Source organism: Aegilops tauschii, chromosome 2 (genome assembly GCF_002575655.3).
Source record: "Aegilops tauschii subsp. strangulata cultivar AL8/78 chromosome 2, Aet v6.0, whole genome shotgun sequence".
Classification (NCBI taxonomy): domain Eukaryota; kingdom Viridiplantae; phylum Streptophyta; class Magnoliopsida; order Poales; family Poaceae; genus Aegilops; species Aegilops tauschii.
Genome location: NC_053036.3, coordinates 449216308 through 449288396, shown reverse-complemented (window position 1 = coordinate 449288396; position 72089 = coordinate 449216308).

The window sequence follows — 72089 nt, the reverse complement described above, 5'->3', positions numbered from 1 at the left end:
CGCCAGGTGCCGGGTTATACTTAAGACGACTCATGAAGCCCAAGACGACACCTGGAGATGACGAGTTAGTTAAGGGCCCAAGGCCCAAAGGGCGACTTAAGGCCCGTAGAGATAAACCACCATATGTGTGTAACTTATATTATAAGGCAGGAATAGAGAGAAACCGAGTCGGGCACTGTTTATGAGCCGGCCGGGACTCTATGAGCCGCTGGGCGTCGACCTCTATATATAAAGGGGCGACCCGGCGGCAGTTCAGGGCATGTAATATCAAATCGAGAGCTAGGTCAAGCAGATTCGCTCCCTGGTTATCGAGACATAAGCAATCCCACTCAAACTGGATCATAGGCTTTTACCTTCACCGTAAGGGGCCGAACCAATATAAACCCTGTGTCCTTTGTCCCGATTAACCCCTTCTTGCTTCCTAGTTGCGATGGCTCCACGACTAAGTCCTTTCGCTAGGACATCTGCCGTGACAATTCCACGACAGTTGGCGCCCACCGTGGGGCCAGCGCATGATGACCCACAAGTATAGGGGATCTATCGTAGTCCTTTCGATAAGTAAGAGTGTCGAACCCAACGAGGAGCAGAAGGAAATGATAAGCGGTTTTCAGCAAGGTATTCTCTGCAAGCACTGAAATAATAGGTAACAGATAGTTTTGTGATAGGATAATTTGTAACGAGCAACAAGTAACAAAAGTAAATAAAGTGCAGCAAGGTGGCCCAATCCTTTTTGTAGCAAAGGACAAGCCTGGACAAACTCTTATATAAAGGAAAACGCTCCCGAGGACACATGGGAATTATCGTCAAGCTAGTTTTCATCATGTTCATATGATTCGCGTTCGGTACTTTGATAATTTGATATGTGGGTGGACCGGTCCTTGGGTGCTGTCCTTACTTGAACAAGCATCCCACTTATGATTAACCTCTATTGCAAGCATCCGCAACTACAACAAAAGTATTAAGGTAAACCTAACCATAGCATGAAACATATGGATCCAAATCAGCCCCTTACGAAGCAACGCATAAACTAGGGTTTAAGCTTCTGTCACTCTAGCAACCCATCATCTACTTATTACTTCCCAATGCCTTCCTCTAGGCCCAAATAATGGTGAAGTGTCATGTAGTCGACGTTCACATACCACCACTAGAGGATAGACAACATACATCTCATCAAAATATCGAACGAATACCAAATTCACATGACTACTAATAGCAAGACTTCTCCCATGTCCTCAGGAACAAACGTAACTACTCACAAAGCATATTCATGTTCATAATCAGAGGAGTATTAATATGCATATAGGATCTGAACATATGATCTTCCACCAAATAAACCAACTAGCATCAACTACAAGGAGTAATCAACACTACTAGCAACCTACAGGTACCAATCCCAGACTTGGAGACAAGAATTGGATACAAGAGATGAACTAGGGTTTGAGAGGAGATGGTGCTGGTGAAGATGTTGATGGAGATTGCCCTCTCCCGATGAGAGGAGCGTTGGTGATGACGATGGCGATGATTTCCCCCTCCCGGAGGGAAGTGTCCCCGGCAGAACAACTCCGCCGGAGCCCTAGATTGGTTCGGCCTCATGGCGGCGGAGTCTCGTCCCGAAAGCTTGCTTATTATTTTTCTTCGGACGAAAGACTTCATATAGCAGAAGATGGGCACCGGAGGGCCAACAGGGGGCCCACGAGGCAGGGGGCGCGCCCAGGGCGTAGGGCGTGCCCCCCGCCCTCGTGGACAGGTGGAGGCCCCCTGACATATTTCTTCCGCTCAGTATTTTTATTATTTCCAAAAAATAACTTTTGTGGAGTTTCAGGACTTTTGGAGTTGTGCAGAATAGGTATCTAATATTTGCTCCTTTTCCAGCCCAGAATTCTAGCTGTCGGCATTCTCCCTCCTTATGTAAACCTTGTAAAATAAGAGAGAATAGGCATAAGTATTGTGACATAATGTGTAATAACAGCCCATAATGCAATAAATATCGATATAAAAGCATGATGCAAAATGGACGTATCAGCGCACGGTGGATTTGAGTTCTTGAAGAGCAACTTCGAAGGGCTCAAGGGATACGCTGTGGGCCGGATGACCAAGAGTTGTCGCGGCAAGCTCTACATCGGCGACGCAGGCTGGGGCCCCGACGCCGGCTCAATCGAGTACAGGTACCGGGTCCCCTTCGGTGGAATTCACGTCTTCATCGGCCGGATCGGCGAGCCGGACCCTGAGCCGGACATCTGCACCGACATCATTGAGATGGCTCAGCGTGCGAGACCCGCTCGGGCTCTGCCCGCCATGAAGCGTGCCTTCGTGGGATGCATCCATGGAGGGGAACTTCCTGAAGGATCCATGTCTGGCGGTGAGACGGCCATGTATTCTGACGGTGAGTCGTCCATGGGTGAGACGGATTCGTTGTATCAACTACAAGACGACGGGCTTGGGGGCTGTTCCGATGGCAGCAGTATTCCGGACCCCTTTGAGCCGCCGAGCAGAGTAGGGATCTTCATGGCTGGCACTCAACCCAGTCAAAACTCTACAGCTGCGACAGCAATAACCTCCGGGTCAGCGGCAGCCGGGGGAGGAGACCCTGTGCGCCCGCCGGCTCAGGTGCTGATAGATCTCACGGATAGGCTGACCACCTTGTTAACCGCCACGGTTAATCCGGCGGATCAGGCTGAACACGATGCAGAAGTGGCGCGGTTACGTGAGGAGATAGCACAAGCCAAGGAAAACCTAGCAGCTGAGGACACCAGATTGGCCACAGAGTGGGCGGCTTTGGATGCTCGAGCTCAGCAGCTTCAATCAGAAGCGTTCCAGCTTACAATGGATTTAAATGCATCAAATGAGATCATGAGGAGAAGGCACCAAAAGTCCCAATCCCGACTGCCTTTGATTTATGATCCTAGAAACCTCTTCCACACACCCGGTGCAGGCCCCAGTAATCCGCCAGAGGTAAACCCGGCTGCGACGCCCGGAGCTGGGACGCCGGTTCAACCACGGGTGATGGAACCTCCTCGAGTGAACACTGCTCCACCTCAGTATGTACCAACACCGCCGGGTCATTATTCTAACCCGTTGGAGAACATGATCGCTGCGGCGGCACGATTGGCGGCTCTCCCGGTGGAGGGCGACTCTCCGACGGCGATCGAAACACGAAGGGTCAGAGAACTTCTTCAGACGGCTCTGGCATAGCAGGAGGCATATTCTTATAGTCGAGATAGGATTCATTCGACCCCTCACCCAAGCCGGAGCCCGAGTTATAGCAGGCATATGGACTCGACGACAGTTTCAAGCAACGCCCGGCGCCGTGATCAACCGTGCAGGCGTGACCTGGCGCGTGATGGAGCCCCTAACTTGGTTGATCAGGACAGGATACACCAAGAGGCTGAGCGGGCGGCTCAGCAGGCGGCTTAGCGGGCGGCTTACCAGTCTTTTCTGGTTTATTCGATGACTTCTATTGAGGCAGGCGCGACCACGAGAATGGGAGGTGTCCCTTGCTTAGTACCAGCACTGCGTAATGAGCGTTTGCCCAAGGATTTTAAGGGGCCTCGAAAGGTGCCTAATTACACGGCCGACTTACAGCCCGGGGCGTGGATTGAAAGTTATGAGATGGCCATGAAATTGCTGGAGGTCAGTGACGCAGCAATGGCCAAGTACTTCATTATGATGCTGGATGGAATGGCCCGCACTTGGTTAAAGGGACTGCCACCTAATTCCATTGGTTCCTGGGCCGAGTTAAAAGCCCGGTTTATTCAGAACTTCAAGGACACATGCAAGCACCCATGTCGATTGTGGACTTGACTAATTGCAAGCAAGAGGAAGGTGAGTCCACGACCCATTGGGTGCGCCGGGTGAAGGCCATAATACATTCATCTGATAAGATGGATGCCGGTTCTGCAGTCTTAATGTTGGAAAAAAATTGCCGTTTTGAACCTCTGAAGCAGAAGCTGGGGCGGCTCAAGCGCGATTGCAATGACATGGGCCAGCTGATGGCGGCTCTAGTCAAATGCGCCGACTCTGATAGTACCAAGGATCCCGCGTCTGATAAAGAGAAGACGGGGAAGGGAAAGAAGAACGACAACGCTAAGGGTCTTCAGCATAACCCGGCGAATCAAGGAGGCAATAATACACGTAAGGCTGACGGTAGCTCGGAGTTTGTGGCTAATGCAGAGGGCAACAATCAACGATGTAAGGGGAGGCCACCTCCTCGGTCTGGCGGGTCAGGTCCCACCCTTGAGCAGTTGCTAAATGAGCCCTGTCCAAGACATGACACCCGGGAGAAGCCGGACACGCACTTATGGAAAGACTGTACGATCATGAGGGCTTTCAAGAATTCTAACATGTTCGACGGCAGTCATGGACCCGGCGGCGGTTCAGGCGGTGGCGGTTTTCATGGCCCGGGTGGCGGCTCAAATTCCAACTTTCAAGGCCCTCAGGGTAACCAAGGTGGTTATAATCAGCAATCTGGCCAAGGAGGTCAGCAGCAGCAATCCGGGTATCAGAGTAACCCAAAGCAGCTGAATAGTGGGCAATATCATGTGTTCACCACCAGTTTGTGCAAAAGGGACCAGAAACTTCATAAGAGGGCTGTGAACGCTGTTGAGCCGGCGGTTCCTCGTTATCTGAGATGGTCTGAGCAGCCTATTCTATGGAGTAGGGAGGATCACCCTCCCCGGGTTGACAATCTGGGTCATTTGGCCTTAGTGGTGGCACCTCAAGTTGGTTGATACAAATTCACAAAAGTGCTCATGGATGGAGGCAGCAGCATCAACATCCTCTATTATGAGACCTTTCATCGCATGGGGTTGACTGATAAAAATCTCAAGGCGTCCAACACTGTTTTTCATGGAGTAGTGCCCGGTAAGTCGGCGTACCCAGTGGGTAAGATTGAGCTGGAAGTAGCCTTTGGGGATGAGCATGATTCCAGGGCTGAGAAGTTAACTTTTGAGGTGGTTAAAATCCGGAGCCCATATCACGCATTGTTTGGACGGCCGGCTTATGCAAAGTTCATGGCACGGCCGTGTTATGTTTACCTACAGCTCAAGATGCCAGGTCACAAGGGTACCATCACAGTGCATGGGAGTCGGAAGATAGCTTTGGAATGTGAGGAAGGCGACGCTGCTTATGCTGAATCTGTTTGTGCGACAGAGGAGTTGAAGTTCTACAAGGACAATGTTGACCCGGCGGACATGACGTCTTTGAAGTAGCCAACCATGGAACATGAGCCGGTGATGAAATTTAAGTCGGCCGATGACACCAAGCTTGTTGATTTTGTTCCAGGCGACTCATCTAAGCAGTTCAGTATCAATGCCAATCTGGATCCCAAATAGGAAAGCGCGCTCATCGAGTTCATCCGTGAGAACTGGGACATCTTTGCATGGAAACCTTCTGACATGCTGGGTGTACCGAGAGAACTTGCTGAGCACACTCTTAATATTAATCCAAAATTTAAGCCGGTCAGGCAGTTTCTTCGGCGGTTTAATGAGGAGAGGCGTAAAGCTATTGGTGAGGAGGTGGCCCGGCTCTTGGCGGCCGGGTTTACTGTTGAAGTTTTTCACCCAGAGTGGTTGGGTAACTCGGTGCTTGTGCTAAAAAAGAACGGCACCTGGCGTATGTCTGTGGATTACACGGACTTAAACAAGGCTTGTCCGGCTGATCCTTTCGCTCTCCCTTGTATTGATCAAATCATTGATGCTACAGCGGGTTGTGAGCGTTTGAGCTTTTTGGATGCTTATTCTGGTTATCATCGGATCAAGATGGCAGTTAAGGACCAGGAGAAGACGGCTTTCATTACTCCGTTTGGAGCCTTCTGCTATGTGTCTATGCCTTTTGGGCTTAAAAGTGCACAGGCGACTTATCAGTGATGTGTGCAGAACTGTCTCCACAATTAGATTGGGCGCAATGTTCATGCTTATGTGGACGACATTGTGGTGAAGTCCAGAGAGAAGGAGACCTTGATAGATGATCTGAAGGAAACTTTTGATAATCTCCGGGTCTACAAGATGATGCTTAACCCGGCCAAGTGCGTTTTTGTAGTGCCAGCAGGCAAGCTCTTGGGTTTTCTGGTTTCTAACAGAGGCATTGAGGCTAACCCGGAGAAGATCAAGGCAATCACCTCTTTGGCAAAGCCGGCGTGTATCGATGATGTTCATCGTCTGGCGGGTCGTATTGCTGCATTAGGCCGGTTCATAAGCCGGTTAGGTGAGAAGGCCATACCACTGTATCAGATGATGAAGAAGACGGACGACTTTGTCTGGAGTGATGCTGCTAACGCTGCTTTTGAAGATTTGAAGAGACAGTTATCTGAGCTGCCGGTCCTTGTTGCTCCCATTGATAAGGAGCCTTTATTGCTATATGTGGCTGCTAACACACGTGCTGTCAGTGTTGCCATTATGGTGGAGCGCAAGGAGGCTGGCAAGGAACATCCGGTTCAACGGCCGGTTTACTACATTAGTGAGGTGCTTATTGAGTCCAAGCAAAGATATCCACATTGGCAGAAGCTCGTTTATGGGGTGTTCATGGCAAGCCGGAAGCTTAAGCAATACTTCCAGGGTCACCCCATCACTGTGGTTAGTTTTGCTCCTTTGGGAGATATCATTCAAAATAGAGAAGCCACAGGACGAGTCACCATGTGGGCCATTGAACTTGGGCCACATGGCTTAAAGTATGTGCCACGCACCGCTATTAAGTTTCAAGCACTGGTGGACTTCATCAACGATTGGACAGAGCTGCAGATGCCTGAAGAAAAGCCGCACAACACATATTGGACTATTCATTTTGATGGGTCCAGGCAATTGGAAGGCTCGGGGGCTGGAGTTGTCTTAGCTTCCCCTCCAGGTGACAAATTTTGTTACGTACTCCGGTTGATGTTTCCCAGTACTAACATTGCAGCTGAGTATGAGGCCTTGCTCCATGGTCTTCGGATGGCTAAGGAGATGAACTTAAGCTGGGTAAGGTGCTTTGGCGACTCAGATTTGGTGGCTCAACAAGTACAGGCAAGTGGGATTCCAAGGATCCTCTCATGGCGGCTTATCGCCGTGAAGTTGATGCCATTGCTGGACACTTCAAGGGTTACCAAGTGGAGCACATTGATCAAATAAAGAATGAGGCGGCTGATGCTTTAAGCCGGTTGGGGTCCCAGCGCAATCCGGTGCCACCTAACACTTTTTTGGATGTTCTGCATAACCCCTCTGTCAAGTTGCCCACAGAAGAAGACTTAGCTGTTCCTGACCCGGAAGCACAATTGGTGGTGGCTCTTCACGTCATCCCAGATTGGAAAGTGCCATATTTGGCTTACATGACCCGGGGCGAGTTGCCAGAGGACGAAACCTTGGCTAGGCAGATAACCCGGCGGTCTAAGTCAATGACGATTGCCAATGGGGAGTTACATCATCGCAGTGTCACTGGGGCATTTCAACGTTGTGTCTCTCCTGAGGAGGGTCAAGAAATTCTTAGTGAGATTCATGAAGGAGATTGTGGCCATCATGCCGGTTCAAAATCCCTTGTAGCCAAGGCTTTTCGTCATGGATTTTATTGGCTGGCGGCTCATGCTGACGCGGAAGATCTGGTCAGTAAATGTGACGGTTGTCAGAAATTTTCACGATGGGCTCACGTACCGGCTCAAGAATTGAGGATGATTCCAATTACTTGGCTGTTTGCAGTCTGGGGACTCGACATGGATGGGCCTTTCAAAAGGTCCAAAGATAAAAAGACCCACCTCTTGGTGGCGGTTGACAAATTCACAAAGTGGGTTGAGGCAGAGCCAGTCAGTAAGTCTGATGCAGCCACGGCGGTTCAATTCATGAAAAAGGTGATCTTTCGCTTTGGTTTTCCACACAGCATTATAATTGACAATGGTACTAATCTGTCCAAGGGTGCCATGGAGGAGTTCTGTCAACTTGAGCATATCCGGCTTGATGTTTCATCAGTAGCTCACCCCCAATCCAATGGGCAAGCTGAAAGAGCCAATCAGGAAATCTTGAAAGGCATCAGGCCCCGGCGTATGGTTCCTTTGCAACGGACGTCGGGTTGTTGGGTAGAAGAGTTACCTTCCGTGATATGGAGCATCAATACTACCCCCAACAGGTCTACGGGTTACACGCCTTTCTTCATGGTTTACGGCACAGAGGCGGTTCTACCTAGTGACATCCGTCATGACTCGCCCCGCGTGGCAGCTTATGTTGAAGCTAATAATGAACAAGCCCGTCAGGATGCACTTGATCTGTTAGATGATAAACGCGACTTAGCAGCAGCCCACTCGGCGATTTACCAACAGGACCTGCACCGTTATCACAGCCGCCGGATTAAGTCCAGAACTTTTCAAGAAGGTGACTTGGTGCTCCGGCTCATCCAGGATCAGTCTGATGCACACAAGCTATCCCCACCTTGGGAAGGGCCCTTTATGGTCAGCAAGAACTTGAACAATGGGTCATACTACCTTATCGATGTTCGAGAGCATAAAGACTCACGTAAGTCGGAAGAGGAGACCCGCCGGCTGTGGAATATTGCTCATCTTCGGCCTTACTACACTTGAGCCGCCGGCTCTCATGATGTACATATTTTGACGATATATATATTATGACAAGTAATAAAGCAGGACCTCTGTCCTTTTCATCCTCAATGATCATATGTCTTTATTATTCTAATTATAAAACGACCAATTGGGAGCTGATCGTATTCGAATCTAGCCTAACCCCCTCGGTCCGGCTCATGATCGTATTCAAATCTAGCCGTCAAACCTCATGATCACTAGGGGGCTTCCTGTTCAAACATAGGTCGTATTCGAACCAAAGAGAACATAGCTGTCGATACCCTTTTGATCGGCACACTGCCAAACTCACTAGGGGCCTTCTTGATCGTATTCGAATCATAGCTCAACCCCTTTGGGTCCGACGTTGATCGTATTTGAATCAGCGTCGTTAAAAAACTCTCAAGGTCATTAGGGGGCTTCTTGTTCAAACATAGGTCGTATTCGAACCAAAGAGAACATAGCTGTCGGTACCCTTTTGATCGGCGCAACGCCCAAGCCACTGGGGGCTACATGATCGTATTCGAATCCTAGCTTAACCCCTTTGGAACGGTTTACTGATAGTATTCGAATCAGAAGCCTTGATTTTCTTCTTGTTTGTCTTAAGATTTTTTGAACACAATCTTTGATTTTGTCTTGAGATTTTTCTTGATTCAGATCTAAGTATAAGTGTGGTATAAATTTAACTCAGCTTGGTTTTGGACGATAAGTCGCCAACAGACAACAAGCATCATATATTTAGAAGTGAGCAGCTTCTAAAGATTGGGTTATCACCCTTCCTATTCGGGTCACATAAACCGGCAGTACAAATCAAAGGATCACAGGTATGATATTATAGTTGTGTTTCAAAGCTATAATCCATCACAGGCTTATCTATGACTCTTTTTCATATTCCGGGTTTTATGTAAGATATATGACCCGCCCTGAGGTAAACCGTCAAGGGTCTGGTGATTTATTTCTGTATGCAGGACAGTTCAAAAACTTTCTTAAGCATAAGGAAAACAGGTGATAAGTATAATACGGGTGAATATAACATGGCAGCTTAACAGTGTTGAGCACCAAACACGTGCACGATGGCATGGAAAAACCAAGTTCTTTCTACCCTATTACATGACTCCCCGAGTCCAAATGATTAACATTGTTTTTTCAGCAAAACATAAATATGAGCTGCCCGACGGATCAGTTGTTTTGTTGGCCTGAAGCTTCTGGATCATCCTTTTCCGCTCCTCCTTCTTGTTCCTTGTCCTGGAAGGTTGATGATGACCAGTCAATGCCACTCAAAGCTTCAAATTCAGCTTCATCATCAATTAATCCGGCCGGGTCAACTTCAGGGGCGAAGGTATGCTTACGAATTGGAGGGATCAGGCTGATAACTTCATAATGTGGCGTTGGAATCCTCCGATTTTCTACATCATAACCCGGCTGGTACTTGGTAAGATCCATGTCATCAGCGATCAGGGTGGTCACAGGGCGTATTTCCTTCACACAAGTGGTGAAATCCTCCTGTTCAAATGATGTGCCATCCTCCTTTAGGCTTGGATATCCACTACTAGGAAAAGGCCTACTAATGGCGCACCTAATTTGGCCATTAATGGCGCATTAGTGGTGCACCATTAGTAGCACGCCATTAGTATATTTTACTAATGGCGCACCCCAGATGCGCCATTAGTATATACAACAGTGTGCCATTAGTATGCCTCCCAGGGGGCCATCTATACCCAGGTGCTTTGGCATACTAATGGCGCACAACAACTGGATGCGCCATTAGTAACTTCGGCATACTAATGGCGCACTGTTTAGTGATGCGCCATTAGTATCCTCTGGCATACTAATGGCGCACTATGATGTGATGCGCCATTAGTATGAATATTAGGTTTTTTATTTTTTTATTTTCTGTTTTTTGCACAGGTTACAAAATGTATAATTGGACAAAATATAGACAGCACACATCAACAACAGATTCATCGAATACAATAGAAGATTAGTCTCTGAATACAATTCATCATTTTAGTCTCCGAATACAATTCATCATATTAGTCTCCGAATTGAAAAGACCGAACAAAGATAGAACATTATATTACAAGTCTCGAGACCGCGAGTTTGTCTTCACATTACAAGTCGATATCGATCATCTAAACTACCATCACATAGAAGAGAGCTGCGGTCATCACGATGAGCATCATCACGATGAAACTCGTCTTCATCCGGTTCCTCCAACGCTCCCTCCCCTCTCCCGCTAGATAGCGGGCGTATCTAGATTCGGCCTCGGCCCTAGTGGCGTACCCTTTGTAACTGTTACCGCTGAATCGGTGAACCTGTCTCCGACACTCCTCCCAGTCGTCGTAGACTCCGGGAACCTTACCCTTGTACACGACATACCACGGCATCGCTATGCAGTAGCCAAACGAAACGTTAGTACCAATTCACAGACAATACATAAGCAATATATAAGTATGCAACAGAACGATCGGAAGAGAAAAGCAAGACATTAATAGCATCGATTACATCTAAGTTGAAGGACTCTCGAAACCAAAGAGACATACTACAAGTTCATTAAAGTTTAATTACAACATGAGCCAATCGATGTTTCAGAACTAGACACAGCATCACTGCTTTCGACTCGACTCAAGGGACCGGAGCGTGGATGAAGCCGCCGTCTATCGTGGGAGTCATGAAACAACGGGCGTTGTCAGCCTGCATTTGTAGGATTGTGTCGATGTCACTGTTGGACGGTTGATTTCTGAGGTAGAACTGCCCCGAGGTACGAAGGACATCTTGATGGATGATTTCCGCAAACTCCGACTGGATGCGAAAGAATTCTTGTCTGATGTCCGCGTCCTGGATTGCCGACACGCTCGCGGCCAATCTTTGAGTCTACTCGGTAGCAGTAGTTGATGATGGTCCCGTACGATCGCCCGCATGTGATGGATGGCGTAGTAGGCACCCTTCTGACCGCCAGGCGGCTGCTTGACGCAGCAGAACGTCGTATTGTGGGAGAACACGTGCTTGCCGTACTTACGAATAGGCCTGGTGAAGGTGCCTCCAGATTTGACGTAGCCGGGGAGAACATCATCAAGAACCTTCTTGACATTTGTGTAGTCTACGTTCGACTGACGGTCCGGGTCAAAATACGTGGCCATGGAATATTTGGGGCTTAGGAGGATGAGCGTGGAATGTGTGTCACTGCAGAAAACACGGAATGTTAAAAGAAAAACGATCGAAATCTAAGAATTCATATGTTACGGGGCGGTTGAGGGGAGGACTTACTCGGGAAAGTAAGGCACGAGGAAGTTGTCCTTATCTTGGTTTGCCAGAATGACGCCTTCGAGGTAAGAACTCGTGACTTGCCGGTCCCCAGCGCTGCCCAAGATCTTGGCACGCATGTAGAAGGGGTCGACTATCACGATGTCCGGGGTCTTGTCGCGAATGATCCGCATCTCCATACTCAGCGAAAATAGCCGAACGAAGGTGTAGTGCAGCGGATGAAGGTTCAACATAGCGTGGATGTCATCAAACCGCAGGACGATCGTACCCCCGATGGAGTTATCCACAAAGCCCTTGCCCTCTGGCACCTTGGCCGCGAAAACCGGGTATGCCACATCCTTCTCTCGGAGAAGCCGCTTCTCCAAAGAAAGAACACTGTCATGCAGACTCCGCATAGCACCGGTTGCAGCATCGAGCATATTTCTCGGTAGCATCGGCCTACCCGCCACATGCACCCTCCTCGAGATATCCGCAGTTGAAGGTGGCCCGTCCTGAGCACGGATCGTACTCGGTGCCGGCTGGCCCGCACCCTTGTTAGTCTTTCTTTTGCATGCCTTCTTCTTGATCTCCTGTAATGGGACCGAGTTCTGCTCACAGACTGCCTTCTTGAGTGTGTTGGGGCTGATCATATTTCGCACCTCGCCTATCTGAGGCTCGGTGAAGTCGGCAGCTGGAGGCGTCTCCTGAGAGCTGAACTGCAGACGACGCCTGTTGCAACTTGGCTTCTCCGCGGTACCAGCTAGATCGCACACGTCTTTTGTTGGGTTGGGTTCTTGAGAAGGAGGCCCCATGAAGTCGCCACCGTCCCCATGATCGGCAAAGTACTGATCGACGTTGGCAAATGTATCGTCGTCGTCGTCGTTCTGATCCTGTGCCATATGCATGTTTGGATCCAGTGGCATAGGGATGTCCGGCACCGTTGCGGCGGTCTTGCCATGGGGCCGACTTGGCGCCAGCACGACTGGCGCTGTTGTCTTTGGGGTGGTGTCCCCCGCCCCCAAACGAATCTGGCTCTTCGGCCAAAGCAGGGGCCAGCTCAGGCAGGCGCTGAGGTTCATCACGTCATCATCGTCGGCCCCGATGGGTCGAATCGGAGGTAACACCTCGTCGCAGCCTGGCAGCACCCGAACCAGTTGAACCCTAAAACAAGTTGGGTGGCATCTGGGTACCGTGGAACAAGGGGTTGCCCGGTTGAACGATTTTGCCCTTGGCGACATCGACCAACTCGTTGTTCACGAAGTGCAGGAGAGTGCACGGAACATCGGCGGCGCCCTGCGAAAACATGTAGGGCGTTAGGGATGCCCAGTCAAAGGCAAGGAGATGAAGTCCTCGGCCGAGAGAGGCTTAATTAGTTACCGTGATGATGGCGTCGAGCTCGGCTAATGTTGAGGCACCGCCAACGGCGGGCGTGCAGTTGACGGAGGGGCCGCTTGCTGCAGAGGTGCCGGCCGGCGTACACCCGGGTGCATTAAGCTCCCGTGCTGGTGTCGGAGACACCAATGCCGGCTCCGCCGGAGACACCAATGGCCCCGCCATCGCGTTCTGCGAGTTGCTGGCTGTGAAGCTAGGAATCGGGGGCGGCCCCTGTTGGCCGCCCGCAATCCACGCACTAATCCCCTGGATCAAGGTAGGCACAATGGCGGTGATCGTCGCTCCGAGTTGTTGTTGCACTTGCTCTTGGACAATCTCCGGAATCCGCGCCACCTGTGCCCTGAGTTCTTGAACCTCGCGCGCCTGGCTTTCCGAGCTGGTCTTTTTCTCCTTTCGCCCAGCAGTGTCATAGTATGACGACCATTTTGTCGACAAGCCTTTGCCGGCCACACGACCAGCTGACGTCGGCTTACTGAGCTTATCCTTGTTCTTCATTACATTCAACGCCCTATTTAGAGTGGTGTCCCAAGGGTTGCTCTTAGTCGACCCCGCGCTACTGCTTTCAGTCGCCTGCAGAAGGAATGTGAACCATTTAGAAATTTGGCTTCATTAATTAGAATGCAACCATATGGAGCTAATTACGAGGGGGTGTATTCCTTACCAGAACAAGCTCAAGCGCCCTGGTCTTCGGATCCGTGGCAAGCTCCTTTGTTTTCGGGTCCTTCTTGTACCGGGCCCTGACAAAGTTCCTGGTCTGCTTGTCACCGTATTTATCGAAGAGGGGCGGTAGGCCTTGCTCGGCACGGTCCGCCTCCTCCTTGTCCCATATAGGCTCCGCCACTCTGTAACCGCCGGGACCGAGTGTGTGTTCCCCTAAGTTCAGCTCCCGCATTTCTTTCCCCCACTTACTTGATTCGGAGTGTGCGGTGCTCGAGCAATTGATCTTGAAGTCGTTGTAGTCATCTTCGGTGATCGAAGGATTTTTCTCCTTGATCTTCTCATAACTCTCACCTTTCTCGATCATTCTCTTCACATTGCTTTTCCAAGTAGACAGGGCCTTGCTCATCTTCGTGAGGGCAGCATTGTTCACTTTATTCCCTTTGAGGCTTGTGTTTTCAAATTCAGCAGGGAACTTGTATCGTTCGTGCAGCTTCGTGAAGAGGAGGTTGCGCAAATTCCCTCGGTCAGGATGCCTCAGGTTCTCGGTGTTGATCGAGATGGTGCTCCGGAGAATGCACCCGAGCTGAAGCGAGTACCCCTTGACTATTCATTCGAGCGCCGTTGGATTCCCGTCGGAGTCCACTTCAGTAACTTCCTCCTTGAGGGTGCGGAGCACGGTCGGGCGCCGGTCCTTCCGTTGCCTCTTCGGTTGGCTGCCATCTGTGCGTGCGCCGCCATCATCAGTGGTGGCATCCTCGGCGGTACCATCAGTGGTGGCATCCTCGGCGGCACCATCAGTGGTGGCATCAGTGGGGTCATCCTTGACGGTACCATCAGTGGTCTCAGGATCGGTGGGGAAGGCGGCGTCCTCATACAAGTGAGGTTGTTCCTCCATCTCCTGGGACAGCTTCCAGAATGGCTTGTCGACGCCCGAACCCCCGGCCTCATCGTTGTTGGCCATGTTTCTCTCTAAATAGGAACAAAGTTTGGTCAAAAAGTTGGTTATTGTCAAGGAACAAGATCATGGTCTCATCATTTAGGGTTTGTCGACACCGAGGCATCCTAAAAGCTAAGCTTTTATCATTGAGGGTTTTTCGACGCCGAGGCACCCTAAAAGCCTAAGCTTTCATCATTTCGGTTTTTATCGACACCGAGGCACCCTAAAAGCCATGCATTAGTCACAAGTACGCCGGGGCACTTGATCCTACTTAATTAACTACTAAGATACCCCGGCCCATGCATTAGTCACAAGTACCCCATATGTCCTATTTTTAGCAAAGTCATGCTAAAATTCACGAAAAATTTCAGCATGACCTTTGCTGAAAATAGGACATATGGAGTACCCGAATTTGCCGGAACGGAAGTTAATTGACATTCCGGCAAACTCAAGGGCCTCTCGGGTGGACAAGGCAAAAAAGGCCTCCATCACAACATGGAAAATACATTGGCATGTGAAGAATTGATACATCTTCTTGACCATCTACTACAATTGATACATCCTATCAAGAATGGTACACATCACCATATATTGCAAAGATGTACTGGTCAGCAGCAATTTTAACAAGATGTACTGGACAGCAGCAAATTGAGCAAAAAAATGTACTGGACAGCAGTATATACAGGGGGAGAGGAAGATGGGTTGGTACCTTGGGAGAGGAGGGTGTGCTTGGCTCTGCCGCCGTGCCTGAGTAGCAAGCACCTACGCCCCTGCCTTGTTCCACTTGTATCCTGCAGATCGAGAGAGGATGAGATGAATCAGATCAGTTGCTCATGCTTTTTACAAATTGTAGCTACTGTTTTTTATACCTAAACAAAATTGCCCTAGCTATATTTGCTACTGTTTTTATACCTAATTTTTTGCTACTGTTTTTTTAATTTGCTACTGCTTTTTTTTATTTGCTACTGTTTTTATACCTAACAAAATTTCCCTAGCTATATTTGCTACTCTTTTTTTATTTGCTACTGTTTTTATACCTAATTTTTTTGCTACTGTTTTTAAAATTGCTACTATTCTTTTAAAATTGCTACTGTTTTTTATACCTAAACAAAATTACCCTAGCTATATTTGCTAATATTTTTTATTTGCTACTGTTTTTATACCTAATTTTTTGGTACTGTTTTTTTAAATTGCTACTGTTTTTGCTACTACCCTAATTTCCTAAAAGATTTCTAACTTTGCTAACTGTGCTAGATTTGCCCTTAAATTTATGCACAAAAACACAGAGAAGGCATTAGGCATTACACAAAAATACAGAGAACTGCTATAATTTACAACAGGCTTTTGGTTTCTGGAACCATTTCATGCCCAAGTGATCTGATCCTTGTACTTTTGCTATAATGATACAGTGATACAAGTAGAATATGAAGGCATTAGGCATTACAACAAAAGGAACAGAGTTGCTATATTTACAACATGCTTTGTATTATTTTATATGGGAAAATTTTGTTTTTGCCACTAGATTTTGTCAAATTTTCTTATGCCACTCTAGATTTTGACATCTCGCTTTTGCCACTCTTAGTTTGTGACAATTATCACAATTGCCATTCTGTTAGGTTAATGGATGTTTTGACCAAACGGAGCAGGGAAAAGACCATATTGCCCTATGTTATTTGTTTTGCTTTTGACACTCCAGTTTTCGCCAAATATTGCTTTTGCCACTAGAGTAACATCTAATGTTACACAGCATTTTAGCATGACCTATTTGAAAATCTGACATCACACATCTTATGTTAAAAAGTTTGGCATGACCTATTTGGAAATATGTCATAGATAATTACACAATATTTTCACACAAGTCTTGACAGTTAATGGCATCATTACCAGCAACATAGTTCATAATATCAGGAAATTAGTTCATAGGAGTACACATCCATCATCTAAACTTAACAGCAAGGTTCACATGTAGTTGCATCAACTACGCAACAAGGTTCATATGTAGTTGCATCAACTACACTGCAAGGTTCACATATGCATACTGACCACCCAAAAGCAACATGTAGCTGCATCAACTAAACAACAAGGTTCACATATGCATATGGACTACCCAAAAGCAAGGCCTTTACAAGTCTACATAGTACAATGCAATAGCTTAACAAGAGTGCCACTAGGCTGCTATGCTAACTACTACAAGACTTGTGCTTGATGTAGTGCTGCTGCTACAACAAGTGCACCACAAACAAGCAGCAGCAGCAAGAAAATTAAAATTTGGGTTGCTGTTATGTGGTCGTTGGAGGTGCACCACAATGCAGTAGTATGTAGTCTTCATGGCCAGCATCCAGAATTAACAATGGCTTGATGGGTGCAGACACGCATACCATTCCAAAATTGTATGAGCACAAAAGAGGACAGATTATTTTAAGAAGACCAATAGCATCACCATCTACTGATATAACACGTGAAGTTCTACTCATATTGTATCAGCTTAACAATTAGTCATGCAAAGGATCCAAAAAAACCTGCACGTCAGAGACCTAAAGAAGATGATCCAACTCACAGGTACGTATCAATAGGCATGCAGGTTCACTTAGACTTGGTTGACAATATAAATCCAAACTATAAAAAAAAACATGCAACGGTCCTATGGATCCAAATATAAACGTAATTATTAGTGAGGGTCACCTAGATGACAGCAGTGCTAACATGAAGTGCAGGTCACCTAGACCTGATTGAGACTTCAAGGAATCTTGACAATGTAAATCCAAACTTAAATTATTAGTCAAGCAAAGTTCCTATGTATCCAAATAAACTTGCACATCAGAGAGCTACAAGAACAATATGATTAAGTCTTGCACATCCAAACTTGATGACAGCAGTGGTAACATGAAGAAACAGAGCAAAAATGTAGTTTTGAGTAACAAAACAACCCTAAACTTTACAAAGGGGAAGGAGGAGGCCGGAGGGGGAGGGAGAGGTGGGGGCAATACCTGAGGAGGCGGAGGAGGCCGGAGGGGACAAGGAGGAGGTCGGAGCGGCGCGACGGTGGCGCGGACGAGGAGGAGGGCGAGGACGAGGACGACGGGGCGGCGACGTCGGGAGATGAGAGGGGAAGGGGATCGAGGGCGACGTCGAGGGGCGAGGAGGAGGTCGGGGCAGCGGCGTCAGGAGAGGAGAGGGGAAGGGGCAGCGGCGTCGGGGCGTCGGGGCGGAGACGAGGACGACGGGGCGGCGTCGAGGCGGCAGGGCAGCGGCGTCGGGAGAGGAGAGGGGAAGGGGATCGAGGGCGAGGGCGAGGGAGAGAGAGGGGATAGGTTTGGGCCGGGGATAGGCGAGGGCGAGGGCACAATACTAATGGCGCACCACCCCCCGGTGCGCCATAAGTACATCCATACTAATGGCGCACCTCACCCTGGTGCGCCATTAGTATTTTTTTTGATTTCTACTCGAGCCAACAGGTTATCTTCCACCTGACCTGGTCCACACCAAGTTCCCTCTACTAGCTTGACTGGTCAGCAGCCAGTTCGCACACCAGGAGGTCCTGGGTTCGATTCCCAGGCTCCACAATTTTTTTATGCATTTAAAATGCTGTTTGATATTTATTTGTGTTTAAATATGTTCAAACTTGTTTAAATCATAACAGTAATATTTTTTTATAAGACAGTAATAATTATTTAAAAAATATCATCAAACAGTAATGCCGGTGGAGCGGGGGAGGGTGCGCGGGGTGCGGGGGGCCGGTGGACCGGGGGGTGCTCGGCGGCGAGGGGGACCAGATCTGGCTAGGTGGGATAGCGATCGAGATGGAGGGGGATCGAGATTGAGTGTCCATGAAATTTAAAAATATTCATGATAGTTCAAAAAGTGCCCATGAAATACAATCGAGAAATGAAGGCTACGATTTAAATACAATCGATCTTAGCTAGCTATCTGTTCACAATCTTCTTGCCCTTCTTTTTCGCAAATGGAGTTCTTCTGTGGAACGGACGTCCTTTAGGTAGGGTGGTCCTGCTTCTTCTTGTGGTGTATGCTGCTACTTCATCATCGTCGTCATGTTCGATTCTCGGGTCGCCGTACTTGTCGAAGTCTTGCTCATTGGCTACTCCATCCATTCCGATGATCTTCCTTTTGCCTCTCCTCATGACAACACGACTGGGCTTTGACGGGTCGGTAATGAAGAAGCATTGGTCCACTTGGGAAGCCAGTACCCGTGGCTCATTTTTCGCGGTGACGTTTGCGCCTGCGGTCTTGGATTTGGCTTCGGGTATAACCATGGTGGTGAAATACCGGTCTTCTTTTAGGACGCTCTTGGCCCATCTGACACGGAACATCGGGACCTTCTCTCCAGCGTAGCTCAGCTCCCAGATCTCCTCGATCCTTCCGTAGTATCTGTCCTTGTCGTTACGGTGTAGGATTCCATCGTTACCCCGGAGTTCTGATAACCATCGCTCTTCATGTCCTTGGCCTCGGTGTAGAATGTGTAGCCGTTGATATCGTACGCCTCATAGGTCATCAGGTTGTGCTCGGCGCCCTGTGACAAGGCGAATATGAGTTGTTCTTCCGCGGAAGAATCCTCATGTAAAGGGTACGACAGAAGCTTCTGCTTGAACCAACGCGTGAAACATGAGTTGTGCTCTTTGAGTATATCTCCGTCCGTCCTCTGTTGGCCTCGGTCATTGTACGTCTTCTTAATAAAGGTTTTGTGCTCTACCACCCAAGGATCGACCACGTCTATGTGTTGTAGCACGACTAGGTTTGCTCTTTCAAAGTCGGCGAGTCGACCCTCGAAGTCGACATGCATTTCGCGGCGACCCTCACGGTGACCCCATCCAGCGAGCCTGCCGAGGTGCCTGTTGATGGGCAGACCAACGGGGTTCTCGATGCCTAGATAATTCGTGCAGTAGGAGATGCACTCTTCGGTCAGAAAGCCCCTGGCTATGCTTCCCTCTGGACGTGACATGTTGCGAACGTATCCTTTGATGACACCATTCATCCTTTCGAACGGCATCATGCTGTGCAGGATCGTCGGCCCGAGTTGGATGATATCGTCCACGATATGGACCAGCAGATGCACCATAACATCGAAGAATGCGGGCGGGAAGTACATCTCAAGCTCGCATAGTATCACCACGATCTCTTCCTGTAGCCTTCTGAGTTGCCTCACGCCAACAGACTTCCGAGAGATGACGTCGAGAAAGTTGCATAGGCCAAATAGCGTTTCATGGACGTGCGCATCCATGATCCCACGGATTGCAACTGGAAGTATCTGCGTCATCAGCACGTGACAGTCGTGAGACTTCATCCCGCTGAACTTCAGCTTCGCTAGGTCTAGGTATCTGCTTATCTTCCCCGCGTAACCGTAAGGAAGTTTTACTCCTACGAGGCAGGTGAAAAACTGCTCGATCTCCTCCTGACTTAGAGTGAAGCACGCGGGAGGGTAGTCATTTCCGGTCTTCTTGGCCTTTTTGCCTTTGCGACGACTTTCCGTGTCCTGCTTCGCCTCATCATCATCATCATCATCATCATATATAGCGTGAAGCTCCTGCCTGATGCCCATTGATTTCAAGTCTGCCCTTGCTTTCGGCCCATCTTTGGTCCTCTCTGGCATGTTGAGCAGGGTACCAAGCAGACTCTCGCACACGTTCTTCGTGATATGCATGACATCAAGGCTGTGAGGCACACGGTGGATCTTCCAGTACGGCAAGTCCCAGACAACAGACCTCGTTTTCCATACCTTCAGCAGCGGCTCTGGCGCCTTTCGCTTCTTTCCCGGCTCTGGCGCCTTTTGCTTCTTTCCCGGCAGTGGGCAGTCTTTCCAATTTTTCAACAGCTCGTCTATTTCCTCGCCGCTCCTCGTACGCGGGCGTCCTCGGGGTTCGGTTTCACCATCAAATAGATCCTTGCGTTTTCTCCACGGGTCATCATCGCGAAGCCACCTTCGATGTCCCATGAACATGGTTTTCGAAGACTCGGGATCTCTATCTAGCTGGCGATACGTTGTGTCATCCATGCACCTGACGCATCCAGAAAATCCGTGGACCACCTGCCCTGCGACATATCCGTAACCGAGATAGTCGTGCACCGTCGTGAGCAGCGCGGCTCTCATAGGGAAATATTCTTTCTCTGCGGCGTCCCACGTATTGGCTGGCATTTTCCACATCGTGTCAAGCTCCTCTTTCAGCAGCCCCAGATACAGATTGATGTCGTTCCCTGGTTGTTTCGGTCCTTCGATTAGCATACTCATGTGAATGTACTTTCTCTTCATGCACAACCAGGGGGAAGGTTGTACATCCACACAAACACAGGCCAGGTGCTATGTGTGCTTCTCTGGCTGCCAAACGGATTGACTCCATCGGTGCTCGCGCCCAGCACGATGTTCCTTGGATCGTTCCCAAATTCTAGGTCTTCGAAGTTCAACGCTTGCCACTGGCTCGCATCCTTAGGGTGACTCAGCATCTTGTCTTTTTTATCTATCTCCGGATCATTTGCGTCATCTTCTCGCTTCTTCTCCTCCCTATCCGCGTGCCAACGCAGGAGCTTTGCTACCTTAGGGTCCGCGAAATACCGCTGCAGACGAGGAGTGATCGGAAAGTACCACACCACTTTTCGAGGAGCTTTCTTCCTCTTCTTGTATCGAGTGACGCCGCACACCGGACATATGGTAGACTCCGCGTGCTCGTCCCCATAAATGATGCAATTGTTCATGCACACATGGTATTTCACGTGCGGTAAATCCAGAGGACACACGATTTTCTTCGCCTCCTCCAAACTGGTCGGGCACTTGTTCCCCTTGGGAAGACGTTCGTGCCAGAATGACATGTTCTCGTCGAAGCATGCGTCGGTCATTTTGTGTTTTACCTTCATCTCCAGAGCCATGAGCGTTACTTTCAGGCGGGTATCCTCGGGCCTGCATCCTTCATACAATGGAGTAACCGCGTCTAACTCAAGTTGATCCATCTTGGCTTTCTCCCGGGCGGCAGCTCTTGCGTTATCCGTCTGCTTGAGAAGCAGCTCTTGAATATGAGGGTCCTGCACCCAGCCCATCGATGGTCCAGCGTCGTCTGCTCCGCCGGCATCATCATCTTCATGATCATGCCCGTTGTCTGCTCCGGCATCTTCCTCATCATCATGTCCTGCATCTTCTACATGATGACTGTGTACAGCATCACCGTCGTGATCATCTCCTAGGGATTCTTCGTCTTCTCGCCCACTCGAGCCGCGGTGGTTGTCTTGCTGCCCTTCCTCATTTCTTGCCCGGCCCCCATGGACGACTTCGTAGTCATCTTCATCACCTTGCCACCGATAGCCATCCATGAAACCACGCAAGAGCAGGTGGTCCCGCACCTGCCCGGATTCCGGGTCCGCAATAAGGCTCTTCAGCTTGCATCTTCGACACGGACATCTTATCTCCGTCTCGTTCTTTTGAAGCATCTCGGCCTTTGCGGACCTCAAAAACCTATTCACGATGCCTTCGGTCATCATGCGGACCATGGTCGCCTGCGGGGTAGAGCAAAACAATATTTTAGAACCAAGAAAAATTTTGGCATGACTTTCCCTAAAAATAGGACCAAAAAGAATGCTTAATGCCAAAATTCTCGCCGAAACGGAAATGAATCAACATTCCGGCAAAATATTGGCAACTATCGCATTTCAAATACCGGTACACCTCCAAACACAAACACATATGCAACACCACAAACATATGCAACACCACGAACATACATAGATCTAGCTAGGCCATAAAAAGTGCATGTGCACATTGTTGTAGGGAGAACAACATAAATATAGCTTCCCCCCTTACTTACCTATCAAAACAAGGTAATTTAACCACTTAAATTGAATGAATCTATGGTGGAAATGAGGTGAAAAAGAGGAGGCACCCGAGACAAGGAGGAGGTGGAGAGAATGAAGTGGGGAGAAAGTGAGTGTGGGTAGGAGAGGCTGTCCAAAATATCTTGTTGCTGCCCACTTACTAATGGCGCACCAACTCTAAATGCGCCATTAGTAATCCAGGTTACTAATGGCACACCTTCTGGTGGTGCGCCATTAGTATGTTTGGACAGGCGCACTAGTTTAAAAAAAATTGATACTAATGGCGCACCCTGGGCCAGGTGCGCCATTACTAGTTACAACTAGTAATGGCGCACTGTGTCTGGATGCGCCATTAGTATGTTTGGACAGGCGCACTAGTTAAAAAAAAATTTGATACTAATGGCGCACCCTGGGATAGGTGCGCCATTACTAGTTACAACTAGTAATGGCGCACTGTGTCTGGATGCGCCATTAGTATGTTTGGACAGGCGCACTAGTTAAAAAAAATTGGATACTAATGGCGCACCCTGGGCCAGGTGCGCCATTACTAGTTACAACTAGTAATGGCGCACTGTGTTTGGATGCGCCATTAGTATGTTTGGACAGGCGCACTAGTTATAAAAAAAAATTGATACTAATGGCGCACCCTGCGCCTGGTGCGCCATTAGTAGTTTCAACTCTAATGGCGTATCAGAAGGTGGTGCGCCATTAGTATATACTAATGGCGCACCGCTTGTCTGGTGCGCCATTAGTGTCAATCCCATCTATAGCCCTTTTTCTAGTAGTGATCCAATGGCGATGCCGGCCGGGTCTAGCTCTGGTAGCCACGCCTTGGCCCGGCTTAATGCAGTTACGGCTCCGGCTCTCGCAGAAGATCGCCTTAATTCATTAAATCGCTGAGGTAGCACAACAACCCGCTTTAGTACATCTGCCAGGAGGGTGGGAACTACATTCGACAGGGCCACTACGGCTAAGGCACGCTGAGACCCAGTGTAGAGTTGTTCCACTAGCGTATAAACCGCCTTCAGCTTTATCAGCATGCTTTGGTTAAGATTTGAACTCCTGGGGCCTGCATTACAATGTCAGGTGAGTTGATGACAATATTATGCTTATTAGAAAGATTCAAATATTTAACACTTGCAGGGTGACTTACCAAAGCTTGCTGAGACCATCTGAGATATATGGCGTTTTAAGCCGGATAATTCGGCGGTCACCTCTGCAAGAGCCGCCTCTGCTTTCTCAGTACGATTGGTCAAGGCGATCTTTTCGTCAGCCCATGCCTTCTTCTCCGCTTCAAAGCCATTCTTCAGTTTTTCTTGTTCAGATACACTGAATTCGAATTTGGAGCTGGCTCTTTGGGTTTCAGTCTCCTGTGCTTCCAGGCGGTTCTTCAAATCAGATATTTCTGATTCAAGTTGACTAGTGGTGGCCTGTACAAATACCGGGTCAAAGTCAGGATTATCATGATGCAACATTAAAGTCCCAAGCATTTTGCAAGCAATAACACTTGGCACTTACGGGCTAATGTATATTGAAGAATTTTGCTTAAAGTGGCGGTTCATAATAGTTAGTCCCAAGCACTTTGCAAGCAAGAATACTTGGCACTTGGGGGCTAATGCATATTGCTGTTACACATTTCACAAGTATTTAATTCGATTCAAGCATGATAAGGACCGGTTCAAACATGCTGCTTAAGCCGGCCCTTGGGGGCTACGGAGTAATCCGGATTTCTTACATGCCTTGTCCAGATATATTGCTAATGTTATCAAGCTTGTTTTTAAGTCTACATCATATTTTATCATAAGCAACAGACTTGGGAGCTAGCATAGTAAGGATAATTGAGTACAGAGAAGATTGTACCTCAAACTTCTGGTGCATCTGCTTCGCCATGTTAATTTCGATGTCACGGCTGCTGTGCACTTGGCTCATATAGCCAGAAAAGACTTCTCGAATACTCATGTGAGTATAATCAGCGACATCAAGCTTAACCCTGTGGCGTTCACGGTTGGCCACCCCAGCTCAACAAAGCCGGTCTTGGTGATTTCGACATCAGGGTCTTGAGGATCATCCATCCTGGCCGGGCTAGGGACTTCCAGGTTTTTAGAACCATCGACGGCTTGTTCGGCAGGCGGGTCAGCAGTGGGCGTTGGTATATCATGGGCTAGCTCAGGCGGCGGCTCATGAGTGGAGGCTTCAGGTGCGGCCGTTCCAAGTTCCGGCTCATTTAAAATTGGTTCTTCGGCCGACTTATTTATCTTCGCCCTTTTGCTGGTCTTTGCTTTTCCGCTGTGTAAGATCAAAAGGTCAGTGCAAATACAAAAAATTGAAATGAACACAGGATAAGCAGGTTATCATTACCCTGGAGCAGTTATGAAAGCCGGCAAATTGGACTGCATTGACTCGCCGGAGGAAGGTGAAGTTTCCTGATAATTTGAGTTGGAAGAATTGAGTGGTTGACAAGTGAGACCCGCCAAAGGATAAAAGGGATTTAAATCGGAGGTGACCTCGTTCCGGCGCTTCCTTGGTACATTGGGTAAGCCGGAGGAGAGTTCCGCATCTTTACTGGTCCGGGTCTGCCTCCGGCTCTCATGAATCTGTCGCTTCAAAAGAAATTGAGGATCGTGATAAGCTAAGGGATGTGAAAATCTTACTTTCCGGGTTACTCTTCGGATTTTCTGTCTTGGCAAAGGCTCGGAGTCGGAGGAAATGATAGTTACCTTTTCAGCTTTTCCATGACTGGTTCCTGTGTCCTCCTACTGATAATCAGTGTCAATAAGGTGGTTAAAAAAGGAGCCAAGAGAGTCAAGGGCTACCTCTGACTCAAAAGACTCTTCTAGCCGAAGCAAGTCAGAGGCGGTGTCCTTCTTGCCCTTCTTCTTCACAGCATCTTTTCTCGTGGCTCTCTTGGCCTTCCTGGCCTTTTTTCAGCTTCGTGATCATATTTGACTTTCCAGAATTTGTCACCAGCTTGTGAAAATTAGCAAAGGTATGAGTATAGATAAAATGTCAAAAATTGAAAGTAATTTGTTCAGATGGGCGGCTTACAGCTGAAGCCGGGTTAGCTTCACAAAAGGGGCTTAAGCCCACCTTGCTGCGGTCTGCTAAGCTTTCATTGAGGAGAGACTTGGTCATATCATTGATGACGTATTCAGGTAAATCGTCTGAACTGTGCCGCAGAGAATCATCTTTCTTCCCTGTATAGGTGCACATCAAGCCGGGGCGACGACTTAATGGGATGACCCGCCAGGATAGCCAAACCCGGACTAAATCGATGCCATTTAACCCGTTCCCCAGAAGAGCCTTGATCTTGGCCAGGGTGGGGGCGAGCGTTTTGCGCTCGGCGACTGTTATCTTATCCGAAAGTGGATGATTAGACTCCAGACGCAGAGCACGAAAGCCGGGCAGATGATTTTCTTCAGCCGGAGAAGTGTCTTGACAATAGAACCATGTATGATTCCAGTCTTTGGGATGACTCGGCGGGTTGGCATAAGGAAAAATTGTGTCTCTCCGACGTTGGATTGAGACACCACCAAGCTCTAAACTTTGGCCGTTGGCACATTCATTCTGGCGGTTCAAGTAAAATAGCTCTCTGAAGAGTAATATGTTGGGTTCTTCTCCAAGATATACCTCACTGAACACTTGAAAATTGCAAATATTAGACACGGAATTGGGTCCGATGTCTTGAGGACGGAGGTCAAAGAAATGCAGGACATCTCTGAAGAATTTTGAGCAGGGCGGTGAAAAACCCCGATTCATGTGATCTGTGAAAATAATAACTTCCCCCTCTTTGGGATGAGGAACTTCTTCCTCCGGATTAGGAGCACAATAAGACATGACTTCCTTCTTCGACAGATAGCCAATCTTTACAAAGTCATCCAGCGTGCTGTCTGTGACGATGGATTTAACCCAGTTGCAGGCAGTGGGTGCTTTTGGTGCCATTGTGATGAAAACCTAAGACAGAGTAAAAATTCCCGGTTTAAGTCGGAGAGAACTATTTCAATGCATATTCAAGATGGCGGCTTATAAAGAGGCCTAATGGTATGTGGCTCATTATGTCAGATTATTTGAGCCGCCATGAGCAGTTAAGTTATTTGAGCCACCATGTGTGGTTGAGGTTATCTATTGAGCATGGTAATTAGAAGCCGGTGGTATGAGCCGCCATGGCTAGGTGGATCTATCAAAACACAGACATTGACTAAGTGTCACAAAAACAGGTTTCACAGATTGCAATCATTATTTTGGATCAACGGATGCTCAGAAAAGGAAAAATATTCTAGACCTAAAAAACCAGTACAGAGGAGTTCATCAGTTCTGAAGAGGCCTTTGTACAAGAAAAGGGGATCTACTAGCATCTGAAATGGATGCGAAACGGCTACCGCATGAGTTTCATACTTCTTTTAGATCAAAAGAAGATGCGGTGGAGAAAACTACGAAGAATCCGTGATAAACAACGAAGAACACAGAAGAACTCGTAAACCCTAATGTGGATCTAAGGTGCGGAAAAGCAAAGACTTACGGACGCAGATCTACTGCGGAGGGTCGCTGTCGTTCTCTGGACAAGCTCAGGTTGATGCAGCAGCCAGGGTCGAGGAAGACGAAGTGCGCTGCGGCGGCGGCGGAGCTCGAGCAACAGTAGGGTCGCGAGAGGAAGAAGACGATGGAAAGGGGGAGAATGAAGAAAGGCCATTCGTGCCTATTTATAAGGGAAAGACTGATAAGTGGGCGCAAAAAACAAGGAGGCCGAAAAATATGGGTATCCAGCTTGTCAGGACGCCTCGATTCTCGAGATGGTTATTAAAGACAAGGATCCGTTGAGATATATTGGATAAAATATGAATTAATGACAAATGATGTCATGGCGGGTTATTGCAAATCCAGAAGATGACGTCATGGCGGGTTACAAATTGCCGTGCGATAGAGAGCAGAAGATTTTTTTTCTAAAGTGTTGAAGATTGACATGAACCAGTTCAAATCAATCTGGGGCCTAATGTTGGGAATATAACTATTAGTATGACCCGCCAGGTGCCGGGTTATACTTAAGACGACTCATGAAGCCCAAGACGACTCCTGGAGATGACGAGTTAGTTAAGGGCCCAAGGCCCAAAGGGCGACTTAAGGCCCATAGAGATAAACCGCCATATGTGAGTAACTTGTATTATAAGGCAGGAATAGAGAGAAACCGAGCCGGACACTGTCTATGAGCCGGCCGAGACTCTATGAGCCGCTGGGCATCGACCTCTGTATATAAAGGGGCGACCCGGCGGCGGTTCAGGGCAAGTAACCTCAAATCGAGAGCTAGGTCAAGCGGATTCGCTCCCTGGTTATCGAGACATAAGCAATCCCACTCAAACTGGATCGTAGGCTTGTACCTTCATCGTAAGGGGCCGAACCAGTATAAACCCCGTGTCCTTTGTCCCGATTAACCCCTTCTTGCTTCCTAGTTGCGATGGCTCCACGACTAAGTCCTTTCGCTAGGACATCTGTCGTGACAATTCCCCGACACCTCCCGTACTCAAATAGCTACCCCGCACGACACCTCCTAGCCAATAAAAAAAGGGGACGCGTGGTGGCACGTAATTGGTAAGTAGAACGCCCACGGTTTCAATAAACTTGTGTTTCTGATTTGTAACATGACATCACTTGTTCCAAAATGACTTTGTTGATTGTTAATGTGTGCGTCTTCGCAAATCGGACAGAAAAATTACCACAACATTTTGGTGCCATGTCATGACACCATGCCAAGTTTCATGATTTTCAGGCGTGTTTTGGATTTACATGAATAAAAAAACCAAGTTTCTCAATCTTTCCGGCCGAGCCATGATGCCCAGATGTTTGAATTTCATTCCCATCTCTTGCATGGGACCTAGAAATTCACCCAAGGACACACATGTGATTTTTCAACCAACTTTGGTGCACTAGAGCATGTGCTTGTAGTTGAAATTTGAATTATGCACATTAAATGCCCAGAAACTCAGTTAATGTATAAACAAGGCCAAACGAACCCCGAAAAATTCCAAAATTAAACACAACACTCCTGTTGTTCTATGTTGACACTAGAAATTTTTCGAAAGCAATAAGAGGCAACGGATATCATTCCGTCCCCAAAGGTGGCACGTTCCCTACCGAAACCATCACGCTTGTTGTGAGAAGCTTATACCCAAACCTGCCCCAAATGGGACAAAAAGTTTACCACAGCATGTTGATGCCGCTCCATGATAGCATGCCAAGTTTCATGAAATTCAGACGAGTTTTGAATTTACTAGAATTTAAAAACCAGGTATCTCAACATTTTGCCGGCAATCAACAGTGCCCTGGTGTTTGAATTTCATTCCCATCTCTAACATGGGACCTAGAAATTCACCCAAGTACACACATGTGATTTTTCAACGAACTTTGGTGCATTGGAGCATGTGCTTGTAGTTCAAATTTGGATTATTGATAACCCACAAGTATAGGGGATCGCAACAGTTTTCGAGGGTAGAGTATTCAACCCAAATTTATTGATTCGACACAGGGGAGCCAAAGAATATTCTCAAGTATTAGCAGTTGTGTTGTCAATTCAACCACACCTGGATAACTTAATATCTGCAGCAAGGTATTTAGTAGCAAAGTAATATGATTGTAGCGGTAACGGTAGCAAAAGTAAAGATAGCAGTTTTGTAGTAATTGTAACAGTGGCAACGGAAAAGTAACTAAGCAAAGAGCAATATGTGAAAAGCTCGTAGGCATTGGATCGGTGATGGAGAATTATGCCGGATACGATTCCTCATGTAATAGTTATAACATAGGGTGACACAGAACTAGCTCCAGTTCATCAATGTAATGTAGGCATGTCGTTTCGAAAAAAAATGTAGGCATGTATTCCGAATATAGTCATACGTGCTTATGGAAAAGAACTTGCATGACATCTTCTGTCCTACCCTCCCGTGGCAACGGGGTCCTATTGGAAACTAAGGGATATTAAGGCCTCCTTTTAATAGAGTACCGGACCAAAGCATTAACACTTAGTGAATACATGGACTCCTCAAACTACGGTCATCACCGGTAGTCGTCCTGATTATTGTCACTTCGGGGTTAACGGATCATAACACATAATATGTGACTATAGACTTGCAAGATAGGATCAAGAACTCACATATATTCATGAAAACATAATAGGTTCAGATCTGAAATCATGGCACTCGGGCCCTACTGACAAGCATTAAGCATAGCAAAGTCATAGCAACATCAATCTCAGAACATAGTGGATACTAGGGATCAAACCCTAACAAAACTGACTCGATTACATGGTAAATCTCATCCAACCCATCACCGTCCAGCAAGCCTACGATGGAATTACTCACGCACGGCGGTGAGCATCATGAAATTGGTGATGGAGGATGGTTGATGATGACGATGGCGACGGATTCCCCTCTCCGGAGCCCCGAACGGACTCCTGATCAGCCCTCCTGAGAGAGATTAGGGCTTGGCGGCGGCTCCGTATCGTAAAACGCGATGAATCCTTCTCTCCGATTTTTTTTCTCCCCGAACGTGAATATATAGCGTTGGAGTTGAGGTCGGTGGAGCACCAGGGGGCCCACGAGGCAAGGGGGCGCGCCCCCACCCTCATGGATAGGGTGTGGGGCCCCTGGCCTTGATTCTTTCGCCAGTATTTTTTATTATTTACAAAAATATTCTTCGTGAAGTTTCAGGTCATTCCTAGAACTATTATTTCTGCACAAAAATAACACCATGGCAATTATGCTGAAAACAGCGTCAGTCCGGGTTAGTTCTATTCAAATCATTCAAGTTAGAGTCCACAACAAGGGCAAAAGTGTTTGGAAAAGTAGATACGATGGAGACGTATCAACTCCCCCAAGTTTAAACCTTTGCTTGTCCTCAAGCAATTCAGTTGACAAACTGAAAGTGATAAATAAAACTTTTACAAACTCTGTTTGCTCTTGTTGTTGTAAATATGTAAAGCCAACATTCAAGTTTTCAGCAAAGATTATGAACTAACCATATTCACAATAACATTTAGGTCTCATGTTTACTCATATCAATGGCATAATCAACTAGCGAGCAATAATAATAAATCTCAATGACAACACTTTCTCAAAACAATCATAATATGATATGACAAGATGGTATCTCGCTAGCCCTTTCTGAGACCGCAAAAGATAAATGCAGAGCACCTCTGAAGATCAAGGACTGACTAAACATTGTAATTCATGGTAAAAGAGATCCGGTCATAGTCATACCCAATATAAATTAATAGTAATGGATGCAAATGACAGCGGTGCTCTCCAGTTGGTGCTTTTTAATAAAAGGGTGATGACTCAACATAAAAGTAAATAGATAGGCCCTTCGCAGAGGGAAGCAGGGATTTGTAGAGGTGCGAGAGCTCGATTTTGAAATAGAGATAAATAATATTTTGAGCGGCATACTTTCATTGTCAATGTAACAACCAAGAGATCTCGATATCTTCCATGCTACACACATTATAGGCGGTTCTCAAACAGAATGGTAAAGTTTATACTCCCCCTCCACCAACAAACATCAATCCATGGCTTGTCCGCAACAACGGGTGCCTCCAACTAACAACAGTCCTGGGGGAGTTTTGTTTGCAATTATTTTGATTTGATTTGCTTAGAGCATAGGACTGGGCATCCCGGTTACCGGCCATGTTCTCGTGAATGAGGACCGGAGTCCACTCCTCTTGAGAATAACCCGCCTAGCATGGAAGATACAGACAACCTTAGTTGATACATGAGATATTCGAGCATACAAAACAGAATTTCATTTGAAGGTTTAGAGTTTGGCACATACAAATTTACTTGGAACGGCAGGTAGATACCGCATATAGGAAGGTATGGTGGACTCATATGAATAACTTTGGGGTTTAGGGAAGTGGATGCACAAGTAGTATTCCTGCTTAGAACAAGTGAAGGCTAGAAAAAGACTGGGAAGCGACCAACTAGAGAGCGACAATAGTCATGAACATGCATTAAAATAAATAAACATTGATTGCGAGCATGAGTAGGATATAATCCACCATGAACATAAATATCGTGGAGGCTACGTTGATTTTGTTTCAACTACATGTATGAACATGTGCCAAGTCAAGTCACTCGAATCGTTCAAAGGAGGATACCACCCTATCATACCATATCACAACCATTTTAATAGCATGTTGGCACTTTAGGTAAACCATTATAAACTCCTAGTAAATTAAGCATGGCATAAGCAACTATAATCTCTAATTGTCATTGTAAACATGTTCATTCATAATAGGCTGAATCAGGAACGATGAACTAATCATATTTACAAAAACAAGAGAGGTCGAGTTCATACCAGCTTCTCTCATCTCAATCAGTCCATCATATATCGTCGTTATTGCCTTTCACTTGCACGACCGAACGATGTGATAATAATGATAGTGCACGTGCATTGGACTAAGCTGGAATCTGCAAGCATCTGACACAAAGGAGAAGACAAGGTAATATGGGCTCTTGGTTAAATCAACAATAATGCATATAAGAGCCACTTCAACATTTTAATCATGGTCTTCTCCTCTCGATCCCAAGGAAAGAAAAGAAATAAAACTATTTACACAGGAAAGCTCCCAACAAGCAAAAGAAGAACAAGAAATCTTTTTGGGTTTTCTTTTTAATTATTACTACTACAAGCATTGAAAGTAAACTAGCTGAAAGCTACAACTAATTTTTTTTGGTTTTTCTTAAGGTTTTTCAAACACACAAGGAGAAAGCGAGAAAAAGAAAATAAACTAGCATGGATATTACAATGAAAAAGTATGAGCACCGACAACTAGAATGAGTGTGTGAACATGAATGTAATGTCGGTGAGAAATACGTACTCCCCCAAGCTTAGGCTTTTGGCCTAAGTTGGTCTAGGGCCACGGCTGGCCTGGCGGATATCCAAAGTTGTAGCTGGGGTCGTACTAAGAAGGGTCCGCGGGGTGCCACTGGTTGGCAATCTCCTCTGGATCCCACTGGTAAACAGACTGATGGTGAGGATCAAATTGTGGCTCCGACTCTGGCTCTGGAGCTGGTGTGGGGTTCTGGTAGGCATGAAAGGCCTCCGGCAGAACAAGATACTTGCCTGAAGATAAGTTAAACAAAGAAGGAGCAGGCAAAGTAATAGTCTCAAAGTAATCTTTATCGAATATTAGTCTATAGTTAAGCATATTTTTCTTATTCTTAACAATAAAATCATGTGCTACCATACTCTTATAGTCTAGAAAAACAGGAGGCATCAACCTTTCTTCTTTCTCATAATGCCTAATAGGTATGTTAAAGTGTGCAGCTAGGCACGAGGCGAAGATACCTCCCAAGATGGGGCCCTTCGTACGGTTCAGATTTAACCGCTTTGCAACAATAGTGCCCATACTAAATGTGTTGTCACGGAACAAGGCATGGCACAAAATAACAATATCAAGGGCACTAAGGTTGCCACAGTTTCCGCGACCAATTAAACATCTACTAGCAAATATTGCAAAGTAACGCAGAACAGGGAAGTGTATGCTAGTAATTCTTGCATCGGAAACTTTCCTCGTTTCCCCTACAGCAATCATATCAATAAACCCTTCCACATCATTATGATGTGGTTCCTCCATGCTGCCCGTAAAGGGTATCTTACAGACCCGGCAGAAATCAAAAAGGGACATCTCCTTATGCTCATCATATAAATAAAATTCCACTGAAGGTGGTGATCTCCTAGCATGGAAATGAAAATTTTGCACGAAAATATTAGTGAGTAAGAGATACTGTTCGTGCTGGTCGCGGAGGAAGTCGGTGAGGCCCGCATTCTCAGCCAAAGAATAAAAATCATCATAAATCCCGGCTGCCCTCAAGAAGTCATCACAAGGCCATTCACACGGCCGAACCTCCGTGGTGCGAGGGAGATTATATTTGGGCCTTTTGTCCTCTTTACTTTGCTTATCCTTCGAGCTTCGGCTCGAAGAGCCCCTCAATAATCTCTTCATCATTTTTTGAGAATTTCTGAAATTTTTAGTAACTTAAAATAAAAGTGAACCAACTCAACAAAATTGATAGCAACTACTCCTACAGGTGCCTAGAGACTACATCATGCATTAGAACTACTTGGGACCATATAAATTTGACATGAAAGCTCAAGAACAGGGTCACCTAGGCAGCAAAAATTTGCAATGAATAAAGCACTAGAACAAAAACTAATTGGACCATTGGAGGAGTCACATACCGAAGAACAATCCCTCAAAGTAGTTTTGTGAGTGGAGCTTTGAGCAAGGAGATCGAAAATCGCGGCTAGATGAGCTAGAACTCGTGCTTGAGCTGGTTGGTGATTTTTTTGGGAGGAAGAAGGAGTGTGTGGTAGCTGGAATAAGTGGAGGAGAGCCACCAAGGGCCCACGAGGCAGGGGGCGCGCCCAGGGGGTGGGCGCGCCCTGGACCCTCGTGGCCAGGTGCTTGCTCCCCCTGGTGTGTTCTCAGTGCCAGATATTCTCAAATATTCTAGAAAAAAATCATATTTCATTTTCAAAGCATTTGGAGAACTTTTATTTTCGGGGTATTTTTTATTGCACGGATAATTCAGAAAAACAGACAGAATATACTATTTTTGCTTTATTTAATCTAAATAACAGAAAGTAAAAGGAGGGTACAGAAGTTTGTGCTTTCTAACTTCATCCATCTCATGCTCATCAAAAGGAATCCACTAACAAGGTTGATCAAGTCTTGTTAACAAACTCATTTCGAATAACATGGAACCGGAGAAATTTCGAATAACACTATGTTACCTCAACGGGGATGTGCACATCCCCAACAATAAGAATATCATATTTCTTTGATAGTAGGAAGAGGAAATTCAAAACCTCCAATAGTAATAGTTGAATTTTTTCCAATAGAATTGATACTTTGGACTTGAGGCTGTTTCCACGGAAAGTGTACCGTATGCTCATTACCATTAACATGAAAAGTGACATTGCCTTTGTTGCAATCAATGACAGCCCCTGCAGTATTCAAAAAGGGTCTACCAAGGATAATCGACATACTATCGTCCTCGGGAATATCAAGAATAACAAAGTCCGTTAAAATAGTAACATTTGCAACCACAACAGGCACATCCTCACAAATACCGACAGGTATAGCGGTTGATTTATCGGCCATTTGCAAAGATATTTTAGTAGGTGTCAACTTATTAAAATCAAGTCTACGATATAAAGAGAGAGGCATAACACTAACACCGGCTCCAAGGTCACATAAAGCAGTTCTAACATAGTTTCTTTTAATGGAGCATGGTATAGTTGGTACTCCTGGATCTCCAAGTTTCTTAGGTATTCCACCCTTAAAAGTATAATTAGCAAGCATGGTGGAAATTTCAGCTTCTGGTATCTTTCTTTAGTTTATGACAATATCTTTCATATACTTAGCATAAGGATTCATTTTAAGCATATCAGTCAAACGCATACGCAAAAAGATAGGTCTAATCATTTCAGCAAATCGCTCAAAATCCTCATCATCCTTTTTCTTGGATGGTTTAGGAGGAAAAGGCATGGGTTTCTGAACCCATGGCTCTCTTTCTTTACCGTGCTTCCTAGCAACGAAGTCTCTCTTATCATAACGTTGATTCTTTGATTGTGGGTTATCAAGATCAACAACAGGTTCAATCTCTACATCATTGTTATTGCTAGGTTGAGCATCAACATGAACATCATCATTAACATTATCACTTGGTTCATGTTCATCACCAGATTGTGTTTCCGCATCAGAAATAGAACTATCATTGGGATTCTCATGTGTGTCTACAACAGGTTCACTAGAAGCATGCAAAGTCCTATCATTTTTCTTTTTCTTCCTTTTGGAAGGACTAGGTGCATCAACATTGATTCTCTGAGAATCTTGCTCAATTATCTTAGGGTGGCCCTCAGGATACAAAGGTTCCTGAGTCATTCTACCCCCTCTAGTCACAACTCTAATAGCATTATCATTTTTCTTATTATTTAATTCATTGAGCAAATCATTTTGAGCTTTAAGCACTTGTTCTACTTGAGTGGTAACCATAGAAGCATGTTTACTAATGAGTTTAAGTTCACCTTTAACTCTAGACATATAATCACTCAAGTGTTCAATCATATAAGCATTGTGTTTCAATTGTCTCCCAACATAAGCATTGAAGTTTTCTCGTTTAACAATAAAATTATCAAACTCATCTAAGCATTGGCTAGCAGACTTATAACGAGGAATATCACCTTCATCAAATCTATAGAGAGAATTTACCTTTACTACCTGTGTCGGGTTATCAAGACCATGTATTTCTTCAATAGGCGGCAAATTAAGACCATGTATTTCTTCAATAGTAGGTAAATTCTTACCATCTTCAGCTTTAATACCTTTTTCTTTCATACATTTCTTTGCCACTTGCATATCTTCAGGACTGAGAAATAGATTACCCCTTTTCTTCGGAGTTGGCTTAGGAGTTGGTTCAAGAAGTATCCAATTATTTTCATTAGTCAACATATTATTCAATAGCAACTCAGCTTGATCAACTGTTCTTTCCCTGAAAACACAACCAGCACAACTATCCAGGTGGTCTCTGGAGGCATAGGTTAGTCCATTATAAAAGATATCAAGTATTTCATTTTTCTTGAGAGGATGATCAGGCAAAGCATTAAGTAATTGGAGAAGCCTCCCCCAAGCTTGTGGGAGACTCTCTTCTTCAATTTGCACAAAATTATATATTTCCCTTAAAGCAGCTTTTTTCTTATGAGCAGGGAAATATTTAGCAAAGAAGTAATAAATCATATCCTGGGGACTACGCACACAACCAGGATCAAGAGAATTAAACCATGTTTTAGCATCACCCTTTAATGAGAACAGAAATAATTTAAGGATATAGTAGTAGCGAGTTTTCTCATCATTAGTGAATAGGGTGGCTATATCATTTAATTTAGTAAGATGTGCCACAACAGTTTCAGATTCATAGCCATAAAAAGGATCATATTCAACCAAAGTAATTATCTCAGGATCAACAGAGAAATCATAATCTTTATCAGCAACAAAGATAGGTGAAGTAGCAAAAGCAGGGTCATATTTCATTCTAGCATTCAAAGACTTTTCTTTTAGCTTAGCTAATAATTTCTTAAGATCATTCCTATCATTGCAAGCAAGAAAGTCTCTAGCAGTTTCTTCATCCATAACATAACCCTCAGGCACAACAGGCAATTCATATCTAGGGGGAGAATCTTCATCATCACTTTCATCAATATTATCAGTTTCAATAATTTCATTCTCTCTAGCCCTAGCAAGTTGTTCATCAAGAAATTCACCTAGTGGCGCAGCAGTATCAAGCATAGAAGTAGTTTCATCATAAGTATCATGCAAAGCAGAAGTGGCATCATCAATAACACGCGACATATCAGAATTAATAGCAGAAGCAGGTTTAGGTGTCGCAAGCTTACTCAAAACAGAAGGAGAATCAAGTGCAGAGCTAGATGGTAGTTCCTTACCTCCCCTCGTAGTTGAGGGATAAATTTTGGTTTTCTCGTCTTTCAAGTTCCTCATAGTGACCAGCAGATATAAATCCCAAATGACTCAAAGAATAGAGTTGTGCTCCCCGACAACGGCGCCAGAAAATAGTCTTGATAACCCACAAGTATAGGGGATCGCAACAGTTTTCGAGGGTAGAGTATTCAACCCAAATTTATTGATTCGACACAAGGGGAGCCAAAGAATATTCTCAAGTATTAGCAGTTGAGTTGTCAATTCAACCACACCTGGATAACTTAATATCTGCAGCAAGGTATTTAGTAGCAAAGTAATATGATTGTAGCGGTAACGGTAGCAAAAGTAAAGATAGCAGTTTTGTAGTAATTGTAACAGTGGCAACGGAAAAGTAACTAACAAAGAGCAATATGTGAAAAGCTCGTAGGCATTGGATCGGTGATGGAGAATTATGCCGGATACGATTCCTCATGTAATAGTTATAACGTAGGGTGACACAGAACTAGCTCCAGTTCATCAATGTAATGTAGGCATGTCGTTTCGAAAAAAAATGTAGGCATGTATTCTGAATATAGTCAGACGTGCTTATAGAAAAGAACTTGCATGACATCTTTTGTCCTATCCTCCCGTGGCAGCGGGGTCCTATTGGAAACTAAGGGATATTAAGGCCTCCTTTTAGTAGAGTACCGGACCAAAGCATTAACACTTAGTGAATACATGAACTCCTCAAACTACGGTCATCACCGGTAGTGGACCCGATTATTGTCACTTCGGGGTTAACGGATCATAACACATAATAGGTGACTATAGACTTGCAAGATAGGATCAAGAACTCACATATATTCATGAAAACATAATAGGTTCAGATCTGAAATCATGGCACTCGGGCCCTAGTGACAAGCATTAAGCATAGCAAAGTCATAGCAACATCAATCTCAGAACATAGTGGATACTAGGGATCAAACCCTAACAAAACTAACTCGATTACATGGTAAATCTCATCCAACCCATCACCGTCCAGCAAGCCTATGATGGAATTACTCACGCACGGCGGTGAGCATCATGAAATTGGTGATCGAGGATGGTTGATGATGACGATGGCGACGGATTCCCCTCTCCGGAGCCCCGAACAGACTCCAGATCAGCCCTCCCGAGAGAGATTAGGGCTTGGCGGCGGCTCCGTATCGTAAAATGCGATGAATCCTTCTCTCTGATTTTTTTCTCCCCGAACGTGAATATTTAGCGTTGGAGTTGAGGTCGGTGGAGCACCAGGGGGCCCACGAGGCAGGGGGCGCCCCGGGGGGTAGGCGCGCCCCCACCCTCGTGGACAGGGTGTGGGCCTCCTGGCCTTGATTCTTTCACCAGTATTTTTTATTAATTCCAAAAATATTCTCCGTGAAGTTTCAGTTCATTCCGAGAACTTTTATTTCTGCACAAAAATAACACCATGGCAATTCTGCTGAAAACAGCGTCAGTCCGGGTTAGTTCCATTCAAATCATGCAAGTTAGAGTCCAAAACAAGGGCAAAAGTGTTTGGAAAAGTAGATACGATGGAGACGTATCAATTATGCACATTAAATGCCCAAAAACTCAATTAATGTATAAAAAAGGCCAAACGAACCCCGAAAAATTCCAAAATTAAACACAACACTCCTGTTGTTCTATGTTGACACTAGAATTTTTTTGAAAGCAATAAGAGGCAACGGATATCGTTCCGTCCCCAAAGGTGGCACGTTCCCTAGCGAAACCATCACGCTTGTTGTGAGAAGCTCTGGTTTGTGAGAAGCTTATACCCAAACCTGCCCCAAATGGGACAAATTTTTTACCACGGCATGTTGATGCCGCTCCATGATAGCATGCCAAGTTTCATGAATTTCAGACGAGTTTTGAATTTACTAGAATTTAAAAACCAGGTATCTCAACATTGTGCCGGCAATCAACAGTGCTCTGGTGTTTGAATTTCATTCCCATCTCTTGCATGGGGCCTAGAAATGCACCCAAGGACACACATGTGATTTTCAACCAACTTTGGTGCACTGGAGCATGTGCTTGTAGTTCAAATTTGAATTATGCACATTAAATGCCCAGAAACTCAATTAATGTATAAAAAGGCCAAATGAACCCCGAAAAATTCCAAAATTAAACACAACACTCCTGTTGTTCTATGTTGACACTAGAAATTTTTTGAAAGCAATAAGAGGCAACAGATATCGTTCCGTCCCCAAAGGTGGCACGTTCCGTACCGAAACCATCACGCTTGTTGTGATAAGCTCTGGTTTGTGAGAAGCTTATACCCAAACCTGCCCCAAATGGGACAAAAAAATTACCACGACATGTTGATGCCACTCCATGATAGCATGCCAAGTTTCATGAATTTCAGACGATTTTTCAATTTACTAGAATTTAAAAACCAGGTATCTCGACGTTTTGCCGGCAACCAACGGTGCCCTGGTGTTTGAATTTCATTCCCATCTCTTGCATGGGACCTAGAAATTCACCCAAGGACACACATGTGATTTTTCAACCAACTTTGGTGCACTGGAGCATGTGCTTGTCGTTGAAATTTTAATTATGCACATTAAATGCCCAAAAACACAATTAATGTATAAAAAAGGCCAAACGAAGCCTGAAAAATTCCAAAATTAAACACAACACTCTTGTTGTTCTATGTTGACACTAGAAATTTTTTGAAAGCAATAAGAGGCAACGGATATCGTTCCGTCCCCAAAGGTGGCACGTTCTGTACCGAAACTACCACACTTGTTGTGGGAAGCGCTGGTTTGTGAGAAGCATATACCCCAAACCTGCCCCAAATGGGACAAAAATTTTACCACGGCATGTTGATGCCACTCCATGATAGCATGCCAAGTTTCATGAATTTTAGACGGGTTTTGGATTTACTAGAATTTAAAAACCAGGTATCTCAACGTTTTGCCAGCAATCAACAGTGCCCTGGTGTTTGAATTTCATTCCCATTTCTTGCATGGGACCTAAGCATGCACCCAAGGACAGAGATTTGATTTTTCAACCAATTTATATGAACCGGAGCATGTGCATGTAGTTTAATTTTGAATTGTGCACCTAAAATGGCTAGAAAACCAGTTTAATGTATAAAATGTCCAAACGAACCCTGAATAATTCCAATTCTTTTACGACACACATATAGTTGCATATTCAGTGCAGATAAAAGGTCTAGCAATTCAAGCAGCGTCCATTGCCGTTGTGACCCCATTATGTAATTCAAATCAAGATAAAAAATCAAGTATACCCCACACAGTTTATTATCACCAACCGTGTGAGATGTAGTACAAATATCCCGGAGCACAGTTGGTGTATAGTACGCCTATGGCTTACGCGAGAAGGTGCGTCGGCTACAGTCCACAGTCGGCGTGTCAAGCACACTAGCTCGCTCCCCAAATACTCCCGCCTCTGCATCCCTCGCAATCTCGAAAATATTACTGCCTCGTAATCTCAAAAATATCTACCGCCTGGAAGGTTTTAATGTTTGATAGCACACGATTAGTATGTGCGGACTATGTGCGATGTTAGTTACCCCCGCTCTGCTTCAGTCCCTTGATTCAAATTTTCAGGAGCCTCTGCATCCCTTGTAATCTCAAAAATATCTGCTCGCCCTTGATCCAAATTTTTAGTAGCCCCACCTTGTTACACCCGCCTAGTAAAATTTTCAGTTGCCGCAGTATTTCCTCAAACACCACCTTGCCCCCCCCCCCCCGCCCCCTCCACACACACCACACACCCCCAAAACCTCCGCTCGCGCAGACACACAGCCCTCGAAACCATTGGTAGGTCCCCGCCATCGCCGGCGCCTCCATCCACAACTCTGCCTGTGTGCCAGGGAGCTCGAGGAGCCAATGGCCAAAAAGAGGTTTATCGCGGCCTTTTCGCCCGACGCCGGCAAGGTGGCCGCCGAGGTGTCCCCGTCATCCTCCGCGGGCTCGATCCGCCGTCGCCGGTCCCCCGATCCACCCGCCGCCGCGCCCCTACACCGATTCATGGACTTCCCCATCCTCCCTCGGACCCGGCAGCCGACGAGGTCCTACCTCGGAATCCGGCAGTGACGGGGGGGACGTGGGTCGCCAAGATTACAGATCGGGAGACCCACACCCGCCGGTGGCTCGGTAGCTTCCACACGGCCGAGCTCGCGGCCATGGAGTACAACCGCTGGCAGGTCCGCTACCACAGCGCGGCGGCTAGGCTCAATTTCTCCTTCGGCACATGTCCGGTCGACCTCGTTCCGCTGGACCCAGGGTGGTGAGCTCAGTTATGGCGTAGGAGGACCGCGAGGCGTGGGAGCGCCTCGAGGCCGAGGCTGCCGACGAGGCCTACATGCAAGAGCTCCGTCGGCAGCATCCGGAGCTCGTGGAGGCGGAGCGGGCGATCTTTGCCGGCACGGAGGGCGGCGAGGTTATCGCGCTCTCCTTCGATGACGAGGTCGAAGGCGGCGAGGACGGTGGCATGGAGGGCAGTGAGGTCATCGCGCTCTCCTCCGATGATGAGGTCGGAGGCGGCGGCGACGGTGGCGCGGAGGGCGTCGAGGTGGGCCCCGAGGGTGAGGAGATCGACATCGATGAGTGGAGGAGTGCCTTCCCCAACGACCCTGACGACGACACCGGCCCGGACCCGGCTTGCGGCACACCGTACATGGCGAGGAAGGATTGGCTTGACCTCTACTTCGACCGAAAGTAGTTTAGCTTAGTTTAAATTTATGTTTTATGTATGGTTATGCAAAACTATCTATGTTTATGTTTGAATGCATGCTACTTTCGGTTGAACCTGCTTTGAACTTGATCAAATTGAAGCTTACAACGTTAAGTTTAGGGGATCGACTAGAAAAGGCCAAAAATTGCTGGAGTATATATATATATATATATATATATATATATATCCACTAAGGGTTTTAGTCCTTTAACTTTTTAAGGATCGGCTAGAGATGGCCTTATGACTTGTTTATTTCAGTTCTTCACAATGTGATGCTCTATATGTGCAACTATTTGCCGTGCAGTTCAATTTCCTCAATAACAGTTTCAACAATACCACTATGAATTATGATATTTGGTTGTTGTTAAGGATATTGTAGTTAACATGCCGTTTCGTTTTTTAACAATAACTAGTGTATTGTAGACCTACACAATACTAGTTTGAATGACTATTTGCTTGTTTTTAAATGTTATGCCTGATGCAGTTAACACACCTTTCCACTTCTTGTTTTGCTTAACTAGCGTGCTTAAGCCTGCACACTAAAGCTATCATTTGTAGATTATGATGTCTACCATGGATATATTTGGTTGATGTTTAGCCTGTTGTGCTTAACATGCCTTTATATGTACTCATGCAGGACAATATTGAGAATAGTGTTGTTTTCCATTGAGGTTAGTTTCATCTCATTGCTTATATGTACTCACTGTTCAGGATATTGGTAGCTGGTACCATATAGCCTGGGGCTGATAAGGGATTAATCATCGAATCGGACATTTCACTGAATATATCTATAACCCATTTATCAGTAGGTTAACTAGGGCCATATTTAATATATCTGAGGCTACATAGCAACATGCATTGTACTGAATGACTAAATATGCAATCCCAGGCTACATAGCAACAAGGAAGAGTGTTACCTTAATGTTCTGATGATGTCTAGATATACATGTAGTAAAATCTTATATAATGGGACGGAGGGAGTGTTGTACTACATCATTTTCAATTGTTGTTTAGCTTCTAATATTAACTTGGTGTTTTTAGGTACATATATCATTGCCAAAGATCCACACTTTGACCCTTTCTGCGTATGGGGCAATGAGATATTCATGAACCAGCATCAAGTGAGGAAACTGATAAAGATTGTTATTAAATGGGTCAAAAGATGCCAATCGAACTATTTGTTTACACTTTATGCAAGACAACAGTGAACTGCGGGATGGTAAGTAAGAACCCTGTAGCCTTCTTTTTACTGCCCGTAATGAGTTGTGTTAGATGACAATGTCTGAATCTTTTTTCTTTTGCAGTGGATCCTGAAGCAGTTTACTCAAGATTACCTCTCAAACTACATGATTGGTGGTCGGCCATCACAAGGAGTTGGACTAGAGTCCTGCATGCCTTCTACATCCAAGAGAGCACAATAGGGCCATTCCGCTTCACCTTGTTCAGCAACCAGAATGTCTGTCGCCTCTTTCTTTACCATCTGTAATAGTACAAGTATAGAACCCTGGTTCATCATTCTTTATTTGGTGCTTATGTAATTCTTAAACATATGTACCTGTGAATCGAATAATGCATTGGTTGTTTGAGCCTGATGGATATGAATAATTCAAGTTTAAATTAGGTACAATTTTAAATAGCATCAATTAAATTAGGGCGAAATTACGGTGTGCAAGTCATTACGGCACACACAGTTGGTAAAACACAAACGTTTGCGATATACACCATAATCTGAGACGGTTCACAGAGAGGAAATGTGTGCAAGCATGTACACAGTTGCTGTTTGCAAAGCGTGTGTTATGTCAGACACTATCACATACGGTGCGGGAAAACTAAATGTGTGTGATTATCTACCTATCGTACACGGTTTATAATCATGAACTTTTTGTGATGTGCCAGGCATCGTAAAACTCCCGTGCATGGAATCTTCCTGGAAAGCTCTCGGGCCTGGAATCTGCTTGGTTTTAGGTAAAACCACAAAACTCCGACTGCGATGGCAATGCGAGCACAAACGAGTAGCAAGTATGAAGCGTTTGGGATATTCGAGATATCGGAAACGGTTATATAGGGACAACTGTATGCATCAAGGCTCCCTATCCCCGACGGTTTCTGGGTCATGTGGGAAGGACCCCCCCCCCTATCGCCCACACTCACTTGGCGACGGTTCCAAATGTCGTCGCGGAAAGGGGTTAAAAACCGTTTCTATAGCACCGACGCGCACCAGTGTTTTTAGACATTAAGTACAATGCATGTTGCTATGTAGCCTCATATATATTACATATGGCCCTAGTTAACCTAACGATAAATGGGTTGCAGATATATTCAATTAAAAGTCCGATTCCCCGATTAGTCCCTTATCAGCCCCCGGCCTATATGGTACCAGCTACCGATATCCTGAATAGTGAGCAGATATAAGCCATGGGATGAAACTAACCTCGATGGAAAACATCAGTCGTTCCCAAAATTGTCATGTGTAGGTACATCGAGAGCATGTTAAGCACAACAGGCTAAACATCAACCAAAATTATCCATGGCAGACAAAATAATCTCCAAAAGATAGCTTCAGTGTGCAGGTTTAAGCACGCTAGTAAAGCAAAACAAGTGGAAAGGTGTGTTAACTGCAACATGCCTAACATTTAACAACAAGCAAACATAGTCATTCAAACTGGTATTGTGCCAGTCTAAGTACACTGGTTATTGTTAAATAAAAATGGAAAGGCGTGTTAACTACAAGATGCAGCAACCAAATGTGTCATTCATAGTGGTACTGTTGAAACTGGTACTGATGAAATTGAACTGCACAGTTCATACTTGCACATATAGAACATCACGTTGTGAATAACTGGAATAAACAAGTCATACTACGAACAACCAAAGATAGCATTTGAAATTGGACATATGCTAAGTACAAACAACCAAACAATCAAAAAACTTTAAAAGAGGCATATGCTAGCTATAACAGGCTTAACAACAAGCAAATATATGCATTCCTATCGCTATGTTTAAAACTGGATTGATGAAATGTACTGTACAATAAATAATTGCACATATAGAGCATCACATTGTGAACAACTGAAATAAACAAGGCATACTGCAAACAACCAGATATAGCAATTAAAACTGGACATATTCTCACTACACTACAAAAGGGACTCGACAAAACAAATCATGGGTTCCCCCCTGTGAAGAGGCATGGCAAAACAAATCACGGGTTTCCTCACTTGTCACAGATGGGCTCGTTCCCGTGGGAAGAGCACAAACCCTGGATGCGCTCCATGTTGTCGCAGATGGGCTCCTTCCCCTTGGAAGAGCACGACTGTAGGGTGCCCTCCCTGATGTCGCAGACGGGCGCTTTCCCCTTGGAAGAGAAGATGGGCTCTTTCCCCTTGGAAGAGCCGGAGAGGGTGCCCTCCTCGTGGTCGCTGTCGATGAGGTCTGACTTGGAAGCTGTGGATCCCAAGCCAGCGTCGCAGAACGTGTCCTTCAGAAATGACAAAAGGGGCTCGATGGCGATGTAGGATGGCAAATTGTTGACAGCGAGCCAGAGGAGATCAGCAGTGGGGCCATGGATGAGATCGACGGCGGTTGAACCCGAGGGGTTGGGGTGGGCCACTTAACATGTGACGTACCCCGCCTCAGGCCGTCGCTGTCGATGACCTCGATGTCGTAGCCGACGGCCGAGACATGCCCGCATACTCTAGCCCGCTGCTTGAGTGCATGCTGCCAGTAATGGTCGTCAGCTTCCTCGGCGATGTCGGGCGAAGAGACAGTGATACACCTCTTTTGGGCCAGTCGCTCCTTGAGCTCCACGGGAAGCCTAGCCGGGCTTAGGTTGTGACGCTCTGGAGTGGGGGTGGGGATGGGGATGGGGATTTGTGGGAAAGGGGGCGTTTGTCAGGCGTCATCTAAGAAACTCAGGGCGGCCTAGGTATGGTGATCAGTGGGTAAGCTACACGGGCAAACCGACAGAAGTTGACAATGGAGGCCTTGCGGCGGCGGCGGGAACCTTGCTAGAGTTTCGAGCGAGGGAGGGTGTGTGTGTGTGCGCGCATGCCCGAGGAGGTTTTGGTGTGTGTGTGTGTGTGTGTGTGGAGGGGGCGAGGGGTGTTTGAGGAAATGACGCGGGTATTGAAAATTTTACTACGCAGGAGTCAAACGCGGGAGTGAAATGCCGGGGCTTTTGAAAATTTTGGTGATAGTGCATCGCACACGGTCCGGAGATAACAACCGTGTGTTATGAAACACAAAAACCCTCGAGGCGGGCAGATATTTTCTATGGATGCAGGCTGGATTGGGAACAAGAAACATCGCACACGGTCCGGAGATAACAACCGTGTGTTATGAAACAGAAAAACCCTCGAGGCGGGAAGATATTTTTGAGAGGGGGGCCTCGTGGAGCCCAATGTACTGTGCGGATGTGTGCGTGACAGGGGCACCGACATGGCACACGGTTAGTTCGAGTGAACCGTGTCTGTTGTGTCATCCGACTTGTCTAATGTTCATAAATTTGGTGAAAAATGACGCGGGAGAGGGTCAGAACACGAACACACTTGCATGTGGACCAAATTTATGTATGAAAAGGGTGGTTTGATTTTAAAATACCAAATGCAACTTCGATGTGGCACCTATCTCGCAAAGCGCACGGTATAGCTTGCCCCCACCCCCCCCCCTCATGTCGGCTGATACGTCTCCAACGTATCTGCTTTTCCTAATGCTTTTCCTCTTGTTTTGGACTGTAATTTGCATGATTTGAATGAAACTAACCCCGGACTGACGTTTTTTCCAGCAGAACTACCATGGTGTTGTTTTTGTGCAGAAATAAAAGTTCTCAGAATGGAACGAAACTTTGCGAGGACTTTTATATAATAAATAAGAATTTCTGGAGCCAAGACCTGCCGGAGAGGGGCCCCAGGGTGGGCACAACCCACCAGGGTGCGCCCCCTCTCCTGGCGCACCCAGGTGGGTTGTCCCCACCTGGTGGCCCCGTAGACCCTGAAACCGACGCTATAAAATCCTATTTTTCCAGGAAAAAAAGAGGGATAAAGAATTATCGCGATCCACGAGACGGAGCCGCTGTCACCTCATGTTCTTCATGGGGAGTCCAGATCTGGAGTCTGTTTGGGGCTCCGGAGAGGGGGATCTTCATTCTTCATCATCACGAACCCTTCTCCATCGCCAATTCCATGATGCTCCCCACCGGGAGTGAGTAATTCCTTCGTAGGCTCGCTGGTCGGTGAGGAGTTGGATGAGATTCATCATATAATCGAGTTAGTTTTGTTATGGCTTGATCCCTAGTATCCACTATGTTCTAAGATTAATGTTGCTATGACTTTGCTATGCTTAATGCTTGTCACTTTGGGCCCGGGTGCCGTGAACTCAGATCTGAACCGTTTATGTTATCATCATTATATCCATGTTTTAGATCCGATCTTGCAAGTTATAGTCACCTACTACGTGTTATGATCCGGCAACCCCGGAGTGACAATAGTCGGGACCACTCCGGGTGATGACCGTAGTTTGAGGAGTTCATGCATTCACTATGCGTTAATGCTTTGTTTCAGTTCTCTATTAAAAGAAGGCCTTAATATCCCTTAGTTTCCAATATGGACACCACTGCCACGGGAGGGTAGGGCAAAAGATGTCATGCAAGTTCTTTCCATAAGCACGTATGACTATTTACGGAATACATGCCTACATTATATTGACGAACTGGAGCTAGTGCCGTATCGCCCTAGGTTATAACTGTCTCATGATGAATATCATCCAATAAGTCACCGATCCAATGCCTACGAATTTACCTTACATTGTTTCTGCTAAGTTACTACTGCTATCATCACTGTTACACTTGCTACAAAATTACTGCTATCACTGCTACTGTTACCGTTGCTGCTGTTACTACTATCAAAACTACCATATTACTTTGCTACTGATTACTTGCCGCAGATAATTAATCTCCAGGTGTAGTTGAATTGACAACTCAGCTTTTAATACCTTCAAATATTCTTTGGCTCCCCTTGTGTCGAATCTATAAATTTGGGTTGAATACTCTACCCTAAAAAACTATTGCGATCCCCTATACTTGTGGGTTATCAAGACCTTTTTTTGGCACCGTTGCCGGGGAGCATAGCTATATTTGTTGAGTCATTTGGGATTATATCAGTTTATCATTATGAAGAATCTGAAGGATCCTAAGACTATTTATCCCTCTAAGACGAGGGGAGGTAGGGATCTGCCATCCAGTTCTGCTTTAGATTCACCTTCTGTTATGAGTAAACTTGCAACACCACCATATGCTATCAATTCTAATATGTCGCAAGTTATTGATGATGCTACTTCTGCTATGGATAATGCTTATGATGATGCTACTACATGGCTTGATAATGATGATGTGCCACTTGGTGAATTTCTTGATGAACAAATTGCTACAGTAATACAACATGATGTTGTTGAATCTGATGATGAGCTTTAAACTGAAACTCCTGAAACACCTGCTAGAACTAGCCTTCCTAGATATGAATTGCCTAAGGTACCGGAAGGTTATGTTATGAATGAGGAGACAACTAGAGATATTCTTGCTTGTAGGGATAGAGATGATCTCTTACCAATTTGCCACTATCGGTTTGGGGTTATGCATTAGAGACAGCTGCATTCACATTAAATAGGGCACCATATAAATCTGTTGAGACGACACCGTATAAACTATGGTTTGGCAAGAAACCTAAGCTGTCGTTTCTTAAAGTTTGGGGCTGTGATGCTTATGTGAAAAATCTTCAACCTCATAAGCTCGAACCCAAATCGGAGAAATGTGTCTTCATAGGATTCCCAAAAGAGACTATTGGGTACACCTTCTATCGCAGATCCAAAGGCAAGATATTCGTCGCTAAGAATGGATCCTTTCTAGAGAAGGAGTTTCTCTCGAAAGAAGTGAGTGGGAGGAAAGTAGAACCTGATGAGGTAATTGTACCTTCTCCCGAATTGGAAAGTAGTACATCACAGAAATCAGTTCCAGTGATTCCTACACCAGTCAGTGAGGAAGCTAATGATGATGATCATGAAACTTCAGATCAAGTTACTACTGAACCTCGTAGGTCAACCAGATTATGGACCGCACCAGAGTTGTATAGTAATCCTTTCTGGAAGTCATGTTACTAGACCATGACGAACCTACGAACTATGAGGAAGCGATGAGGAGCCCAAATTCTGCAAAATGGCTTGAGGACATGAAACTGAGATGGGATCCATGTATGAGAAAAAAAGTATGGACTTTGGTTGACTTGCCCGATGATCGGCAAGCCATTGAGAATAAATGGATCTCCTAGAGGAAGACGGACGCTGATAGTAGTGTTATTATCTACAAAGCTCGAATTGTCGCAAAAAGTTTTTGACAAGTTCAAGGTGTTGACTACGATGAGATTTTCTCACTCGTAGCGTTGCTTAAGTCTGTCCGAATCATGTTAGCAATTGCCACATTTTACGAAATCTGGCAAAAGGATGTCAAAACTACATTCCTTAATAGATTTCTTCAAGAAGAGTTGTATATGATACAACAAGAAGGTTTTGTCAATCCTAAAGGTGCTAACAAAGTGTGCAAGCTCCAGCGATCTATCTATGGACTGGTGCAAGCATCTCGAAGTTGGAATATACGCTTTGATAAGTTGATCAAAGCATATAGTTTTATACAGACTTGCGGTGAAGCCTGTATTTATAAGAAAGTGAGTGGGAGCACTACAGCATTTCTGATAAGTATATGTGAAAGACATATTGTTGACCGGAAATGATGTAGAATTTTCTGGAAAGCATAAAGGAGTGTTTGAAAGGAGTTTTTCAAAGAAAGACCTCGGTGAAGCTACTTACATATTGAGCATCAAGATCTATAGTGATAGATCAAAATGCCTGATAAGTTTTTTCAATGAGTACATACCTTGACAAGATTTTAAAGTAGTTCAAAATGGAACAGTCAAAGAAGGAGTTCTTGCCTATGTTGCAAGGTGTGAAATTGAGTAAAGACTCAAAACCCGATCACAGCAGAAAATAGAAAGAGAATGAAAAGTCATTCCCTATGCCTCAGTCATAGGTTCTATAAAGTATGCTATGCTGTGTACCAGACCTATTGTGTACCTCACCATGAGTTTGGCAAGAGGGTACAATAGTGATCCAGGAGTGGATCACTAGACAGTGGTCAAAATTATCCTTAGTGGAATAAGGATATGTTTCTCGGATATGGAAGTGACAAAAAGGTTCGTCGTAAAGGGTTATGTCGATGCAAGCTTTGACACTGATCCAGATGACTCTAAGTCTCAATCTGGATACATATTGAAAGTGGGAGCAATTAGCTAGAGTAGCTCCGTGCAGAGCATTGTAGACATAGAAATTTGCAAAATACATACGGATCTGAATGTGGCAGACCCGTTGACTAAACTTCTCCCACAAGCAAAACATGATCACACCTTAGTACTCTTTGGGTGTTAATCACATGGCGATGTGAACTAGATTATTGACTCTAGTAAACCTTTTGGGTATTGGTCGCATGGCGATGTGAACTATAGAGTGTTAAATCACATGAGGATGTGAACCATTGGTGTTAAATCACATGGCGATGTGAACTAGATTATTGACTCTAGTGCAAGTGGGAGACTAAAGGAAATATGCCCTGGAGGCAATAATAAAGTTGTTATTTATATTTCCTTATATCATGATAAATGTTTGTTATTCATGCTAGCATTGTATTAACCGGAAACTTGATACATGTGTGAATACATAGACAAAACAAAGTGTCCCTAGGATGCCTCTACTAGACTAGCTCGTTAATCAAAGATGGTTAAGTTTCCTGACCATAGACATGTGTTGTCATTTGATGAACGGGATCACATCATTAGAGAATGATGTGATGGACAAGACCCATCCGTTAGCTTAGCATAATGATCGTTTAGTTTTATTGCTATTGCTTTCTTCATGACTTATACATGTTCCTTTGACTATGAGATTATGCAACTCCCGAATACCGGAGGAACACCTTGTGTGCTATCAAACGTCACAACGTAACTGGGTGATTATTAAGATGCTCTACAGGTGTCTCCGAAGGTGTTTGTTGAGTTGGCATTGATCGAGATTAGGATTTGTCACTCTGTGTATTGGAGAGGTATCTCTGGGCCCTCTCGGTAATGCACATCACTATAAGCCTTGCAGCAATGTGACTAATGAGTTAGTTGCGGGATGATGCATTACGGAACGAGTAAAGAGACTTGCCGGTAACGAGATTGAACTAGGTATGATGATACCGATGATCGAATCTCGGGCAAGTAACATATATACCGATGACAAAGGGAACAACGTATGTTGTTATGCGGTTTGACCGATAAAGATCTTCGTAGAATATGTAGGAGATAATATGAGCATCCAGGTTCCACTATTGGTTATTGACTGGAGATGCGTCTCGGTCATGTCTACATAGTTCTCAAACCCGTAGAGTCCGCACGCTTAACGTTCGATGACGATTTGTATTATGAGTTATGTCATTTGATGACCAAAGTTTGTTCGGCGTCCCGGATGAGATCATAGACATGACGAGGAGTCTCTAAATGGTCGAGAGGTAAAGATTCATATATTGGAAGGCTATATTCGGACATCGGAAAGGTTTCGAGCGATTCGGGTGTTTTTCGGAGTACCGGGGAGTTACAGGAATTCACCGGGAGAAGTAATGGGCCTTATTGGGCCATACGGGGAAAGAAGAAGGCAGGCCAAGGGGAGGTGGCGCCCCCCCCCCCATGGGTCCAAATTGGACTAGGGGAAGGGGTCGGCTCCCCCCTTGCCTTTTCCTACTCCCTCTCTCTTTTCCTCTTTCCTTCTCTCCTACTCCAAAAAGGAAAGGGATTCCCACTAGGACTTGGACGTCCTAGTAGGACTCCATACTTTTGGCACGCCCCTAGAGGGCCAGCCTCTCTCCCTCCCTCCTTTATATACGTGGGAAGGGGGCACCCCAAAGGCACACCAAGTCTTCTCTTAGCCGTGTGCGGTGCCCCCCTCCACAGTTACACACCTCGGTCATATCGCCGTAGTGCTTAGGCGAAGCCCTGCGCCGGTAACTTCATCATCACCGTCGCCATGCCATTGTGCTGACGGAACTCTCCCTCATCCTCAACTAGATCAAGAGATCGAGGGACGTCATCGAGCTGAACGTGTGCTGAACGCGAAGGTGCCGTATGTTCGATACTTGGATCGGTTGGATCACGAAGACGTTCGACTACATCAACCGCATAACTAAATGCTTTCGCTTTCGGTCTACGAGGGTACGTGGACACACTCTCCCCGCTCGTTGCTATGCATATCCTAGATAGATCTTGCGTGATCGTAGGTAATTTTTTTGAAATACTGCGTTCCCCAACATGGACAATTGTCCTTTCCCAGTGGTGGCGCCCCCTATGGAACTCCAGCCCTCTCGACCTCATCGACAGCCACGAGCTCTGCCATGGCTATCACAAAATCTTGGATGCGTTCTCCAAGATCCTCGACAGTCACCTTGGCCCAACCAAAGGCCTTAGAATGGGCAAGTTCCGTTCCAACGGCAAGGACCGAGCCAAGCTTGACGACTAGTTCCGATCCCCCGCCCTAGATCAGCTCGAGGAGCTCACTTTTGATGATGGGCATATGCAGTTGCTGCCAACGTCCGCACTCCACCTCGCGCCCACGCTGCGCGTAGCCAAGTTCAGGAACTGCCATTCCCCCCCCTTATTGACGCGCCCGCACTTATTCTACCACAACTGAAGCACCTCGAGCTCATCGTCGTCTGCCTCTCAAACGGTGACATGGAGCGCCTGCTCTGTGGCTGTACTGCACTCGAGTACCTTTGTCTTCAGGCGATCAATGGGTTGAGTACCTTCCACATCCCCTCCATGACTCTCCGGACTATTTATGTGTGTTGCTGGTGCGGCAGGAAGACATCACAAGATGTGTACCACGGTATGGTCATTGAGGACACACCTGCACTTGAGAGATTACTTGTAGTTGATCAAGAAGGTCCAACAAGAGTCAATGTCATTTCTGCGCCGAAATTGACAGTGGTGGGCTACTCTCTGACAAATACTCCGAACTTGTTATTGGATCCACACCCGTTCACGTACAACAGCCGCCTTCTACCTATCCTTCTACAAATTAACATTATTTCTAATTTTGAAGATGTTTGTTCGTCTGTCATTCAGAAAATGATTCCGACAAGCTTGACCCCGAAACTGCGCACAGTGAAGATCTTGGCACTAGAATCTATCGGCCCCAACCTGGAGCAAGTTGTCAGTTTCCTGAGATGCTTTCCATGCCTAGAGAAGCTATATATTGAGGTGATGTTACTTTCCTGTTAAATGTTAACCATAAGGGATTTCAATTTGTGACACCTTTTTCCAAGTTTACAATGATAATGTACTACGATTTCTGAAGGTTCTTTTGGAGGATTTCAGTACATACATGTCCCCCCCCCATATTGGTTGCTTGATCCATATGGTTACAATCAATAAGCATTTCTCCTTTGGATTCATCTGTACTAGTTTTCTTAGGGAACTTTTCATCCACTCCAACCTCTTGTGAAGAAGGCTACATTTTTCTGGAATGTAATCAAATGCCCATGTTAATCATGTCAGATCGAAGATGGCATGTTAGTGCATTTTACAAATCCTGCAAACCAAATAGGCATGTAGTAATGTTCAAAACTGCATGTAGGCACTAACACGTTTTCTTCTTTTGCAGATAAGATTAGGCCCAGTGGTGGATAATATGATACAATATCACAATCACGTCGAATGCCTAGATCTGCATCTCTCAGAAATTACTTTGAACTCCTACCGAGGGACCTTACCGGAGATTATATTTGCCAGGTTCTTTGTTCTTAGAGCAAGGGTGCTGAAGGAAGTGAGGTTTTCCCTACATTTATTTCGCAAAAATGAATGGTTTGTTGATCAGCGCCGGCGCCTGCGGCAGAATGGAATAGGCTCCAAAAATGCTGAATTTCATTTTGGAACTTCATATGACAGAGTAATCGGAAGTTACCGTGTCAACCCCATACATGACTTCTCAGTGGCTGACCCCTTTGCAAAAATTGTGATGTTTCGAAACCAGACTTAGAAGTGGTAATATTAGTTTGAACCTCTCTGATATCCGTGTTCAGCGGATCAGCGCGAGCATTTGCAGTTGATGAGCTGAATTTCATTTCTAATATCAGTTTGAACCTTGTTATCTTCGAATTTAAGCCATATAACTCTGGAATTTGAACCTTGTAATATTTCGAGCATTTTTGGTACAATCGTTGAAATGGCATCGTATGAGACTCGTATATTGCTAGCACTATTTTGACCTTAATATGCAATGGTCTTAGATTTTATTAATCACTCTTGAATCTATTTACCTTGTCGATCTCACAGCACACGATCTGTATAGCTAACTCGACTGTGATCTTCGACATTATTGCACACAGATGGTTTCTTCCACCATGTGCACTGTAGAGTGCAGAATTAATTATCAAACTCGAGTGTCCATCATCACCCTTCTGTGTAACTTTGACCTCATCACCCACGGGTAAACTTATGACTGAAGTCAGTCCACACACTTCGTTTTTACAAAGCTTTTTGCCAATAAACGCCCATGATTTGTCCCTCTTCTAGCTGACGCATGGCCAAACTAGCCGGGTGGGAAGCTTGCGCGATAAACAGCACGGTAGCGCGGGAAAAGGCTCACCGATGATACATTTGGCGCCTCTTCGAGCCCACGCGTGCGGTGCGGTGTTGTCAAGCATGCACTGGAATCCTCCGCTATGAACGCCGTGACAAGACATGACGATTACAGGCCGGTCGGCCCCCATTTATTACAGCGGCCATTTAACCCTTGTGTCTCTTCAACCTTTCGATCGCGCCCCACCATTGCAAGAAGCACACCCACCACGAGAAATTCATAGAGGGTATCCTGCGCGGCTCCAATGGAGCTCCGAGCGGCTGCCGATAACGAGCAGCAGTTCACCATGCGTGCCGTGGTTGACACCCACAGAAGGTTCATGGACCTCTCGGTGGTGTACACCAACGACCCGGTCTGGGTGGAGCACTCCATCCACATCATGGAGCTGTTGCTTGCCGAGGAGAAGTACAAGTTGGTCGGGTTCGACCTCGAGTACACCCGCGCTAGTGCCGGGTCTCGTCCCAAGGTCGCCGTCGCCTAGATGTGCATGTGCCACCACGTCCTCGTCTACCACTACTGCCTGGCCACAAGGCCTTGCGAGCGTTTTGCCAGGTTTGTCAACAGCCCCCACTACATGTTCGCTACGGTGGACATCACCAACGATGTAAAGGCGCTCGAGAATTCGGGCATCGCCTGCCAGAATCTTGTCGACATCTAGGGCCAGTACAAGATCTGGGGCAGCAAGGAGCATGAGAAGGACTCACTGGTTCACCTCGCCGAGGCCATCATCGACCCCTACTACAGAGACACGAAGGATTCGTGCAACAAGGACAAGCGTGCCTGGCACTCGAACTGGAAGGAGAAACTCGACAAAGCTCACGTCGTGTACGCGGCCAAGGAGGCGTACACGAGCTACGACATGTACAGGTGATGTCTACTACGCAACCTTCTTCTTGTAAACACTAATTAAAACATAAAACCACATCTAAACAGAGCCTAGATGAATTATTTATTACTAAATAGGAGCAAAAGCAAAGGACAAAAATAAAATTGGGTTGCCTCTCAACAAGCGCTATCGTTTAACGCCCCTAGCTAGGCATGATGGTTTCAATGATGCTCACATAAAAGATAAGAATTGAAACATAAAGAGAGCATCATGAACAATATGACTACCACATTTAAGTCTGACCCACTTCCTATGCATAGGGATTTTGTGAGCAAACAACTTATGGGAACAATAATCAACTAGCATAGGAAGGCAAAATAAGCATAACTTTAAAACTTTAAGCACATAGAGAGGAAACTTGATATTATTGCAATTCCTATAGGCATATATTCCTCCCTCATAATAATTTTCAGTAGCATCATGAATTAATTCAACAATATAACCAACACCTAAAGCATTCTTTTCATGATGCACAAGCATAGAATTTTTACTACTCTCCACATAAGAAAATTTATTCTCACCAATAGTAGTGGGAGCAAACTCAACAAAATAACTATCATGTGAAGCATAATCTAATTGAAAATTAAAATCATGATGACAAGTTTCATGGTTATCTTTATTCTTTATAGCATACGTGTCATCACAATAATCATCATAAATAGGAGGCATGCTTTCATCATAATAAATTTTCTCATCAAAACTTGGGGGACTAAACATATCATCTTCATCAAACATAGCATCCCCAAGCTTGTGGCTTTGCGTAGCATCATGGGTATTCAAAGAATTCATACTAACAATATTGCAATCATGCTCATCATTCACATATTTTATGCCAAGCATTCTATGTAATTCTTCTTCTAGCACTTGAGCACAATTTTCCTTTCCATCATTTTCATGAAAGACATTAAAAAGATGAAGCATACGAGGCAACCTCAATTCCCTTTTTTGTAATTTTCTTTTATAGACTAAACTAGTGATAAAACAAGAAACTAAAAGATTCGATTGCAAGATCTAAAGATATACCTTCTAGCACTAACCTCCCCGGCAACGGCACCAGAAAAGAGCTTAATGTGTACTATGCAACCTTCTTCTTGTAGACTCATGTTGGGCCTCCAAGCGCAGAGTTTTGTAGGACAATAGCAAATTTCCCTCAAGTGGATGACCTAAGGTTTATCAATCCGTGGAAGGCATAGGATGAAGATGGTCTCTCTCAAACAACCCTGCAACCAAATAACAAAGAGTCTCTTGTGTCCCCAACACACCCATTACAATGGTAAATTGTATAGGTGCACTAGTTCGGCGAAGAGATGGTGATACAAGTGCAATATGGATGGTAGATATAGGTTTTTGTAATCTGGAAATATAAAAACAGCAAGGTAACTAATGATAAAAGTGAGCGCAAACGGTATTGCAATGCTAGGAAACAAGGCCTAGGGTTCATACTTTCACTAGTGCAAGTTCTCTCAACAATAATAACATAATTGGATCATATAACTATCCCTCAGCATGCAACAAAGAGTCACTCCAAAGTCACTAATAGCGGAGAACAAACGAAGAGATTATGGTAGGGTACGAAACCACCTCAAAGTTACTCTTTCGGATCGATCTATTCAAGAGTCCGTAGTAAAATAACACGAAGCTATTCTTTCCGTTCGATATATCACAGAGTTCGTACTAGAATAACACCTTAAGACACAAATCAACCAAAACCCTAATGTCACCTAGATACTCCAATGTCACCTCAAGTATCTGTGGGTATGATTATACGATATGCATCACACAATCTTAGATTCATCTATTCAATCCAACACAAAGTACTTCAAAGAGTGCCCCAAAGTTTCTACCGGAGAGTCAAGATGAAAATGTGTGCCAACCCCTATGCATAAGTTCACAAGGTCACTGAACCCGCAAGTTGATCACCAAAACATACATCAAGTAGATCACGTGATATCCCATTGTCACCACAGATAAGGACATGCAAGACATACATCAAGTGTTCTCAAATCCTTAAAGACTCAATCCGATAAGATAACTTCAAATGGAAAACTCAATCCATTACAAGAGAGTAGAGGGAGAGAAACATCATAAGATCCAACTATAATAGCAAAGCTCGCGATACATCAAGATCGTGCCAAATCAAGAACACGAGAGAGAGAGAGAGATCAAACACATAGCTACTGGTACATACCCTCAGCCCCGAGGGTGAACTACTCCCTCCTCGTCATGGAGAGCGCCGGGATGATGAAGATGGCCACCGGAGAGGGATTCCCCCCCTCCGGCAGGGTGCCGGAACGGGTCTAGATTGGTTTGCGGTGGCTCTGGAGGTTTGCGGTGGCGGAACTCCTGATCTATTGTGTTCCCCGATGTTTTTAGGGTATATGGACATATATAGGCGAAAGAAGTCGGTCAGGGGAGCCACGAGGGGCCCACAAGGGTGAGGGGCGCGCCCAGGGGGGTAGGGCGCGCCCCCTGCCTCATGGCTTCCTCAAAGCTTCCCTGGCGTCTACTCCAAGTCTCTTGGATTGCTTCCGTTCCAAAAATAACTCTCCCGAAGGTTTCATTCTGTTTGGACTCCATTTGATATTCCTTTTCTTCGAAACACTGAAATAGGCAAGAAAACAACATTTTGTGCTGGGCCTCTGGTTAATAGGTTAGTCCCAAAAATAATATAAAAGTGTATAATAAAGCCCATAAACATCCAAAACAGGTAATATAATAGCCTGGAACAATCAGAAATTATAGATACATTGGAGACGTATCAACAGGCGGATCGTTGACATGAGGAAGTGCCTCCTTCCCCAAAACGGCCACGGATCCAGCTGGAAGCAGAGCAATGGCAAGCATCGTCGCAACAATAAGTAGATGATTAGATCCTTGTTTCTCCTACTTTAGTATGCGTGTAATTGCTTACTTTGGTGTGTGGAATGTTATGTGTGTAGTCACTTGTGTAATTGTATGCTTAATTTGGTTGTGCAATGCTGTCTTTTTAAGTACATATGTTGATGCTCTGTAGACAGAGCGTAGATGTTGTGCGGACAAAGAAAATCACATCACACACGAACTAAACAATGGAACCCGTCGGTGATGTTTTCATCAATCACTCACAATTGTATACCAGCAATCGTTTGCTCACAACACACACGGCTTATTAGCAGTCATCATCTGCGTTGTTATCGGTCTTCGCACACGTTTCCGATTACAGACCTGTTTGCCGCGTATTACACACATCTTGTTAAGTTGAACCGTTTCTGTTCTCATGTCTCAACACAAACGGTTCATCCGAGTGAACCGCATGCCGTATATTGCACACACCTTGATCTGGCTGACCGTTTCTTTTGTGTTGCCTAATCACAAACATTTCAGCTGAGTGAACCATATGCTGTATATCGCACACACCTTCATCTGGCCGCCCGTTTCTTTTGTTCCTCCTCATCGCAAATAGTTTGTTGAGCTGAACCGTATGCCCTGCATCACCTTTTTGACGGGTTTTTTACACCACCGTTTGCGATTATGGCATCGCACACAGTTTCGTCGAAGGGACTCTGATCGTAGTGTCGCGTTAGCAGCATCCTGCAGTAGTGTAGGGTTTGAGATGAGATGGTGCTGTTGAAGATGTTGATGGAGATTGCCTCCCCAAGATGGGAGAGTTGTTAGTGATGATGAGGACGATGATTTCCCCCTCTGGAATCGCTCCGCCAGAGGGCAAAAGTGCTCCTGCCCAAGTTCCACCTCGAGACGGCGGCGATCCGTCCCGAAAGTCCCCTCTCATTTTTTCTAGGTCAAAATGACTTATATAGCAGAAGATGGGCACCGGAGGTGGGCCTGGGTGAGCACAACCCACCAGGGCGCGCCTGGGCTGCCTAGCGCGCCCAGGTGGGTTGTGCCCACCTGGTGGGCCCCCTCTGGTAGTTATTTGCTCCAATAATTATTAAATATTCCATAAAAAATCTCCGTTAAGTTTCAGCTTGTTTGGAGTTGTGCAGAATAGGTAGCCTGACGTAGCTTTTCCAGGTCCAGATTTCCAGCTGCCGAAATTCTCCCTCTTGGTGTGTACCTTGCAAATTATGAGAGAAAAGGCATTAGAATTACTCCAAAAAGCATTATTATGGATAAAAACATCATAAATAACAGTAAGAAAACATGATGCAAAATGGACGTATCATGCACTGATATGTCTCCAACGTATCTATAATGTTTGATTGTCCCGTGCTATTATATTATCTATCTTGGATGTTTTATATGCATTTGTATGCTATTTTATATGATTTTTGGGACTAACCTATTAACCTAGAGCCCAGTGCCAATTTCTGTTTTTTCCTTGTTTTTTAGTTTTGTGGAAAAGGAATATCAAACGGAGTCTAATTGACCTGAAAATTCACGATGATTTTTTATGGACCAGAAGAAGCCCCCGAAGCAAAAGAGTTGGGCCAGAAGAGCCACGAGGCCTCCACAAGGGTGGAGGGCGCGCCCTCCCTGTTGGAAATATGCCCTAGAGGCAATAATAAATGGTTATTATTATATTTCTTTGTTTATGGTAATTGTCTATTATTCATGCTATAATTGTATTGTCCGGAAATCGTAATACATGTGTGAATACATAGACCACAACGTGTCCCTAGTAAGCCTCTAGTTGACTAGCTTGTTGATCAACAGATAGTCATGGTTTCCTGACTATGGACATTGGATGTCGTTGATAACGGGATCACATCATTAGGAGAATGATGTGATGGACAAGACCCAATCCTAAGCATAGCATAAAAGATCGTGTAGTTTCGTTTGCTAGAGCTTTTCCAATGTCAAGTATCTTTTCCTTAGACCATGAGATCGTGCAACTCCCGGATACCGTAGGAGTGCTTTGGGTGTGCCAAACGTCACAACGTAACTGGGTGACTATAAAGGTGCACTACGGGTATCTCCGAAAGTATCTGTTGGGTTGGCACGGATCGAGACTGGGATTTGTCACTCCGTGTGACGAAGAAGTATCTCTGGGCCCACTCGGTAATGCATCATCATAATGAGCTCTATGTGACTAAGGCGTTAGTCACGGGATCATGCATTGCGGTACGAGTAAAGAGACTTGCCGGTAACGAGATTGAACAAGGTATTGGGATACCGACGATCGAATCTCGGGCAAGTAACATACCGATTGACAAAGGGAATTGTATACGGGATTGATTGAATCCTCGACACCGTGGTTCATCCGATGAGATCATCGTGGAACATGTGGGAGCCAACATGGGTATCCAGATCCCGCTGTTGGTTATTGACCGGAGAGGCGTCTCGTTCATGTCTGCATGTCTCCCGAACCCGTAGGGTCTACACACTTAAGGTTCGGTGACGCTAGGGTTGTAGAGATATGTATATGCGGAAACCCAAAAGTTGTTCGGAGTCCCGGACGTCACGAGAGGTTCCGGAATGGTCTGGAGGTGAAGAAGTATATATAGGAAGTCAAGTTTCGGCCACCGGGAAAGTTTCGGGGGTTACCGGTATTGTACCGGGACCACCGGAAGGGTCCCGGGGGTCCACCGGGTGGGGCTACCTATCCCGGAGGGCCCCGTGGGCTGAAGTGGGAAGGGAGCCAGCCCCTAGTGGGCTGGGCGCCCCCCCATGGGCCTTTCCCCCTGCGCCTAGGGTTGCAAACCCTAGGGTGGGGGGTTTCCCACTTGCCTTGGGGGGCAAGGAACCCCCCTGGCCGCCGCCCCTTGCCCTAGATGGGCTTTGGCCGCCGCCCCCCTCCCAGGGGGCCTATATAAAGGGGGGGAGGGAGGGCAGAACGCTACAGCCTTGGGCGCCTCCCTCCTCCCCTGCAACACCTCTCACTCTCGCAGAAGCTCGGCGAAGCCCTGTCGGAGACCCGCTACATCCACCACCACGCCGTCGTGCTGCTGGATCTCCATCAACCTCTCCTTCCCCTTTGCTGGATCAAGAAGGAGGAGACGTCACTGCACCGTACGTGTGTTCAACGCGGAGGTGCCGTCCGTTCGGCACTCGGTCATCGGTCATTCGGATCACGGCGAGTACGACTCCGTCATCCACGTTCATTGGAACGCTTCCGCTCGCGATCTACAAGGGTATGTAGATGCACTCCTTTCCCCTCGTTGCTAGTACACTCCATAGATGCATCTTGGTGAGCGTAGGAAAATTTTAAATTATGCTACGATTCCCAACAGTGGCATCATGAGCCAGGTCTATGCGTAGTTACTATGCACGAGTAGAACACAAAGCAGTTGTGGGCGTTGAGTTTGCCAATTCTTCTTGCCGCTACTAGTCGTTTCTTGTTTCGGCGGCATTGTAGGATGAAGCGGCCCGGACCGACCTTACACGTACGCTTACGTGAGACAGGTTCCACCGACTGACATGCACTAGTTGCATAAGGTGGCTAGCGGGTGTCTGTCTCTCCTACTTTAGTCGGAACGGATTCGATGAAAAGGGTCCTTATGAAGGGTAAATAGAAATTGACAAATCACGTTGTGGTCATACGTAGGTAAGAAAACGTTCTTGCTAGAAACCTACAAACCACGTAAAAACTTGCAACAACAATTAGAGGACGTCTAATTTGTTTTTGCAGCAAGTGCTATGTGATGTGATATGGCCAGAAGATGTGATGAATGATATATGTGATGTATGAGATTGATCATATTCTTGTAACAGGAATCACGACTTGCATGTCGATGAGTATGACAACCGGCAGGAGCCATAGGAGTTGTCTTTATTATTTTGCATGACCTGCGTGTCATTGAATAACGCCATGTAAATTACTATACTTTGTTGCTAAACGCGTTAGCCATAGAAGTAGAAGTAATCGTTGGCGTGACGACTTCATGAAGACACAATGATGGAGATCATGGTGTCATGCCGGTGACGAAGATGATCATGGTGCCCCGAAGATGGAGATCAAAGGAGCATAATGATATTGGCCATATCATGTCACTATTTGATTGCATGTGATGTTTATCATGTTTTTGCATCTTATTTGCTTAGAACGACGGTAGTAAGTAAGATGATCCCTTATAATAATTTCAAGAAAGTGTTCACCCTAACTGTGCACCGTTGCGAAGGTTCGTTGTTTCGAAGCACCACGTGATGATCGGGTGTGATAGATTCTAACGTTCGAATACAACGGGTGTTGACGAGCCTAGCATGTACAGACATGGCCTCGGAACACACGCAATACACTTAGGTTGACTTGACGAGCCTAGCATGTACAGACATGGCCTCGGAACACGGAGGACCGAAAGGTCGAGCATGAGTCGTATAGAAGATACGATCAACATGGAGATGTTCACCGATCTTGACTAGTCCGTCTCACGTGATGATCGGACACGGCCTAGTTAAACTCGGATCATGTTTCACTTAGATGACGAGAGGGATGTCTATCTGAGTGGGAGTTCATTATATAATTTTATTAGATGAACTTAATTATCATGAACTTAGTCTAAAATCTTTACACTATGTATTGTAGATCAAATGGCCAACGTTGTCCTCAATTTCAACGCATTCCTAGAGAAAACCAAGCTGAAAGATGATGGCAGCAACTATACGGACTGGGTCCGGAACCTGAGGCTCATCCTCATAGTATCCAAGAAAGATTATGTCTTAGAAGCACCGCTAGGTGATGCACCAATCCCACAGAACCAAGACGTTATGAACGCTTGGCAGCAGCGTGCTGATGATTACTCCCTCGTTCAGTGCGGCATGCTTTACAGCCTAGAACCGGGTCTCCAAAAGCGTTTTGAGAAACATGGAGCATATGAGATGTTCGAGGAGCTGAAACTAGTTTTCCAAGCTCATGCCCGGGTCGAGAGATATGATGTCTCCGACAAGTTCTTCAGCTGTAAAATGGAGGAGAACATTTCTGTTAGTGAGCACATACTCAGAATGTCTGGGTTGCACAACCGCTTGACTCAGCTGGGAGTTAATCTCCCGGATGACGCGGTCATTGACAGAATCCTCCAGTCGCTTCCACCAAGCTACAAGAGCTTTGTGATGAACTACAATATGCAGGGGATGGAAAAGACCATTCCTGAGGTATATTCAATGCTGAAATCAGCGGAAGGGGAGATCAGAAAAGAACATCAAGTGTTGATGGTGAATAAAACCACTAAGTTCAAGAAGGGCAAGGGTAAGAAGAACTTCAAGAAGGACGGCAAGGGAGTTGCCGCGCCCGGTAAACCAGTTACTGGGAAGAAGTCAAAGAATGGACCCAAGCCCGAGACTAAGTGCTTTTATTGCAAGGGAAGTGGTCACTGGAAGCGGAACTGCCCCAAATACTTAGCGGACAAGAAGAAGGCCGGCAACACCAAAGGTATATGTGATATACATGTAATTGATGTGTACCTTACCAGTACTCTTAGTAGCTCCTGGGTATTTGATACCGGTGCGGTTGCTCATATTTGTAACTCAAAACATGAACTACGGAATAAACGGAGACTGGCAAAGGACGAGGTGACGATGCGCGTCGGGAATGGTTCCAAGGTCGATGTGATCGCCGTCGGCACGCTACCTCTGCATCTACCCACGGGATTAGTTTTAAACCTCAATAATTGTTATTTAGTGCCAACTTTGAGCATGAACATTGTATCTGGATCTCGTTTAATTCGAGATGGCTACTCATTTAAATCCGAGAATAATGGTTGTTCGATTTATTTGAGAGATATGTTTTATGGTCATGCCCCGCTGGTCAATGGTTTATTTTTGATGAATCTCGAACGTGATGTTACACATGTTCATAGTGTGAATACCAAAAGATGTAAAGTTGATAACGATAGTCCCACATACTGGTGGCACTGCCGCCTTGGTCACATTGGTGTCAAGCGCATGAAGAAGCTCCATGCAGATGGACTTTTGGAGTCTCTTGATTACGAATCATTTGACACATGCGAACCATGCCTCATGGGTAAGATGACCAAGACTCCATTCTCCGGAACAATGGAGCGAGCAACCAACTTATTGGAAATCATACATACCGATGTGTGTGGGCCAATGAGTGTTGAGGCTCGCGGAGGATATCGTTATGTTCTCACTCTCACTGATGATTAAGTAGATATGGGTATGTCTACCTAATGAAACACAAGTCTGAAACCTTTGAAAAGTTCAAGGAATTTCAGAGTGAGGTTGAGAATCAACGTGACAGGAAAATAAAATTCTTACGATCAGATCGTGGTGGAGAATATTTAAGTCACGAATTTGGTACACACTTAAGGAAATGGGAATAGTTTCACAACTCACGCCGCCTGGAACACCTCAGAGAAATGGTGTGTCCGAACGTCGTAATCGCACTCTATTGGATATGGTGCGATCTATGATGTCTCTTACCGATTTACCGCTCTCATTTTGGGGCTATGCTTTAGAGACTGCCGCATTCACTTTAAATAGGGCTCCGTCGAAATCCGTTGAGACGACACCGTATGAATTATGGTTTGGGAAGAAACCTAAGCTGTCGTTTCTAAAAGTTTGGGGATGCGATGCTTATGTCAAGAAACTTCAACCTGAAAAGCTCGAACCCAAGTCGGAAAAATGTGTCTTCATAGGATACCCTAAGGAAACTATTGGGTATACCTTCTACCTCAGATCCGAAGGCAAGATCTTCGTTGCCAAGAACGGGTCCTTTCTGGAGAAGGAGTTTCTCTCGAAAGAATTGAGTGGGAGGAAAGTGGAACTTGATGAGGTGATAGTCACCCCTTCCGAACCGGAAAGTAGCGCAGCGCAGGAAAATGTTCCTGTGGTGCCTACACCGACTGGGGAGGAAGTTAATGATAATGATCATGAAGCTTCGGATCAAGTTACTGAACTTCGTAGGTCCACAAGGACACGTTCCGCACCAGAGTGGTACGGCAACCCTGTCCTGGAAATCATGTTGTTAGACAACGGTGAACCTTCGAACTATGAAGAAGCGATGGCGGGCCCGGATTCCGACAAATGGCTAGAAGCCATGAAATCCAAGATAGAATCCATGTATGAAAACAAAGTATGGACTTTGACTGACTTGCCCGATGACCGGCGAGCCATAGAAAACAAATGGATCTTTAAGAAGAAGACGGACGCGGATGGTAATGTGACCATCTACAAAGCTCGACTTGTCGCTAAGGGTTATCGACAAGTTCAAGGGGTTGAATACGATGAGACTTTCTCACCCGTGGCGAAGCTGAAGTCCGTCCGAATCATGTTAGCAATTGCCGCATACTATGATTATGAGATATGGCAGATGGACGTCAAAACGGCATTCCTTAACGGCTTCCTTAAGGAAGAGTTGTATATGATGCAGCCGGAAGGTTTTGTCGATCCTAAGAATGCTAACAAAGTATGCAAGCTCAGCGCTCAATCTATGGGCTGGTGCAAGCATCTCGGAGTTGGAACATTCGCTTTGATGAGATGATCAAAGCGTTTGGGTTTACACAGACTTATGGAGAAGCCTGTGTTTACAAGAAAGTGAGTGGGAGCTCTGTAGCATTTCTCATATTATATGTGGATGACATACTATTGATGGGAAATGATATAGAATTCTTGGAAAGTATAAAGGCCTATTTGAATAAGTGTTTTTCAATGAAGGACCTTGGAGAAGCTGCTTATATATTAGGCATCAAGATCTATAGAGATAGATCAAGACGCCTCATTGGTCTTTCACAAAGTACATACCTTGACAAGATATTGAAGAAGTTCAGTATGGATCAGTCCAAGAAGGGGTTCTTGCCTGTATTGCAAGGTGTGCAATTGAGCACGGCTCAATGTCCGACCACGGCAGAAGATATAGAAAAGATGAGTGTCATCCCCTATGCCTCGGCCATAGGGTCTATTATGTATGCCATGCTGTGTACCAGACCTGATGTAAACCTTGCCGTAAGTTTGGTAGGAAGGTACCAAAGTAATCCCGGCATGGAACACTGGACAGCGGTCAAGAATATCCTGAAGTACCTGAAGAGGACTAAGGATATGTTTCTCGTTTATGGAGGTGACGAAGAGCTCGTCGTAAAGGGTTACGTCGACGCTAGCTTCGACACAGATCTGGATGACTCGAAGTCACAAACCGGATACGTGTATATTTTGAATGGAGGAGCAGTAAGCTGGTGCAGTTGCAAGCAAAGCGTCGTGGTGGGATCTACATGTGAAGCGGAGTACATGGCAGCCTCGGAGGCAGCTCAGGAAGCAGTCTGGATGAAGGAGTTCATTACCGACCTAGGGGTCATTCCCAATGCGTCGGGCCCGATGACTCTCTTCTGTGACAACACTGGAGCTATTGCCCTTGCGAAGGAGCCCGGGTTTCACAGGAAGACCAGGCATATCAAGCGTCGCTTCAACTCCATTCGTGAAAGTGTTCAAAATGGAGACATAGATATTTGTAAAGTACATACGGACCTGAATGTAGCAGATCCGTTGACTAAACCTCTCCCTAGGGCAAAACATGATCAACACCAGGACGCAATGGGTGTTCGATTCATCACAATGTAACTAGATTATTGACTCTAGTGCAAGTGGGAGACTGTTGGAAATATGCCCTAGAGGCAATAATAAATGGTTATTATTATATTTCTTTGTTCATGGTAATTGTCTATTATTCATGCTATAATTGTATTGTCCGGAAATCGTAATACATGTGTGAATACATAGACCACAACGTGTCCCTAGTAAGCCTCTAGTTGACTAGCTCGTTGATCAACAGATAGTCATGGTTTCCTGACTATGGACATTGGATGTCGTTGATAACGGGATCACATCATTAGGAGAATGATGTGATGGACAAGACCCAATCCTAAGCATAGCATAAAAGATCGTGTAGTTTCGTTTGCTAGAGCTTTTCCAATGTCAAGTATCTTTTCCTTAGACCATGAGATCGTGCAACTCCCGGATACTGTAGGAGTGCTTTGGGTGTGCCAAACGTCACAACGTAACTGGGTGACTATAAAGGTGCACTACGGGTATCTCCGAAAGTATCTGTTGGGTTGGCACGGATCGAGACTGGGATTTGTCACTCCGTGTGACGGAGAGGTATCTCTGGGCCCACTCAGTAATGCATCATCATAATGAGCTCTATGTGACTAAGGCGTTAGTCACGGGATCATGCATTGCGGTACGAGTAAAGAGACTTGCCGGTAAAGAGATTGAACAAGGTATTGGGATACCGACGATCGAATCTCGGGCAAGTAACATACCGATTGACAAAGGGAATTGTATACGGGATTGATTGAATCCTCGACACCGTGGTTCATCCGATGAGATCATCGTGGAACATGTGGGAGCCAACATGGGTATCCAGATCCCGCTGTTGGTTATTGACCAGAGAGGTGTCTCGGTCATGTCTGCATGTCTCCCGAACCCGTAGGGTCTACACACTTAAGGTTCGGTGACGCTAGGGTTGTAGAGATATGTGTATGCAGAAACCCGAAAGTTGTTTGGAGTCCCGGATGAGATCCCGGACGTCACGAGAGGTTCCGAAATGGTCCGGAGGTGAAGAATTATATATAGGAAGTCAAGTTTCGGCCACCGGGAAAGTTTCGGGGATTACCGGTATTGTACCGGGACCACCGGAAGGGTCCCGGGGGTCCACCGGGTGGGGCCACCTATCCCGGAGGGCCCCGTGGGCTGAAGTGGGAAGGGAGCCAGCCCCTAGTGGGCTGGGCGCCCCCCCATGGGCCTTTCCCCCTGCGCCTAGGGTTGCAAACCCTAGGGTGGGGGGTTTCCCACTTGCCTTGGGGGGCAAGGAACCCCCCTGGCCGCCGCCCCTTGCCCTAGATGGGCTTTGGCCGCCGCCCCCCCCCCCTCCCAGGGGGCCTATATAAAGGGGGGGAGGGAGGGCAGAACGCTACAGCCTTGGGCGCCTCCCTCCTCCCCTGCAACACCTCTCTCTCTCTCGCAGAAGCTCGGCGAAGCCCTGCCGGAGACCAGCTACATCCACCACCACGCCGTCGTGCTGCTGGATCTCCATCAACCTATCCTTCCCCCTTGCTGGATCAAGAAGGAGGAGACGTCGCTGCACCGTACGTGTGTTCAACGCGGAGGTGCCGTCCGTTCGGCACTCGGTCATCGGTGATTTGGATCACGGCGAGTACGACTCCGTCATCCATGTTCATTGGAACGCTTCCGCTCGCGATCTACAAGGGTATGTAGATGCACTCCTTTCCCCTCGTTGCTAGTACACTCCATAGATGCATCTTGGTGAGCGTAGGAAAATTTTAAATTATGCTACGATTCCCAACACTCCCCCCCCCCCCGGCACGCCCTCCGACCTTGTGGGCTCCTCGTGGACCCCCCTGACTTGAAACCGACGCCAAAAATTCTTATAAATACAAAAACCCCTGAAAAGAAACCTAGATCGGGAGTTCCGCTGCTGCGAGCCTTTGTAGCCACCAAAATCCAATCGGGACCCTGTTCGGCACCCTTCCGGAGGGGGAAATCATCACCGATGGCCATCTTCATCATCCCGGCGCTCTCCATGACGAGGAGGGAATAGTTCACCCTCGGGGCTGAGGGTATGTACCAGTAGCTATGCGTTTGATCTCTCTCTCTCTCTCGTGTTCTTGATTTTGCACGATCTTGATGTACCGCGAGCTTTGCTATTATAGTTGGATCTTATGATGTTTCTCCCCCTCTACCTTCTTGTAATGGATTGAGTTTTCCCTTTGAAGTTAGCTTATCGGATTGAGTCTAAAGGATTTGAGAACACTTGATGTATGTCTTGCATGTGCTTATCTATGGTGACAATGGGATATTCACGTGATCCACTTGATGTATCACTGGTATGCGTCAGTCCTAAACAAACTGCTTTTAACCCCTTTCCACGACGGCATTTGGAACTGTCGCCAAGTGAGTGTGGGCGATAGGGGGGTCCTTCCCACACGACCCAGAAACCGTCGGGGATATGCCCTCCTGGCACACACGCTCGGCAAAATGAGGTCGTGTGCGACCGACGAGCGCTCAAATACGGAAATACGTACAGTAGAGCTAAAAAATACAATTATACGGCAAAATTGTTTCCGGTCGCAAGTACATCCCACACAGTCAGTCCCCGCTAAACGTTTCCGTTCGTATGTACATCCCACATAGTCGCTCCAAGGAAAACATTTCCATTCACAGGTACATCACACACAATTTTTCCCGTTAAATCTTTTATGATAGCGTTGCCATTGCACACGATATTAGTAATTTTATCGTTTGCGTTATTGAATGCATCACACACAGTGCGTAGAAGAAACTGTGTGGCAAAGGTTGTCCATCACACACACTTTTTATGTGGTAAACGTTTGCGCAAGGTGGCCTAATGCAAACAGTTTTCAAGAGAAAGTCATGTGTGCAGTGGAGATTGATCGCACACGTAGTGGATCCTAGAAACGTTTCTGATCTCCACGTATATCGCAGACGTTTCGCTTTCGCAAACCCTGTGTAGTGTAAGCCCTAATTAATCCCTAATTGATCCAATTAATCCCTAATTTAAAAATCACATGTTTCGAATTTGAAAGTAGGCAATCACTTATTTCATATCCAACCATGTTTATTACAAATATAGGTTCAACCACGAATCCACAATTCGATGCACAGGTACATATACTGAAGAACTACAGAAGCACCAAGTAAAGAATGATGAACCACAGTTGTACTAAAGAGTGTAAAGAGAGAGGAGACAGACATTCTGGTTGCTGGAGAAGGTGAAGCGGAATGCCCATATTGTGCCCTCCTCCATGCGTAATGCGCGCACGACTCTTGGCCAACCCCTTGTGATAGTTGCCCGTCCATCCTTCACTGTCTTCATTAGGACTTCTCGATGCTCATTGTAGTCTGGATGAAATACTTTAACCTTCATTGCATGTCCACCAATCATGTACTTTGCGAGGTAATCTTGGGTGAACTGCTTTGGGAACCACTGGGAACGAAAAAGATTCAGACATTGTTGTCTAACAACTCATTATGGGCAGCAAAAAGAGAAGGCTGCAGAGTTTGTAGTTACCATCCTACAGCTCACTATTGTGTTGTATAGAGCATAAACAAATAATTTGCCTGCCACCATTCATATCTTTTTGCTAATAATCCTTATCAGTTTCCTCACTTGATGCTTGTTCATCAATATCTCATTGCCCCATACGCAAAAAGGGTCGATGCGTGGATCCTTGCCAAGGGCATATGTACCTACAAGCAACAAGTCGATATTACAAGCTAACTAGTGTCCATGCCTGGATCTATATGCACTACATTATGGAACGACGGGGGAGTACAAGCCGAGGGATGAAGCTAACCTCGGCGGAAAATGGTGGCCACTCCCGTTGTTGTCCTGCATAAGTAGTGGAAAGGCATGATAAGTACAGCAATCTTAACATCAAACAAATATAGCAAAGGTAAACAACATCATCTCCAAATGATAGCTTGAATGTGTTGGTTTCAGCATGCTGTTAAAGTAGATATAAAATGGAAGGCAATGTTACCGACAGCAGGCTTAACAGCCATCAAATATTGCAATTCAAACTGGTATTCTTGAAAATGAATAGAACGTAGGTAATGCTTAAACATCACACTGGATAAATGTGTAAAACTGAAATAAAGGGCATGTGTTAACTACACTAGGAATAACTGAAACCAAATATAGCCGTTCAAACTGGTATTGATGTAGTCGAGCGGCACAGTTCCGACTTGCACATAATGAACAACACATTGTGAATGACTTAAATAAACAAGGCATAAATGACCAGTATAACAACCAAATATAGCCATTGAAAACTGGACAGAGTCTCACTGCGACCAACCTAACAAGCAAATACAGATAAACAGGGCATATGCTTGAAAACTGGACAAATGCTCACTGCAACCAACCTAATAAGCAGATAAAGATAAACAAGGCATCTGCTTGATAACTGGACAAATGCTAAAAAAAAGCAACCTAACAACCAAATACAGATAAACAAGGCATCTGCTTGATAACTGGACAAATGCTAAAAAAAGCAACCTAGCAACCAAATATAGATAAACAAGGCACCTGCTTGATAATTGTACAAATACTCACTGCAACCAAACTAAGAACCAAATACAGATAAACAAGGCATCTGCTCGATGACTAAAAAAATGCTCACTCCAACCAACCTAATAACCAAAATACAGATAAACAAGGCATCTACTCACTATAAACAACCAAATATACCCATTCGTGAAACTAAAGTGGACAATTCATACTTAAACATCACATAGACCTATTGAACAATACATTTTTGCATAACTGAAATAATTAAACACGGCACTGTTAAAGCACCGCATGGCAAATGCTACTACAACAAAGGGTACGGGTTGGTAACCTAGAAAAGGTAAGATTTGTTGATAGAATGTTGCCTCACATTTCATTGACGGGATCCTTCCAGTTGGAAGAGCACAGGCCCATGGTGCGCTCTCTGATGTCACAGATGGGCTGTTTCACCTTGGAAGAACCTTCATGGGTGCCCTCCTCGTGGTCGTGGTCGATGGGATCTGACTTGGCAATTGAGGATCCCAAGCCGCCGCCGTAGAACGTGTCCTTCAGAAGTGACAAAATGGGCTTGATGGAATATAAAGCTCGCAAATCCTTGACCGCTTGGCGGAGGAGATCAGCGGCAGGGCCGTCAAAGAGATCGACAGTGATTGAACCAGAGGGGTTGGGGATGGACCACTTAACCTGTGACATGGCCCGCGTGAAGCCGTCGGTGTGGACGAGCTTGATGTCGTAGCCAGCTTTCCCGAGATACAGTAATACGCTAGCCCGCTGACATGAAGCCTTCGGCAT